The 66,128-nt window shown below is 42.2% G+C and overlaps 3 protein-coding genes across 3 annotated transcripts; 2 read left to right on the plus strand and 1 right to left on the minus strand.

The window, feature by feature from the left end:
- Positions 1-13,020: 13,020 nt before the first annotated feature.
- LOC134504193 (nuclear receptor coactivator 5-like) lies at positions 13,021-32,723 on the minus strand. The gene is made up of 11 exons (XM_063313286.1): positions 32,705-32,723; positions 29,556-29,622; positions 25,084-25,116; positions 24,491-24,571; positions 23,404-23,486; positions 22,765-22,891; positions 19,219-19,418; positions 18,356-18,631; positions 17,142-17,360; positions 15,253-15,390; positions 13,021-13,347 (listed from the first exon to the last, which is right to left on the minus strand). Exons 2-11 carry the CDS (start codon positions 29,612-29,614, stop codon positions 13,289-13,291), a joined length of 1,275 nt encoding a protein of 424 aa, XP_063169356.1. The 5' UTR covers positions 29,615-29,622; positions 32,705-32,723; the 3' UTR covers positions 13,021-13,288.
- A 1,100-nt stretch (positions 32,724-33,823) lies between these two features.
- Positions 33,824-38,377, plus strand: CNEP1R1 (CTD nuclear envelope phosphatase 1 regulatory subunit 1). The gene is made up of 6 exons (XM_063312850.1): positions 33,824-33,974; positions 35,143-35,214; positions 35,793-35,866; positions 36,369-36,478; positions 37,201-37,255; positions 38,039-38,377. The coding sequence occupies exons 1-6, from the start codon at positions 33,950-33,952 to the stop codon at positions 38,078-38,080; spliced, it is 378 nt and encodes a 125-aa protein (XP_063168920.1). The 5' UTR covers positions 33,824-33,949; the 3' UTR covers positions 38,081-38,377.
- A 4,626-nt stretch (positions 38,378-43,003) lies between these two features.
- Positions 43,004-58,115, plus strand: HEATR3 (HEAT repeat containing 3). Its single transcript, XM_063313280.1, has 15 exons — positions 43,004-43,161; positions 45,076-45,248; positions 46,257-46,344; positions 47,439-47,551; positions 48,262-48,371; positions 48,811-48,951; positions 50,161-50,429; positions 50,940-51,030; positions 52,397-52,551; positions 53,702-53,784; positions 54,075-54,211; positions 55,417-55,505; positions 56,301-56,444; positions 56,552-56,728; positions 57,625-58,115. The coding sequence occupies exons 1-15, from the start codon at positions 43,027-43,029 to the stop codon at positions 57,751-57,753; spliced, it is 2,034 nt and encodes a 677-aa protein (XP_063169350.1). The 5' UTR covers positions 43,004-43,026; the 3' UTR covers positions 57,754-58,115.
- Positions 58,116-66,128: the final 8,013 nt, after the last annotated feature.

Raw genomic sequence — 66,128 nt, forward strand, 5'->3', positions numbered from 1 at the left:
AGGCCTGTATAGATGCATCAACCGTGTTCTTAAACTAAAAATAAAGAGTGAAACTTACCTCTTTAATGCGAAGTTGCCCAAATTTGAAACAATTTTTTAAATAAATCGTGATCTCCCAGGGAACCCCTAGTGATCTTTCATGGAACCCAAGGGTTTACACGGAACCCTGGTTGAGAAACCCTGCCATAACACATATCATGGCATACATTGCAGATTGTATCACCAAAAAAAGGAGGGGGGGAAGAGAGGGAAGAAGATGAAAAGCAGTTTTTAACTGCTCACCCCGAAACCTCCCGTTGGCACTGCTGCAAATGATGATGCATTAGGATAGGATGCGGCCTGAAACAAGGAACCACATTCTTTCCCCATGACTAACGTGCAAGTGGTTCATTGCTGAAAAGCAGGGCATTCACTTTGTTTCGGTGGTGGTGGATCTGTTTCATTTCAGCGTCGCACTTAGGAAAAGTAGAGGCTGGAACATCTATAGGCTTTTTATGCCAAAGCAAGGTTTGCTATCATAACTCCATTTTGGTTTCGCAAACAGCTAGTGAAAGGAAGCGAGCAAGTCAACGGCCATTGCAGCCTCTATGAGGAGAGAGATCCAGTCCCTTGACTCAGTAGCCGTTGAATTTGCAGTTCTCATTGGGATAACGCAGCAGCCCGTATTATGAGCTGTTACACAGGATCTGAAGTCACGTTTTGGACTAAGGCATAGTTTTATCTGTTTGGGAAAATAACTGGTATAACCACATTAAACCATGATGGCAAGAGTACATTGCATAACAGTTCACTTGGTTTCAGTATAGGGTGTTATGCAAACCTATTATAATTTCTAAAGCCTGATTAACTCATTGCGATTGTATAGCTTTGCTGCTTAGAGAAAGATGGACATTCCCCCGCAGAGTTTTAATTTCATTATTTTAAGGTTCAGATCTTAGGATGATAATATATTTTGCAGTCGCTGATAGATGTAGATATAGATCAAATCGTGGTTTATTCCATAAACCATAGCTGAGCACAATACACAAATGAAATCAAGCTAACTTAGCCCAGTCAGGTTCTTGGCTGCAATGAGAAATTGAAGAAACTGGATATGCCCGGATTCTCTGCTGGGATTGAGGCTACCGGCTTCTGGTTTTGCTCTGACCTCATATTATTTTGCTCAATAAGCATGCTTCTCTCTCTCTTTTTTAAAACAACAAACAAGGAGGAACAATAACAAAGGATTCAGATGGGTTTCCAAAACATGTGGAGGATGGCAAAGTTATTGGAAAAGCACCCTTCTTTAAAAAAGAAGAATGTGAGTCACAGAAATATATGACGGATTAATACCGCCTTTCTAATTAAATTCCATCACAAATAATATACAGGGTATTTTTATCCCTCTCCTTGTTCTGCTCCTCTTGTCTTTTGATTAACTCTCTTCATGCGCTAGGAATTATGGCATGACCTCTAACTTTGCCAAAGATCTGCTCTCTTTAATATTAACATTGTGACGGCCTCTTTGCTGTTTTCCGAAAGGGTGCTGGGAGGAGAAATCTAATTACTCACAACGTGGGGAAAGATGATTCATTGCGTGCACGTTAGAATGATTGGCATCACATTGTAGCAGCAATCCAGCCACCTTGACAATTGTGTTTCCTTGCAATGGATTACAGCACCCTCCCAACTCCATTACCAACCATTCTCTCGAGCGAATATCTTGTAGAGATCAGACAATCGATCTTCAAGCTCCTGGAGATCCACTGGGAAGACATGTAATGCTCTGGGGATCTCTCATGCAGGAGGTTTCGGTCCACCTAATTTAAACTTACTCAGAAACTATATTTCACCCTGAAGCTGTGACTGAGGAAGGAGGGTTCCCCAGTGGATCTGGGGAGGGGGGATGTGAGGAGGTGGGGCATCACACACCCCCATCCTTTCCTTCTTTTCAGTCCTCCTGGAGGGGCACAACCGAGCAAATATTGTAAATCTCCTCCATGTAATCCCAGCGCTCCTATTAGAAGGGGGAACATTATGCAGTTTGATGTATTGGAGGACATCAAAGGGGCTCCTACAGAAGAACAAGCAGAGGGAAACGCACATGCTCCATTTTTTTTTCCTGGAACATTTGCACATAACAGCATCTCTGCTTAGCCTTCAGTTGCCAGGAAAGCAACATTTTAGTGTCAACGGTGGAAGCGGTTGCAAAAGATGAAGGGATTTTTTTTCTGTATACGCACACATACCTGCCCAGCACTGACCTGTTCTAAACATTTAGCAAAGTGAACCAGGTTCCAGTGTTGTTTTAATATAACCTACCAGTTTTAATGTCATGTAACTCCATTTCAGCCTTCCTCAACCTGATGCCCTTTGTGTGTTAGACTACAATCCCCAGAAGGCTCTGTTGGCTAAGAATTCTAGCCATTGTTCTCCCAACAACCATTTATTCGATCAATGATCAGAACAGTAAAAAGAGTTGGACATATCTGGAAATACCAGATGGAAAAAGAGGTTTATTTTTCCTCCTGAAATGATGAACCATCACATGGAGTAGGCTTAATGTGATGTGTGAAGCCAATGTATGAAATTATATTTCTTCCATGTTAGATCAGCTTTGAAGTTGCCAACAACTCTTTTATGGTGTTTAATTCTAATGGCATGGGTCAATAACATTTCTGAATTGCTTGTGCTTCTTTAGTTCTTTGCTCTCCTAAATCAAGATGGGAAGTGAATGGTTTAAGCACTTTCTTTACAAGAATAACGTGATAATGGATTGGACAAAGATGTATTTCCTTTTCATTTCTAGTAGACTAAAGATTTTATTTTTATTGTAGATAGACTCTAATATATTAGTACTGGATATTGAGGGGACACACCAATCAGGACACTCAACAAGATCAAAATAGCAATACAAAACTCCCAATTCCCTTGTTTTCAGATTATGTTCAGTGCCCTCTAGTGACTAAATAGTATGATGACATTATCCACCTTTACCCAAATTAGTGAGCGTACTCTGGCATGAAGAAATGTTTATTCTTGGTCTTTCCTCCACCCAACATTCATCTTTTAGAAGGAGAAGGCAAAAGGAAGTCACACAATTAAGGGCAATTGCATCCAGATTAGACTTGCAGCTTTCCGTTCTTTCATGCCTGACGCATTTGTCAGTCTTGTCTGAGAAAAAAAATGCAATGTGTCAGATGGTGGGTACTGAGATTATTAAGTCATTTCTCTCCCCCCACCCTCCTATTCTCTACAAGCAAAGATAGACCTCTTACTAGTTGGGTGCATGAAGAAGAGTTCTTTTTCTTTCTTACAGCCTGTGGTTTCCTCTGTCTTGATCTGCTATTTTTCCTTTATGTGATGGCTGTCATTTCTTGCACTACTGGGAATGGAGGGTCACTAACTTCTGGCCATCTGAGCCTGAACACAAACTACACTGGATACACTACTACTAATAGGAGGAAACAAGCACATCAAACAACCCCTCCATCTTCTTGTATCCATCTTCCAGGGGCTCAGTTTTCTGCTGCACCTGCTCCTCTTTCAGATGATTCTATAGGTAGGTAGGGACAGAAAATGTCTTTTTATTGTCACTATTGAACAAAGTCCCTCTGCATCTGGCAGTTCTAAAAGAGAAGGGGTTGGAATGGCCAGAGAGGATACATGGCTGCAGGAGTATCTGCCCAGGGAAGGTAAAAAAAAAAAAAAATCAAGATGGTGACTATAATCCAGATGGAAACCCACCCTTTTTTAACATATGTTGCACACATGAGGCACATAAAAAAAGAGCTGGGGCTCCTTGCACATGCTTGTGGCTGTCATCTTCACTTTTTTGACACCCCTCCAGGAGGCCCCCACCTATCCATTAACCAAAACAGAGAAGACAGGGAACAAAAAGGGACAAAGCACTTCCTGTTCTTTTTCAGATCAACTCCCAACTCAATAGCTGTAGGGAGAAAAGTGAAGAAAAGAGAAAAGAATGTACGAGTCAGAAGTTTATCATTGGTCAGGGGCTAAGATGGCGTCAGTTTAGGGCCAAGTTTGAATGCCCAAAGAAGCATGGCCTCTTGAGCACTTTACCCAGGGAAGGTCAGAGGAATAACAATGCTTAAAATTAAATGATTTTATCTATTGGTTAATTACTTCCAGCAGCTTGGGTGCCTCCTGGCAGCCAGCACACTTGGAGCCCACCTTCCTAGTCAGAAGCAGAATGGAAATGGCCAAGTGCAGGTCAGCTGAGCTCAGCATGAATGTTCTTAAGCAACTCAAGCAAAGCTTCTTTCCAAGGAAGAACAAGAGAAAATGAACAACAACGACAAAAAAGTTTAATGCTCTAAACTCCAATCCCTGCACATTTATTACAAATTCACTGTCATCCCCTTTTGGATATTCAGCTGAGAATTTAAGTGAATACCCTGGGAGGCTTGACAGTAATTCACTATTAGTTAAGCATTATTTGACAGATGTGCAACTCAAAACCATTATTTGTCATAGCTTCTGTCAGGACTCCTCTTTAAAAAGGGGGGGGAAAACCCCAAACAAAACCCACTGTTCCCACACAATTAACTGCATCCAACCCTTGAAAACAGGACCTTTTCTCAGAAATAACCTAAGTTAACAAGTGCATTTTTTTGTTTCATTTTGTTTTATTTCAGAAGTGATCAAAACCACTCTGATCTTGGGGAATCAGGATGGTGGAAGCATTTTTTTTGGTTGTTTCCTCCCAGTTACATTTAAATAAAAAGGAATCCTATTACTCTTTTTTCTTGAAACTCAACGAAGCCATTTAGCACATGACAAAATTACCCCGCTCCCCAGGTTGGGGGAAAGAATGCAATTGTCAGAGTGTTCTCCCAAGCAGTAAAGACTTCCTTAATTTCTAGGTCTTCCTCCTTTGTAGTTTTTCACTTTCTGTGGCTGGATTCACACATTGCAGTAGATCATAAGGCGCTTTGCTTGTTCATGGCTTAGTGGGATTAATTTAATTTATTTTCTATCCCACCTATTTATGCATGAACCATGCTTGGTTAAATAAACTGAAATAGCTGGGTGAGGGGTCACTCACTGCACTCTGCTATAAATGATGGTTTACAGATCATAATTGCTTGATTCATGCAGCATATTAAACTGAAATCAAACAAACTAAATCAAAACATTGTTTGTTATCATGGGTATCCAGGACTCAGGCCTGTTCCATATAATACTATATTTCCCAGGAATTATCCAGAAGCTGTTTCACCAGGCTGCAGCGGTGGGGGAAGCCAAGATCCTTATAACATTAAGAATTGATTCCCAAGTCTTCCTGCCCTCCTTTGCCCATCACAGTATTTTTACTTACTATATGTTGGCTTTGTACATGATAAACCTGGAGGCAGGGAGGTAATGTTTTTATTGGTGAGTAAGTTAGATTAGGATCTTTTCAGTAAAGTGTGGGTTATAAATGCTTTTATAGCATCCTACTTGTAGGGTTGACAAATGGAAATTAGCCCATGCTTTTCATTTTCTTCCTGAATTGCTGTGCATCTGCATAATGTAGCAAATGATTATACTCACAAAATGAGAAGCTGGAAACGGGAAACATGGAAATATCTTTGAATCTGTCCATCCTTGTTAATGCCTTTTTCCAAACAATTGTCCCCAGCATGTATGGACACCGTGTCCATTCATCTTTAGTTCCACAAACACTTCAACCATTCTTTCATGGTGAACACTGAGAGAAGTCAAAGGAACTTAAACAATCCAGAGGAATAATATGAGACACATTAATACTCTTTCTAGCATCATGCACAGCTTTAAGCTATTTTCACCCTGGCTACTATTGTTTTCTATTAACTGTCTGTTTTAAGGATTCTACTCTGGATCTACTGAGGGCCACGGGTCTCCCAATCCTGCCTTAGCAGGTCTGGTGAAATTCTTGAAGCAGAATGAAAAGCAACATTAGATTTCATCTATGCAAGAAACTTAGTGAAAGTAGCCCACCCCCCTCCCAGTTGCTTTTCATGTGGTACAACTGTTGGCATTATACCGAAGGATTTTGTTCATGGTGGTTTGTTTCTGTTTTTGAAAAATGCATTTAATAAACAGGGTTTTTTGTTGTTGTTTTGTTACTTCTATGCACAAACTCAGTGGAACAAGAAAATCAATTAGGCAAAATTAGCTTGTGCAGCTAAGCTATAACCATTTATTGAACAGTTATGCTCAGAGACCCAAGTTCAGGGGATGACCTTAAAATTCCCAGTCCATTTGGCTAGTGCAAAGCAGGATAATGTTAGAGTTTAATATGTTTAATTTCCAGGAGGATTAAAACACCAAGTATTTTCAGATTATTTCCTAGGAGTGTATAATGGCGCTGCATAAATCCAATTCTTAAAGAGGCCGCAACTCATGTTGCCTAGTTAATACAAAATATTGGGCCGCTACATAACAGGGCTATCTTGGTCCGTTAATTTAGCACCAGTGCTTTTAGATTTTGAGGGAGGAAGACAATTATATGCAACTTATGCAGAAGGGTAGGAAAAGGGCTGTTATCTGTTCTTCTAAGCAACTCCTGAAAACTTGACTCCTAGTCCCTGTATGGACATATCCATGGGCATCTGTTACCAACTCCAGTAACAAAAAATAAAAAAAAGATGAAATATGCACCATGTTTTAATAATGCAAAGCTGACCTTTCATACTTACATTCCAGTATCAGACCAGTATGAAAGACACAGAGTTTGTGTTGTGATGCATGTTTTCTCCCTTGCCCAACACTTGTTCTTCATCACACACATGAACTAGTTCCAGAAGGAGAACTGTATTCATTTACCACAGCAAAACCAGCAAAGACTAACCATTTTATTACCACGTAAGCTTTCGGGATCATCATTCCCGTCTCTGCTACTCAGTGGCATAAACTACATGGCAGTAGGAGGTCAGCTTCAGCTTACAGTTCTTACCAACTTCGCAACTTCCTGATCTTCAGCCCCCAGAATTCTCAGCAATGCTGGCTGGGGAAGTCTGAGAGTTGAAGTGCACACCTCTGGAAGTTGCCGAAGTTGGGAAACTGCACTAAAGGAACCTCACTGGTGCTTTCAGAACTTCACCCTGAGCTTGGTAATAGACCGGGGAGGCAAACTTACATTAGGAACTAGCAGTGAAGAGTCAAGGACAAGGATGGATTAGTTGTTTTTAGTGCAGATATAAGGAGGCCTATCAGCTACTGCAGAATCAGGCAGTCCACCTGTCTCTTTATAACTCCAGGACTTAAATCGTGTGTCTCTTTCTCCTGCCTTATGTGGTAATGGATGTCCTGCAACAAAGCTGCTCATTTCTTGGTCTTCAGACATGGAGGGTACCTGCACCATGTTTTGATAATGGTCTTGCTTGACTTCATGTTCAGCCTTGCCAGCTTCATCCTTGTAGGCAACCTCCACTTCAAAGTCATCACCACCATAGTTGAAGAGCTGCAGCTGCAGTCATTGTCGTGCACTTTCTTTTCTTCTCCTGAACTGAGAAGTGATTCAGATGCTGCTGGACCAGAATCAAGTATCATCTCCCTTCACTCACTAAATCTAATTGGGATATAGGACTGGTTAACTAGCCATCTTGGTGTGCTAACCACTTCATCTGTAGCAAATAGTTCCCCCAAACAGTTGCTCCACAAAGTAATGTCTTTGCTTCATCTTTCATACCCTCTGGGAGTCACCACTGACTGCTCATCTCCCTGGGTGGTAGCATTTTCATTTTGCTCGAAGTGCTATTACAAATGGGGAAGGAAGTTACAGTTGGCATGAGTACCAAGCTATCTCTTAGGCTGAAATAAGATCTCGTGCATCTTCTGGATGCCTCAAATTGTCTAAGCAATGGCATCCCCATCAGGCAGATGCTTTGAAGCAGAACAGAAGGTGGTTTGAGTTAGATCTTAGCAGAGAGAGGTTTCCAAGGGCAGCTGAAGAGGGGATCAAGCAAGCTGTAATGAAGGAGTTATTGCTCTAGAGAGAAGCAGCATTGAGGGAAAAGTGATCCCTCCTGAATACAGAAGAAGTTTCAGACAGCTGTGAGTGCTGGAGGGGAGGGCTAATGGAAGTCTTTCCCACTCCTGCCGGGTCATCTTGGCAGAAGATGTCATCCATGGCCAACCTTCTTGGAAGAAAGCTCTTGTTACAACAGCTGCAAAATACCCTCCTGGAAAGGTCACTCTTTTCAAAATTCAGAACTGATATTTCTTTTTCCCCTTTGCTCCCCTTTTTCTTTTATTTTCATATATACAACCAGAGAAGAGCAGACACAGAAAAAGTTTTCTTATTGTTTGAGGGCAGGGGCTGGCTTGCCAATCGGCAACTTAATATACATCAGCAAGTCCCGCTGTGCTGTACAAATAATATACTGTATGTGTAGGTGTTTGTCTCTGAATTTATGACTGTGACCTAGGCCACTGCGTGAGGGCTCCATTATGAAAATCAGCCAGAATTACTGACAATACACAAAACAAAGGTATCTTCAGTGGATAGTGCCATGCCATGGATACCTGATAAGATCTACTCAAGATGGATAGACATTTATTTTTCTTGCAAGGACCCCATTCCTCATTTGTTGGCCATTACGTGGTAGGTGGGTGGAATGAAGGAGAGCAGTAGGGTCAAACCCAATGTGGGTTGGTCCAGAATACTAATTTAACTCTCTGGTAGCCTCTTCTTTTCTCCTTACAGCCTTCTTTTTCTCTCTTTCCGCTGCCCTCCCCCCTCTCTCAAGCAGCAGACAGTGAAGAAGAGACAGCTAGCTCTTACTGGAGGTCTGGACTAGTTTTGTCCTGAAAGCTTTTGAAATTAAGTTGAGGGCTGTATAAAATTGACTCCAGGGTCACATGCAGCCTTAAGGCTGCAAGTTGCCTGTCCCAGCCTAAGGCTATTCATTAACAAACCTAGTGTTCCTGATGCTTCTTCAAAAATCCTGTCTTCCTGAGTGCAAGTAGAGAAGTGTCATTACAGGAAACACAAACATTTAATTCTGATCATTCAGAAACAACTGGAAATGCTGAAGTCTTTCATAATGGAACCTTAATCTGAATTCAGAGCATCACCTACAAGCCTCCATAAGGTCATCCAATGAGTATTGTTTCAACAGGTAGGAACTGCTACCAAAGGGGTTCATATCTCCATAATAAGGGACTTTACTCTATTATCGTTTTCCTGCAGTAGTGATAGGGGAACAACAATAACTTTCCTAAAAGCTGATCTATGAAACATGTTCGTCAATGAACTGCATTATCTAGTAACAGTAAAATCTATTTGGTTCAAAGCAAGTGGAAGTAGTGAGGCTATTATTAGATATTGTCTCAATGGGACCATTGTTGAGATTATGAAAACATACCTTTGGCTATATTTAAGAACCTTATACCTATGGTTTATGAGTCAGAATCCAATGTTTAGGTGGGAGTTTTCCTCAGATCTATCTGGAAATGCCAAGGGTTAATCCTGCATGAAATCAGGATGAGAATCATGTGTTGTTTTATTAAGCTGTAGTTGAGGGTCGAGAAAAGCCAAGTGAGAGAGGGAATGAACAGCCATAGGAATTGGACAACAGACTGAATTCTGTGTAGAGATGGCATTCTAGGATTTGGAGCGGAGTTCCTTCCCCTGTTTCTATCTGATCTTTTCCATATTGGAAATGTTGAAGAGTCAAGACTTTCCATGCACACGGCAGATGGGTTGCCGCCAACTGATAGTGCTTTCAAGCTATCAGAAAAGGTAAGACAGACAACTTTGCACAGAGTTCATGTGTAGGAGGAATAGTTTAAGAAAATAGACATACTTACGTTTGATACTATCCTTGGCTGACTCAGACCAATGGTCCGGATAACCTGGACAAGCTCTGCTCCCAGGATCTGTTAGACGCAGATGCCAAGACAGAAATCTGGGACAAAGCACATGTTCTGGCATTGTGCTAAAGGTCCTCCCCCATCCCCAATGCTTGCTCATTCATAATTTACTTCGGTTTCTCCCATTCCCGCACTGTCATTACAAAAAAAGAATATGAGGGGGAGAGAGAGATAGAAACCTTCTCCACAGGAAGTACCAAAGAACGTTCCTCTTCATACAAAATTCATGTATGGGATTTGTTACCAGAAAATGTGGTGAGGCCTTTTAAAAGGAATTAGAAAAACCCACAGAGATGACAATTGATGGCATTAAGTAATTAAGCTTATATAGAACCTCCAGACTGAGAGAACTGTTATCTTACCAGCTGTTCATAAGCAGCCACTTGGTCCTTGTGGGAAGCGGAGCCTGGACAAACGGGGCTTGGACCAGGAGTGGGAGATCTGTTGATGGTCAAAGAGCGTTCTGGACTTCTTGGTGGGGTCGAAGGTTGAGAAAGGGTTGATCTGCATCATATATATGGGAGGGGAGAGTTTGGTGGGCTGTGTTTTGCTTTTTCTTAAACTGTAGTATCTCTCTGTTAGGGCTTTTACTGCACTGCTTTGTTTTTCCCACCTTGAAATGACAGCAAACTAGGTTTCTGCAGTAATGGACAGTGGAGGATCCAATGGTAGCCAAAAAGATACTTGGCGGGGGTGGGGGGGGGACATACAGCCCCAGGCCACAGGTTGCTTACCCCTCCCTTAGACCAAAGGATAATTTTTAACGTATATTAAATTGCCATGCATCTTAGTGATGCTGGAAGCACCTGTGGTAAGATTGCTGAGCTTTTCTTGTGGGTATTGGGTAGATCCCCAACACCTGCTGGCATTAACTCAGCAGGAAGAAGGGGAGAAGGAACAGAATTTCCATTCCCCCATCCACCCCATTCCTAAATTGTTATTTTAAGTGTCCTGTCCCATTAAAACTGGTCATTGCTTCAAGACTGATCCAGGTCAGCAAAGTCTGGAGCAGTGGCAGATGGTGGCTCCTGCAGATCCCATTTGTTCTAGCCCATTGGATCATCCTCTTATCCCAGTATCAGAAGTTTCCACCACAGCCTGGACGAAACAGGATGGGCACCTCTGTTCCAAGGGCAAATTGTCTTTGCTTTTGGAGGTATGACAAAACCTGGGGCCTTAGTGGCTCCACCTAGGTTGAGCTGTATCTTCAAATCCCAGGAAGAAAACTTTACTTTGGGACCATCAGTTTTTAATTATTTCAGCCCCTGAGGGTCCCCAGAAATGATACCTGGGGCTTTTTTTGCTGGGATTGTGAGTCAAGTGCAAAATACTTTGCATCATTTTGGCACGGGGTGGATTTTCAAAACAGATGGTTTTGCTGCTTCATTGTGGCGTCACACAGCCACCCTTGAGCTGTGGGATATTTACTCTGAAGCAAATGGCCCCTTCCCCATAAAAAAAGGGGGAAAAAAAACAAAAAGCAAAACTTTTGTATAGTATTTCCAGGGTCAAGAAACCTATTCTCCAAGACAAGGGATCCTTTCTTTAATAATATCCTTTCACAAATAGGCAAGGATTCTTATCGTGGCAAGGGTCTGCAGATTAGTGAAGATTCTCAGTTCCATGTATTTTTTTTACTTTTTTTTTTACTTTATCTGTATTAATTTTCTGCTCTTTTGCACCACTTCGAACTAAAAATAAAGCAAAACCATTTAAGATGGCCGCATGCCATAAATAAATAAATAAATAAGGTATATTCTTTGTTGCTTTAAACACAAGCTCACCTATCACTGTACTGTGACTGTCAGCAAAGAAGCATTAGCCTTTTTGTCCACTCTTATTTCTTCGGAAAATTCAAGGAAAAGCAACTTTTTCCAGGTAAGTGATGCCCTCTTCTGGTGAAAAACAAGCTGCCTAGCAAACAGAAATTCAAGAGACTGGGAATTGCCTGCACTGGGGTCAATCTTCAGGCAGTTATTTGTTGCAATTGGCTGAGGAAGGGACAAAAGTGTACTACATATAATGGAGCTTTAAGAATACAGTAAGATGTTCACATTGAGATGGAAGCTTTGTTGAAGGGAATTTCATGAAGTGAGAAAAAAAATGTGATCCTTCTATTGCTGGTGCATTTAATGGTATAACCTACGTCACTCAGAATAGCCAATTTATTTTCAAGGGAGGGGAGTGTTGGACAGTTCCTTATTCTAAAGACTGCTTCCAGGTATTTGCACCAGCAATTGCCCAAGTCTTGTCTTTTGAGCCACTAGCTTTAATGTTATGCAACATGCAGAAAATTCCAGAACAGGTACTGGAATTGTAGCTTGATTTGTGATTCTGCTGTACTTTGGTGCAACTTTTATATCCTCTTTTATGTGACAGTGACAGGTTCTTTTTAATATTTTAATGGCTTCCAGGTTTTGGAATAGACTTACTTTTAAATAGAAGATTATCTCTAGCTTTGGGGCTGCCTTTTGTAGTTTTATGATTACCTCACTTTTTAACACAGGATGCTACTCTGAATACTGGAAAAGCAACCTAGATATATTTCACGGACATGCTTTTATTTAGTATTTTTGTTAAATACCTCATACGAAACAACCAAAATAGTAACTTGGATAACTAAATGGATGCCCCAATCCCTACTAAAAAGATATAGTTGAATTTAAAGCAATTTTGGGAAGTGCATCGCTAAATGTAAACCTGCATAGGAACTGCTCCATCTTTCTGCATCTTATTTAAGCAAGTCACAAAGTGCAAAAATTAGTTTTCGTTGTTCTCCTGTGCAAATCAGAGAGATGATTATTGGAGTATTCAGTTTGGGGGAGTTGTGAAGTATTCAAAAGAAAATAGGCCTGAGAAGCAATTGCCATCAAGGAACAGGGTTGGAACATAGTATTATGCACGTGGCTTGCTTATTTAGTGCTTAATGTGTAATGTTGGCCTTGTATGTATTGTGGTTTATACTTAACTGTGGTTATTCAATATGATTACTCTGCAGTCATGTATTAATTTTTTTTCCATCTGTCATATTACAGATTATAATTCCATGCCTTTGGCTGTCTCTCATCTGGTCCTGGGGCAATGGGTTTATTCAACAAACAGCATTACAACAGAGGGATGGGTTAAATGATAATCGTTACTTAAGTGGAGTGTGAATCACAAAGAACTCAAATGGGAACCTGTGGAAATAAGTCATTTATTTTGGACAATTTTGATCTTAAAACATGTTAATATTGGGAATCTACAATATCCATCCTCTACAAACATCTATGTTGTGTTTAAGTTAAAAAAAATGTTGTTCTCAGGAATGTGTACAACAGAAAATAATAGGCATTTAAAGTTGCCAGGAGTAGTAACATACATTTGCCAAACTCTGCTTATCTTAGAAGAGAACTGCTGCCATCTAGGATGACTATTTATTTTTTTCAGTATTAGTTCAGGCGTCCTTTCAAGTCAGGAACTTCGGTTTAGGAACCCAGTGGTGCTGGGTGGATCTTGACTGAGCAGCTGTGAAAAGAAGAACAGGAAGTGAAGCAAAACCACTACCTCTCATTTTTAACTCACAAGGTCCTCCAAAGAGGAACTGGCTGTCTTTAGGGGATGGTGCTGATAAGTTACATTGAAAGGACCAACACTCATCAAGAGATTTTAAAAAAAAAATACTTATTTCGGCTTACTATGGCAGATCAGAAAATTGCAGCTAGGATAAAACAACTCTTCACTTTCTGCATCCATGCTTTCCCTATAGCCCGTGCATCATTCTTTCCTCTTTGGTGGGGTATGAACTCAGTAGGCTTTCTCCCAGTCTCCTTTCAACTGGGCAAGATGCAAAGATGGGAAGAGAACCAGTTTGGTTTAGGGCAGGGTTTCTCAACCAGGGTTCCGTGGCACCCTCGGGTTCCGCCAGAGGTCACTAGGGGTTCCCTGGGAGACTATGATTTATTTAAAAATTGTTTTCAAATTCAGGCAACGTCACATGGAAGAGGTAAGTTTCATTCTTTATTTTTAGTTTAAGAACACTGTTAGTGCATATATTCAGGCCCACCCATGAAATGACTATAATCATTTTGTAACTTGTGGCCTATATTTGATCCTGAATGTGCAGCAGTTCCCCCAGGGCTGAAAAATATTTCAAGGGTTCCTCCAGGGTCAAAAAGTTGGGAAAGGCTGGTCTAGTGGTTAAGGCACTAGGCTAGAAACCAGGAGACAGTGAGTTCTAGTCCCACCTTAGGCATGAAAGCCGGCTGGGTGACTTTGGGCCAGTCACTCCCTCTCAGCCCAACTCACCTCACAGGGCTCTTGTTGTGGGGAAAATAGGAGGAGGAAGGAATATTAGGTATGTTCCCCACCTTGAGTTATTTATAAAAAATATAAAGGCAGGATAAAAAATCTAAAAAAAAAAGATATCCTTTAACTAGGCTCATATATCAGCTAAGCCACAAGGGGATGTACTGTTTGAATCCAGCCATCAGAGCTACTGCTCAGCATGATGGTGAACAAAGCCATTAAGGCTTATTCAACCAACCATGACTGAGTTTGAGGTGTGAATCCAGCCAGAGAGTCGAAGACAGTCACACCTGGGAAGTCTGCATAAGGAAAGCTTAGAATCAAGATACCTGCTACCACGTTAAACCTGAACAAATTCACTGCTTTTAAACTTTTACCTTTTCAGATATACTGCCAAACTCTTGGTAACACATTTACACAGAGCCCTGACCAACATCCACAATTCTCTCCTGTATTACTTGGTATGAAACAGGAGCTGCTAAAAAACATCTATATATCTGTATCTCTTGGTAGAGATATTGAAAAAACACTCTAGTTTGGCTTGTAACTGAAGTTTCCCTCACTTTGTTGCTACAAAGAAGGGTCTGAAGTTCAGATCCGTGCAGTGACTTGAGAGAATGTTCAGAGATTCAGAAGTCCCTGAAGACTGAATAATGTGAATCAGGCCAGGACCAAAACATCAGAGTAGATACAGCAAACTTTAAATGATGTTTGATAGAGGCTTCACAAAGAAAACAGTGGGGATATCTCCAGAGACATATCACAGAGCAGAGGAGACCAAGACCAATGTTTATTTTGGGGTGGAGAGGGGGAGAAAGGAGGCAAAAACTACCATAAGTTGGACTAAGATGCATTCAAAAACATTTGAAGGATAATGGTTTTGTAAACTATTTTCAGGGGAGGGCATTTATTTTTTTACGCTATGTTACAGCCACTTCAAAGCCAATTGGCATTCAGAAACCTTCCTAGTCGAGTGATGGATATTTAAACCCAGACCCAGTCTGCTGCCCATGTTACTGCACAGCTCCGGACTGACATGAATTGAGGAAACGGCCCTTAACAGAACAAAACCATCTGCCTTCAGACTTAGTTGTGAAGCATCACCCTGATTTGCCCTGGTCTCACCTGGTGTAGGCAGCAGGCCAGGTCTGCCCCCGAGCAACGGCCGCTTTGCAGGCAAATGTGGAGAAGGAGCTAGGTGGATTGGCCTTTTGGCCGTCTTTATAAGAAGGGGTGGAGGCTTGCCCTTGGGGCCAGCCAGCGCTGCAGTAGAGGAAAAACAGAGAGAGGGTTTTATGCATAGGATAGCAAGCAGTATCAGCATACAAGATGCAAAGTTCTATTCAAAAGGCAAGGAAAACAGGCTTTCCAAGCAAAACAGCAGCATCCACCTGTTACAACATATTTCATGAAACCACCAAGCTGCCTTGTTGTTATCTCTGGTAACCTTTAGTGGACTTTTGCTGACCAGGACTGAAGGACGAGGCTTTAGAGATTTGTTTATTGATAAGAGATGGGATATGGGAAGAAGAGGTCATTCGTTGTACTTTGAGAAGGTGGTAAGTTACTAAAATTGTTTATAGTTGTTATTATGAAGGGGGAAATCATTTCTTTATATATTTCTTCATATATTTCTTTTCTTTATATAGTCTTTTTTGTCTTTTTTTTCTGCACTATTTTTTCTTTTTATTCTTTTTTCTGGTTTGTATTCGTTCTCATCTTTTTCATCGTAATATTCAATGAAATTACAATTAAAAATAGAAAGGAACTACCAAGTCACCTTAAAGGGAGAAGGACATCAAAGATGATGCTAGCTTAGCTTCCCTTCTCCGGGATTCTGCCTGCAGTGAGTGAAACCACTGTAATGCAGAACTCACACACTCCTTACAAGCAGCTGCAGTTAGCAGTCTGGCTGAAGCACTGCAGATCAACAGAAGTGGCCAGAGCACATCAGCCCCTTTTAGAGCTGGCTCAGGACTGACCCAAGTAAACAAAGGTGTGTCGTTTGGCCATACAATACACCCACATTAACTTTACGTAATTAAATGCAGTTCTGGTCACTTGAAATCTAAACATCCAAGTTCAAGGTGGAATCTAAAACATGCCCCCCGGACCCGAGTCTTAAGAACACTGTAACTTCATCCACCACAAGGAAGATCTCTATTTCTTAATCTGCCATTTGACGGACTAGGAATACATATACTAGATTAAATTTCAATTGCTTTGTTCTCAACTAATCCATTACTGATATTGATCGAGGATCCTTGTGTTTAGTTGACAAGGAAAGGCAAAGCTGAATGCTGTCAATATACTGGCAACACTGAATCTCTAGAACTGGAAGACCTCTCCTAGCAATTTCATGAATATGTCAAGACAACGTGTGGATAAGTGAAATTCTTAAGGATATTACAGCTATGGTATCAAACAAAACTTCCTATGAACCACCATGAGATCAATACTATTACCTGGAGTAGCCCTGTATGTTGATCGACTGACTAACCCATGCTAGCTAGTGTAAACGCTCCCAATTTAATCTACCCAAGGCTGGAAAAATGCCTATTCTAACATTGACCCTCCATGCTAAGGATTCTGACTCCGCTCATTCAATTGGACTTCCAAACCTTGGCTGGTCTAATCCTCTGAATTTAACAGTATAAATCCTATTTTGAACTTGGAACTTGATCTTGACAGTATTCCTTCTACTCTTTCTCAATATATTTCTGACCTTGGCCTGTTTGACTATACTCTTTTGTTTAGATAGTCTGCAACAGGTTATCCAAACATCTAGACAAGAATAAACTAGAACAGATCAACAAAAGTAAAGAATCTTCCAGCATGAATCTTATCCCAAACATTAAATATTAAATAAGAAACACCAATAGTCACTTTACTTTGCATCTATAACGTATAGATACATGTATGGCTGGTCCAAAGTCTCTTCTTGACTTTTGACTTAACTATTCACATGTGCGTTTTCCCTTGCTTTAATATCAAACGAAATAATATTCACCAACCTGGAGTTGGAAGAAGAGCCCCCAACGGTCTTTCACCCAACAAAGCTGGTTTAGGTGAGGGTACGGCAGTCTGGCCTAATACAGGAGTTCGGCCAGGGGTTGGCAGGAGTGGTGGTGGTTTGCTCAGAGTCTGGGGGAGAGCACTACCACTTGGCCTGACACTTGGATACACAGCTTCTTCACCTACAGCAGCTAAAGCATTCGTTTCTGCAACAAAGCCTGGATAGGAGAACCCACAGTTAGCAAGGAAACAGCATCAATTAGCAAAGCACCTGATGTGCTCCCAGCAAAGAAGGCAGCCTTGCTGCTTATATTAACACCCTCTCTTCCTCTGCCTGTTCATTTGTGCAGGGAAACATTTAGGAAATTTTAAGGATGACATGGGAAAGCCATTTATAGTAGTCATAGAATGGATTTGAAGCAGTTAAGTTGATAGGTTTTTGGTTTTTATAATATAAAACGGGCGGGGGTCTGCTTTTTCGCGAGGGTTAAATTTTCACTTCGTCTGATTATACGTCGTTAACGGGCTTTTGCCATGTGAAATGTGACTGTGATTGGACGACAGCACAGCGAACAAGGGGAGCGGTTACTCTTTTATGATGACGACTGAATGAAAGCAACATTTGGGGCCACAAGTGGGGCTCATCGGTAGGGTGCTTCGTGGTCTCCCAAAGTGGGAAGAGGCTCTCTCCTTCCCAACGGCACTACTGATTGACAATGTTTTTGCCCTTTTATCGTTAAGAGCAATATATCCCATGCAATAAGGACAGGTGGCATTTCTCCCCCTGGCCCTGTGAATAGGGATCGCAGGCTCACTACTTGCATGGAAGAAAGCGATTTGAAAGTGTAAAGAAAGGACAAATAATAAGGAATTTGGGATGAGTTGTGTACATACATCTAGAGCGAAATACAGACAACCCTGTGGATCCATCTGACATCCCCACCCCACTTCCTGGAGGAAGAAGCATTGCCCAGAGATAATGTGTTATGAAGCTGGAAGTGTACGAACAGCCCTTCTTAATGAAGTTGCACTTTAAGAAAGGTTGGCATTCATGCATGAAGTGTGGTTTTTCAGGCCTGGGGGAGGACAGAGCGTCAGCTTTCACACTGGGTATCTCCTGATTTTCACGCCGAATGCACCCAAGAGGCTGCTTTGAGATTGGGGGTGGGCTTTAGAGGATACGTTGAGGAAGAGGTGGGGAAAACAGGAATACCTTCAAGCTTATTTCTCCTGGTCTTCAGGTAGTCACTTATTGAGTTCAATTCTTCCACATACAAATGTTTTCCCTCACTTAATAGAAAGAGGAGGTGTCTAATGCCCAGAGGCACGTGGTAACTCTTATAGAGCTCCCGTTCTAGGTAGTCATCCGCCAGATCAGCTGCTCTGTGGGAAATCGCTGTGCGCTGCTGTTGTTCATGCTCAGCAATAATTTTCTCAAACTCTTTAGCTATCAGAGCCAGGGCATCCTCCATGGGCATATTACGGTGTACTACGGAGAAGAGAGATACCTTGCTTTTTAAAAAGTTACATCCAGTCAAAACCAAACACACATTGCGTCCTTGCACCATTCCGACTGTGAAGGTAAAAGCTAACTTCTGACTCGGTATCGATGTCTCTTAACTTTTAATTGAATGTTATATGTCCGTGATTCAACACAAACGTGTTCGTTTCTATTAAGTGTAACGGGTGTTTCGATGATGTGCTTCGTTGTATGTTAAATTAATTTCATATTGGGAATAGTTTTATAAAACCACATCTGAAGAGAGGAACAGAGTTAAGGAATTACTGAAACTGTCATGTTCTTTTTAAATCCAGGAAAAATACCTACCACGACAGTCTGTTTTAAGGTCTCAGATAAGATAAATTTTGGGTGAAATACATTTTGGTAGGTGTGGGAGTGATGTACAACTATGAATTCTTAATAAATGTAAATATATTTTACCGCTGTTCATTCAGCATATTCAGTCATGTCTTGAAGAGGTTAGTTTTGATGCGTTTTAATATGATGCATGTCGAGGAATGGATCTAGAGAGCATTTTCTGAATGGGGACCAGTTCTTAATGAAGCTAAACTTACTTTTGATAGTCTGATGAAGCATGATTACGGTGCATGAGGAAAGTGCTACATTAGATGGTTCAACAAGAACACAAAATGGGGAACCATCATTTTTAACTTCTTGGAGGGCACGTGTAAGACCTGATTCAGAAGTAAGGTATATCATTTCCACCACAAGGCCATGATCCTGCAACCGATGGCCTATGGCTGTTGAATATTCCCTTGAAGGAAAAAAAAAACAAAGAAGCAGGTTATTTTACATGTAATTCAAAAAATATATATTAGTGCCAGTGTCCTAGTCATGGTCATTTTGTGTGTAGGAAGAAATCCCGAAAATACTCGATGAGATATATTAACAGTGTGCCTTTGGAATTCCGCTGAGCCACCTGAAACAGGGGTCTTGTTTTATGAAATGTAAGTTTAAGCAGTCATAGAACATCCAAGTATATAGAGAAGAACCTCAATGTGAGCCAGACATTTCCCAACTGTAGTGCTTGCAGAAAAGGTAAGGTTAAATTTGTAGCAAAAAAAGGACGGTTGTTGGGTCATACGTTGTCCAATTTTTTACAGTTTTAGGCTTTGACTTCTGCATACAATAATGTTCATCAATCTGGTATCCTCCAGATATGACTCTCAGAGCTGATCACTGGCCATGCTGATTGGGAATTCCGGCGGCTGTGGCTTCAATAGATCTGGAGGAAAGGAGGTCTATATGTCTACATTTACTTATTGTGGGTTAAGGGGTTTTTGGCTGAGCTTTCTTGGTGGGAAACACAGATTTTTCCACAATACCAGATTGACTGGTGAAGCCCTTGTTTTTATAAAGGCCCCACATAAGTCAAGCTCTGTGGAATTCTGGACCGGGGCTACGTGGATTTAAGTCTTGCAAGCACTTTGCAGTAACTGAATTGCATAAAGGTATAGAATATCTTGAGTTGCTTCCATTTCAATGATAATTGCAAGGGAACCTCAGGTGTGTATCCATGAGAAACAGCTTAGTGCTTGTGAATTTGTTTAAGTTACTTAAATGAGATTTTGGCATGTAAAGTGATCTCTAGAAGTACGCATGTGGAAAGTTATTTAATAATGGCAATTAGGACTCTCAAGGAATAGCCAACTACAAGTCTTTCTTTTTTCAGATTTAAAATAGATTTGTTTAAAAGGAAATAGATGTGAAGCAGCAAATATTACACCGCAAAGCAATTTTTAAAAATGAACACCTTATTATGATTTTACGTATGCTTTTCACGTACTGGCATTTTTACAGAATTGCACAATTCAACTGGGCTTCATATTACAGGTCATTCCATGCTATTTCTGGACAGGAACTCGATTTCTGAGGCTTCAATTTTACATTATAGAAAATTATATAGGCACGGATGCCCCAACTTATCTAATTAGATAACATGGAACAGCAGTCAACAACCTCAAGGAATTGGCAATTTTACCATGGTTATCCTACGCTTCATAGCAATTTTGTATGCATGTTTCAGTAGGCCCTTCAGGAATAATAAAGGTGATATTACTGTAATATACAAAACACCCACATGGTGTTCAATGTCTTTTGCCAAACCCAAAGATTTATTCTAAAAATTTATTCTGGAATGTAAGAATATTTTAAAGACTTGCATTAAAATCTCATCTCCCTCTGAAGATATGAACACATGAGACTAATTATTATGGACAAACATTTAGTGGTGGTGGTTATAGAACCAGAAAGAAAGATGGCCAAAGGTTCGGGGCTTTGAAGACTGCATGGAAAAGTCTAGCATGAGATGAACAATCAAGGCCTCCACCTTAACTAGCAGTTTGCTATGACAAGAGTAAACAGATGAAAGGCAGAAATGTATCTGACATTCCCACCTTGACTGGATGGGAAACTGAAAGAGATGATGGAAATATTTTACTGAAAAAAATTAAGGCTCCAAATATCATTTTAGCAATGTGGTATCAAGGGAAAATGCAAACAGATCTATAAACCATGCTTACAACCACGTTAGACCACAATACACTATCCTTGATGAGAATGATCCATCAAAATTACAGTGGTAATTAATTTAGCAAAGACGTACAACAATGATACTTGAATAGAGACGGCAACTGTTTTTGATGTGCTTGAGGTTATGTGGAGGACTGGAAAACAGCTTTCAGAGGGAAGATTTGGGAATGCAAAGTAAGAAGTCCTGATTAACATTTATACTATAAGAATCAGAGGGGAAACGGCAAGGTGAGAAACGCTTAATCAAAGCATGGGAAACTCTCAAAAGTTCCAGGCTAAGCAAAGGGAGAGGCAGCAAGTTTGCCTTAAACTGACAAGTGTTTTTATATTAGAATATCTTCTAGGGAAAAAAAATCCTCAGAGGAGAACCCCATTAAAGACACTAAGCGTTTTTGTGTGAAAATCTGCAAATTATGTTTTTGTTTCAGGAACTGCGTAAGAGAAATAAACATTATTTTAAGCAGCAAGACGAAACGTTCAATACCGAATGCTGAATGTATGACCTGCAGTGAAATTCACGGCATTCAAAGTCGACTGAGGGAAACATGGAAGTGATGACATCTCATTGACAGAAGAATCTCAGAACCCCCAGATTGCTAGTTATTATAAACATCCATAGCCTGAACATCTAGATTATGCTTTCTCAATTGGCTTCATTTAGTGACCGAGCTTAACACAAACTTTCACCTAAAAAAAAGCTTAATACCATTACCCACACTACGTTATGCTGATATTCAAGTTATACTTGAGCAAGGAAGGATAAGGGGCCACATGAAAAACGGTTTTTTAAAACACCAAATGATAATCCATCCATACAGGCATTTAAAATATTTCATAGGCAAAAAGGAGAGATGTATTTTAGTTTACATGGATGTGGACGTGCATGAGAACTGCTCAGCTGAGTGGTAAAATCCAAAGTTACTATGATAAATATTTACTGTGTCCCTTTTAAAGAGATCTCCCTATTAAGTAAAATGTACATATAAGAATCAGTATTAAGCTTATTACAGTAATCCTGCAAGCTACAACTACACTAATTAAGTCATAGTTCTACCATATCCAACAGGAATGAGGCCCAGCTAAAAGGGACAAGGGGAAACCAAAATATCTTACTGCAGATTAGTCCCATTCATGGGAAGCAGGAACCAAAAAGGTATGAAGTATAAAGGGTTAAGGGGGCGGGGAGTGAATTGCTGGTGTTGAGCCCATTTTACTATTTTTATTTTTATTCAACTCTCTAGAGAATTATTCTGGGACAGTTCTAATACCATGAGTCTGTTTATCAGAAAAATGTGGCGGGGGGGGGGCAGGATGCACTCTGTCCTTTTCCTATCATTCTGTACCTTTTCTTCATGCAAATGATGATGCTACATTTAGAGATAAGGTTCTGCTGCTCAGTCATGCAGTACAGACATGTACCATCGTCACTGCTTTCTATCACTTCAGGGGCAAAATAGGAAAATAAGGTCTCTAAAAAGTGAAATTCGCTAAAAGTGAAATTCAACATGAAACTGTTAGTTCAAAGCTCAGTAAGCATCTGCAAGTGCATCTTTAAAAAGAAGACCTACGCTTGATCCTTGCTGATGGAAACGATGACACAGTCGGAAGGTCTGTCTCTGTTATATTCCTTCTCTATCTGCTGGTAAAACTGCAAGTACAACTTATCCCGATGAACATCCTTGGGGTAGCCATCATCTGAAGATATAACCAGATACGTTGAGGAAATGAATGAATGCAGCAATGAAGCAGCAATGAAGCTTAATGCACATGTTCGTTCTTCAGTTAGATATGGTAAATTCAGTATCTGGGAAGGATTCAGGACTGCATTAGGGGTGTCTTGGCTGAACAACTTCAGCAGCAAGTTGTAGTAAAAGCTGGTTCCCACACTGATAAAGACAGTTATGTAAACAGTCAGCTTTAAGCTTCTTTGTTATCAGTGAAAAGACAAACTCACCCTATTGGAAGGCTGTGTATCAGGGATAAATTGGTTCTAAATGGAAAATAGTTCAATTGCTAGAATTCTTGTAGCTCCACCCCTTTCGCTTCAAGAAATCTTACTAAAGAAAACTCTGTGTGATTCTTGTTTGGACATAAATATTTTTGGTATTTCTTCGGCTGCCAAAGAACATGATATGCAAAACTAAAATGAATGGCGTTTGGGGGAACGAGGGGAACCTTGCTGCAGCTTTATTTCAAGTAACTCTTACCTTTCTGGGAATACTGATATCTCTCATAATTATCTTCACTGTCTGTTGATGGACGATACTGCTGCCCAAAGAGTTCTTCAAAGCTTCAAACCAAACACACAAGAACAAATTTATCTCCCACTTAAACAAATACAACCCTCATTCTTCCCATGCAAGTTATGAGCCATTTAGGGAAAATGGGACAAGGGTATGACATAGTGAGTAGTTGACTGTGTTATTACAGAAATTATAATAGTTTGAAATTTTCAGGAAAATGACCTAGACTAAACCTTGAACCCTACCACCTACGCTGAAAGGTGCAAGGGTGTGTGTTTCCAATTGGAAATGTACTAACGTCTAAGGCAGAGTGATACGACATCAAATATTTGACCCTTTTTAACTATAAACGTTATAAACAGAATTACAGATAGTACTCACTTAACAACCACAATTGGGACTGGCAACTCCATCACTAAGTGACACAGTCGTTAAGCAAAACATCATGTGAATGCACTGGACTTACATCACTTCTGCTGCACTCATTAAGCAAATCACCATGGGTCGTTAAGTGAGACATCGTTAAGTGTGATTTTACTGCCATCTTCTCCATTGACTCTGCTTGCCAGAAGCCAGTTGCAAAGCACGCAAATGGCGACCATGTGACTGTGGGACTCTGTGATGATTGTAAATGAGAGGACTGGTTATAAAGTTACTTTTTCAGTGCCTCATAACATAAGTGAGGGCAGTTGTTGTGAAGTCTACCTGTACTGATCCTCTGCCTTCAATGTATGTGCTTTGTTTTGAACTCTGCTCTCTGCAGTTCAAAGCTGTTGCAAACCTATACAAATGTCATAAGAAACCATCTTGTATATTTAACACGGGCACCATATATACAGGACCTCGCTTTCGTTGAAACCCACACAAGTGGGGAAAAACACCTTTTGCTGCACAAGTGATGAGAACTGCCTTTATGCCAAAGAAGGCATGAGACTGCATTGTTTCAGGCATACAGAAGAAATATATCATTTGGTTCCATCCATTATTATCTGTCTTGTGCTGTTACTTCAGGTTATAACTGAAGTATTCAAGGGAAAAAGATCCTTCTCACCTGTTATCATCTTCATAGTCCTTTGAATAACCATCTGGGGGAGAGTAAGAACTCTTCTGAATGGATTTGTAAGGATTTATGCTAGAAGGAGCAAGAAATGCATGTTAAGGATTGCCAAAAGAATTTGAGTGTAATAAGCTTTTAAGCTATATAGTGGCAAGACGACTATGGCAAATTCTTCTCAGGGAATTTGGAATCTGATTTTAGACTTTGCAGAATAAGTTCTGAAACATCTGTTATCAGGCAAGACACTGATGGGAGACATCACAAACAGCTATTTTTGACAATTCAGTGTTAACAAAGATCCCAGCAAAGAAAATTCCTTTTATCCCCATTCCAATTTCAGCAAGTTCCTAGAGAGTTGGGACAACATGAGAGCATCCAATACCACTGCCTGGAAGATCTGTTTGTCATTACAGGCACTGCTAACAGAAGGAATATGACAAATTGGATACCAGGGGACAAGGGCATGGCATGAAATGTTACATATTACAAGGAATATATATCACAGCCTTTGCAAGAAATATCATACAGTTATGGGCAGATCTGGCTTTTAATCAAGAGTAGACAGGAAACCTAACATAATTACTTACTCCAAAAGTCGAGGAATCCATCCTGGTCTCTGCCTGGACCCAAAAAGAAAAGGAAAAAAAGTCAATTAATTTATACTAAAGTTAAAAGCAGTCAGTGTTATTGTTCAAAGTACTGATGTTCTCTGAATGTAGACTGTATCTCAAAAAGTTTTAAGGCAGAATAAACCCAGGCATAGGGAGCATAAGTACTCATGCTGCCACTTGATGGGCCAGCTGCCATTTCTGAGCAGTCTTTGTGAGCAAACCCATGTAGAGCACATTGTAATAATCCAAATGGGAGGTGACCAAGGCATGAGTGACCATGAGCAGGGCCTCCTGATCAAGAAATGGGCACAGTTGGTGCACAAGGTGTAACTGTGCAACGGCCATTCTAGCAATGGCTACCACCCGCTCTTCAAGTGGGAGCCAAGAGTCATGGAAGACCCCCAAGTTGTGCACCAGTTCCATCTGCAGCAGTGCAACCCCATTCAGAGCCAATCATGGAAAATCCCCAAATCGGGAAGCCCTAAAATCTACAGATACTTGGTCTTGCTAGCGTTGAGCCTAAGCTTGTTTCTCCCCATCTAGGCCTCCACAGCCTCAAGACACTGAGAAGGAACTTGATGGTCAGCCAGAGATTGAGATATAAAGCTGAGTATCATCAGCACACTGATACCTGACCCTGTGCCATTGGATGGCCTCACCCAGTGGTTTCATGTAGATGTTAAATAGAAATGGGGAGAGGTTAGAGCCTTGTGGGGCCCCACAAAGCATGGGTTTGGGCCTAGACTTCTTCCCCCCACCAACATTGACTGGAACCAACTCTGAAAGAAGTAGTATCACTGCTAACTGTATGACCCAATCCAAAAAGATTCCCTGAACCATGGCACTGAAAGCTGCTGAGACATCAAGGAGGGCCATGCTGGTCCTGCTAGAGATCTTCCACAAGCACGATAAATACAATCTCAGTACTATACCCAGGTTTGAAACCTGACCAAAAGGGATGCATATATAGTAGATAAAGCTATAGGGGCCTTAAGGAACTTTCCCCAAATTTCCAAGTTTTACAAATTAAATGCTGACCTCTTTAGTAAACTAATCCTTCGACCTATCCTCTTTATAATAAGGTCGCTTATCAATTGAAAAATGAAAATCTTTTAATATATGAAAGTTTAGAAGCCCTTTAAGAAACAAAGGAACTTCAGAAATGGTTTTTGCAATACTGAGTGGGAAAAATACTAAAAATCCTGTTTTTCATGCGTGGGTGAACACAAGACAGAAGAAATAGTACAATTATTTCAAATTCTCTGCTGTCTTCTCTGTCATATTTTAAAATATGGAAGCCGTACAATAGATAGGAAGATTCTGCTCTGCCAAGCTTTCCCTCCTTTCAGATGAGCTAAACACTCCAATTATTCTAAACATTTTGCTTAAGCGGCTGGCTTTGGACCCACCGAGATACAGAGAGAGAAGCCAATCATTAAAACCAAACCGGCTGGCAGATGTACAGCCTGGAAAGATCTGTCAAGGAGCAAAGGCAGCATAAGGACAACAGCTGCCTGGTTTTGCCTCATTGACTGTTAACTATTTCTTAGGCGCAGATCAAACTGAATTCAGTTACACTGATTAACTATGAATGCGAGATGCAGCACATTAAGCCCTTTAGCAAGATCTGAAGTGCATAATGCCTACAAATAGGCAAACATGAAGCCCAAGGAACCGAGAAGGTTGGGCTCACTGTCGCCTGACATTCTGTCATGGCACTAAGTGCAGCAATCGGTTTCAATTCCTTACCCTCAAAAAAATTCATTTCTGTTGTCACTGGTGTGATAGATGTGGTATGTGAACTAAAGACCCTGTAGATCAGGGTTTCTCCACCAGGATTCCGTGGAACCCTCGGGTTCCACCAGAGGTCACTAGGGGTTCCCTGGGAGATCACAATTTATTTAAAAAATTATTTCCAATTTGAGCAACTTCATATTAAAGAAGTTAAGTTTTGTTCTTATTTATTTATTCAACTTAAGCTTAAGAACACTGTTTAGGCATCTATACAGGCCTACCCAGGAAACAAATATAATCATTTTGTAACTGGCCTATCTTTGAGCCTGAATGTGCAGCAGTTCCCCAAGGCCTGAAAAATATTTCAAGGGCTCCTCCAGGGTCAAAAGGTTGAGAAAGGCTGCTGTAGATGAACTAGCAGCACACTCAAGCAACCAGAAGATAAGGTGGGAAGATTCCCATCCATAATGTTTGTTTGTTTGTTTATCAATTATATTTCTCCACCACCCATCTTGTGCAGCAACAACTCTGGTAATAACCAGTTCGGCCAAGGAATATCCCATAAGGACAACCATCACTTGCCAAAGATCAAGGCGAGGCAGTGGTAGACAGCTACCCTTCCAGAAAAAGTATCTTTTTAAGGGACTCTTTATGAAGAACTCTCTTGGTCTACCAAAATACATCTTTGACCTGCCAGTTGCTACCAGCTAGCCATGAAAGTGATGCTTAGCTCCTTAAGATAAGAATGTTGTTCACAGCCCTCAGCAAATCCTATACAGGACTGCAAGTACTTTTCCTCATCACCACAAGTTTGTTCCCTCTGCCTCATACATTTCTTGCTAGGGAAAGAATCTTCTTTTTAAAAGTTTCCTTGCCTTACACCACTTTGATTACAGCACTACAAGAAACAAAACTCTGGGCAAAGTTCCTGTTTAATACCAACAGAGATCGTCACCGCAACTTTTTTTTTTTAAATCGTATGGCATAGCAGTTTGGTGTTCATGCTGCTTTTTCTTGCTGGGAAATCCTTGTGAGGTCCAGCAGCCAGATGTGTAGACTATTTAGCCGTGACAAGTCACGTTGCCCGGGGTGCACAAGGAGACTAGTCTACATTGCACTGAGTTGGGCTGAGAGAGTGTGACTGGCCCAAGGTCATCCAGCCGGCTTTCATGCCTAAGGCAAGACTAGAACTCACAGACACCTGGTTTCTAGCCCAGAACCTTAACCACTAGACCAAACTGGCTCTGTCACCACAACTAAGTAGACTAAGTGGGTTCATATTAAAGCAACGTGAAGGGTTGACTTACACTTTTCATGCAATGCATGAAACTAATCAGTTGTGACTTGTGACTAATCCACATCAAGAAACAAATTCTACTCAGGCCCCCTTACCATGTAGCATCTATTTTTCCATATTACGGTATGAAAATTTCATCATATAGATCAGCGCTTCTCAACCTTGGCAACTTTAAGACGTGTGGACCTCAAGTCCCAGAATCCCCCAACCAGCCATTTCCAGAAAGTTTGGGAAAAAGACCCTTGTCTGAAAACTAAGACAGCTGCTGCCCATCCGTGTAAGCACCAATCTGACTGAATGAGGCAGCCAGGTTAATGGCCTTGGTGGCAATATTGCTTTGAAATGACTTCTCTGCCAAACATTTTGATTGTATTATTTACAGCATTTATCTCTCACCTGTTCTATAGAAGCTCAAGGCGGCTTACAGAGAGTCTCCTCTAATTTTATCTCAAAAATAATTGTTTGACAACTCTTGAATTGAGAGTTACTGGCTTAAAATCACCTAGGGAGTTCCATCACTTCTGCAATGTTTTGCTGCTAAGGGTTGTGTTGTTGGTTATAAACAGGATGAACACCACAATCACACTTGGGTTAACAATTATTTTCTCTCTATAAACGCAAGAGAAAACAAATGGCTAGGCATATACATACTGGCAAACCAGAATTTCTGGATATTCTTGGTATACTGAAAATAGCATTATTCTGGAACACATGTGTGCCTGCTTCACTGTTTTCATACTTCCACAAATGGGAAAGGTACCCCAAGATATACTTGGAAAATACGCAAGTATCTCCATTATTACAGCTGAACTAGAATCCGGATTGAAAAACAGAAATGTAAGCCAAGCATTGGTGCTATAGTAGAAATAGCAGCTTGCTTGGGAACAAGCAGCCCAGAATCATTTGTTGAGATGGGCAGCCATACAAATTGAATAAATAAATAAGCAAGCAAACTAGGATGCTAGGCTTAGATGGAATGCACAATTTCCTTTCTAATGTATTTATTCACATGAATACAAAAACAAACAAGGAACAAATACGCTACCCATCAGCACGCAGATAGGATTAGCTGTGAATTTGGGCATGCCATTAGCAGCAACTATAGCCACTGACCATAACAAAGAAGGAATCCAGGATATAATGCAAATTTTAAATGCTAAATTTCACACAAATTCTTGATAATTTAGTGAGATTATATCTTATATTATTAAATGCAAAGGTCAATGTATTTAGTTCAACAGCATCCAACAAACATACAATATTTTTAAAATGGAAAGATAGTAAAACCTCTGAACTGAATGTAAAAAAAAAGGTATTACAATTCGTTAAAATTTTTCCACTACCAAAATGTGGATCTGAGATTATAACATTTTTAAAAAGACTAAAAGAAAAAGAACATAGATCATTGTATTTTTACCTTTTTTCAGGATCAGGTGTTTGTGCTTGATCTGTGGTTACTTTGACCCATGAGGACATTTTAGTCTCTAAATTTAAAAAAAAAAGTCTTGTTATTAAAAAAAAAAAATCAGTTACAAAGTGTTTCCAGAACAAAATTTACATCTGATAACTTTCACAGTGATAAGCCACTTAATTTGTTTTTCTCCAAATTACTACTGCATTATATAAAAAAAGAAAAAAGTAGATATGTTGAGGGGCCCTTAAAAATGTTGCTTTGCTTCACGAAATTAACATGTTCCTTGGCTAATATACTTAAATACTTTCCCATAATTGCCCTTACGTTGTTATGGTAGAATGCCAAAATAGCAACAGTGTACGGGGTTAAATTGACTTGTCCACAATTAACATTTTTTACAAGAAAAAGTTTCCCACAGGAGAGATAAGAAATATGGTGCCTTCCAGTTACTTTACTTTACCATTCCTACATTTCTTTGTCTGGGCCATAAAGTCTAAAACATCTGGGGGAGATCGGGTAGAATTCTTCATTCCTGTTCTGCCATTTTTTTGTTTTTGTATCAGGTTATTAATTTTTGAGGACATAATTACAAGGCTGATGTCATAGGCTAATATTTTTTTGCATTTCCGCATGGTGTATCACTAGCTTGATTTATTTGGAAAGGTTGTTTGCTCTGCTTAGAAACCATCACATGATCTCCTTTATGCTAGATATTCTTGGGGCTACAGTAGACCCCAAAATAGGGGAATGTGCAGTTTCTTCCATCTCAGTGATTATAGAGCTCAGATAAAGAATGACACCCTACAGTTTCCATCACAAGAGAAACATCACAAACTCATTCTGTTTCTCTGGAGAATTCTTCCTCACCAATATATGTAATTATAGACTACACGTTCAACACCATTATACATACTAGTGGAAAAATACAACGAAATACAAATAAAGATGTTCCTGGTGAGAACATTTTGGAGGTTTTGCAAAACCAGATGATGAGGGCACAGGCACATAATACAATCCCATCAAATATATCAATAAAGGCAGACTAGAATGAAAATGGGGGTGGGGAATCACTGATCCTCAAGCTGAGTCTCTACCAGTTTATACTTTTCCATGGAGCAAGTGAGAACCTCCAGACATGCAGATTATATCTTACTAGGAACAGGATACAGCTACTCTAGATCTCTCTTACAATTTTCTTGGAAAGAAGAGCTAGCCAATGATTGTAAATTCCTTATCTCTGGGGATGAAAAAAATATCCAAAGCTTCTATCTTATGCAAGATACACAGATCCCTTGGCTGTAGGTAACAAGAGAACTCAAGAATGCAGAGTTACAGTTGTTTCACTTGGTGACAAAGTCAATCAAAGGCCAATCTAACGCATTGCCCTAACCCTAGCCCTAACCCAGCTAAACTCAGTCCATTTAGTAGAAACAATAGCAATTTCTAGGCTCTGTTCACACAACAGTTACCTATGTTTAACTTAAGTCATGGCTTACTGAATTATTTCAGTTTTCTATGTTCAGAGAACACATGGTACCATGTAAGCATAGGCTAAGCTTACACAAGAGACCAAGCTAAAACATGGGTGGGTAGTTTGTGGTTCAATGGGTGTGCAGACTCAGCTCTTCTGCCCCAGACGGTGGCTGAAACCTGTGGGGAGTCAACTTTCATTTAAGGGTTGTTTTGAGGACAAGGTAGGGACTGGGGGTGGGGGATGAGGTAACAAAACCTCCTATGCCGTCTTGAGCAACTTTGGAAGGAAAGGTGGGAGAGACATTGGATAATGATGATAACAATAATAAACACAGCATGTGCTCCTGCTGCATCACCTATAGATTGCATGCACCGGCACCCCTTCACTCTGTCCATGTTTACAGAAATAAAGCAGTAACTCTGTCGTTTACTTCTGTCTATTGGCAGGCTACCAGTTGGAATACATTAAAATCACTTCGATCAATCTACCATGCATATATGTGATGTCCACTTACTGATGCAGAGTAAATAAATAAAAATAAGTAAACATATACAAAGACAACTTAAGTAAACACATTCAAGGATACATTAAGGAAATACATACAAAGGTAAATTAAGGCAATAAACGCAGGGAAAAATTAAGCAAATACATAGAAAGATAAATTAAGTAAACACATACAAAGATAAATTAAGGAAAGAAATACAAGGAAAAATTAAGCAAATACAAGGAAAAATTAAGGAAAGAAATGCAAGGAAAAAATAAGCAAATAAATACAAAGGTAAATTAAGCAAATAAATGCAAAGATAAATTAAGCAATAATATGCAAGGAAAAATTAAGCAAAACACATAAAAAGATAAATTAAGTAAACACATAGGATAAATTAAGCAAATAAATACAAGGGAAAATTAAGCAAATAAATGCAAAGGTAACTGAAGTAAACAAATACAAAGTTATAGCGTGCTTGGTGCTGTGAGCTTGGTTGTTTTCTTGCAGACGTTTCATGACCCAACTAGGTACCATCATCAGTGCAAGGGTGTGGGGTTTTGCTCCCTGTTTAGAAGCAGTAGCTTGCCCTGCCAGTGTTGGTGGGGGTGTGGCTTTCTCCTTGGTAATTCCTTGATTAGGGTGTTGTTTTCTGCTTGATTGTTTGTCTGATGTTAATCCCTGCTTATCTGGGTGTTGGCTGCTGGAGGGGATGTGTCCTGGTCTTTTTGTTTCCTTCTTAGATTTTTTATTGCCTCTTTTGAATAGCGTATACATGTGGTTCATCTCTAATAATGAAACGCCTGCAAGCCAACAACCAGGCTCAGAGAGCACCAAGGACTCCACAGTTCAACCCTGAGCTACAGAGATTTTCTTCTATAAATACAAAGTTAAATCTGTACGATTTATACTTGTCCGTCTATATCTGAAAGACTAAAGTTCGAGATCTTCCTCAAGGAATCTAAAAAGAAAAAAGGCCCGTCTGCAGTCGTCTTTTTGCATTTACATGCAGCCCTTACACCCCCATATACATATATATACATATATACATATATATATATATATACACACACACACTCATACATACATACACATAAATATATACATATATACGGAGAGGCCTCCTTCCTTCTCTCCATCCGCAGCCGGCTCCCGCCAACCGCCCACCCACACACGGCCCCTGCTCACACTCACCTACACGGGCGCGCCTGTGCAGATCCCCGTCTCGCCCCAGCCGCCCCTTCCCCAACCGCTCACCCGCTCAGGGCCCCGCGGCGCCCCCTTCGCCCCGAGCGGCCGGTCCCTGCTCGCCTCCCGGAGCGGCTGCAACCCGGAGGAGGGGGCGGGCGGAGGGCGGAGCATGGCGCCGGCACGGCGGTAACAGGAGCCGCTCCCGCCCATCCCGGCTCCTCCTCTTCCGGGAGTGGCGGAGTCCCGCCCCCAGCGCCCCCAGCGCCCCCAGCGGCCTGGAGGAGCCTAGCCGTGTTGCCGCGGTTTCCAGGACAACGGCGGCGCCGGGGCCTGGGAGGCGCCTGAGGTGGTGGGCTTCGCCGGGCAGGGGAGGCCGCGCTGGACCGCTGAAACGCGGGGAGGAGGGAGGGGGAATCGCGGTCTCGGGGCATCCAGGGAGGTGGCTTGTCTAACCCTGGTTTGGTCAATGATACGCTGCGCCCGAATCAGGGAAACTAAAAGGAAATTGATCGGTTGGCGGCCCAGCAGGTTGGGCGAAAGCGGGCCAGGGGCAAAACTGAACAAGCCGAGGATTAATTTGCTACTTGAGATCTGAACATTGCCGCCGAGTCGACCCGCCTCTAGACTCGAAGGAAAGGAGGGATACCTGTCGCCTTTCCGAAAGGGTTGGACTCCATTTCCCAGCAGGCTTAGCCAGCGGGCGGCGATGAGAATGCCGGGAGTTGAAGTCCACCCGTCTTAAAGTTTGAAAAACAGTACTTTAAAGGTTTAAGTACTCTAGAAGGCTTTGGGGATATACGGTCGTCCTTCCTTCACCTGGATAATTTAATAAATCCACGACCACCCAACTTCCGCACAGCAGGAAGAGCAAAACTGCACAGCTTCCCGGACGAAGAAGCTTTTTAAACCTCTCCAAAACTCCCTAAAAACTTGGAGTAGTACAGCCAATGCCGGGGTTTAAAAAAAAAAAAGTGCAAGCCACGCGTGCGCATTCCTCTCTGCCCGTCCCTCCAGCCGCCTCCAGCTTCTTGCCCACAAGGGGGTGGACCCAATGACGACGAGGCTTGTTGGGCGACGGGCGGGGCTTGGGGAAATCTGCTCAATGGGAAGCGTCGGTGATGCCGGGGCGGTGAAGGAAGTACGAGAGCTTACGTCGCGGGATGGAGCGTCGGAGGCGGGAAGCTCCCGGCTTTGCGAGGCAGTGGGCGGTGCGGCTCGGAGCGGTCTCGTTTCCCTCCGTCCGACGCGATGAATTCGCTGGAACAGGCGGAAGGTAAGGCGCGGCAGGATGGATCCCAGCATCGTCGCTTCGCTCCAGGGCTAGTCTATCGCGTTATCCCGCGCCCCGCCTCCCCAAGGCTCCCCAGCCTTCCCCAACCTGGCGCCCCCGGATCTGCTGGATTATCGTTCCCTAATTCACTGTCTATATGGGTTCTGTGTTGGCCGCAATTCATCAGATCTAGTTCTTCCCACCGACTCGCCCGGTGAGTTTCTGAGCCTGCAGGGAGGAAGGAGAGGCGAATGGCAAACATTTGGACCTTTGATTGGAGCTCCTTTGGATTCCTCTTAAAAGGTCCAGGATTCCTAGGGGTAATCAATCAAGAGTAATTCTGATTCTCACGTAGGAGAGAGCGGGGTTGGCGGCCGTGGGTGGATTCTTGGGGAGTTGGTGGGTCGTGCTGCTGTTAATCTTTTGGACAAGGGTCAGGAAACGTTTCCGCTGCTTCCCTGGGCAGGAGTTGTCCGTTGTGCCAATGAAGAGGAACATTTTGGAGGTTCTGCAAAATCAGACAAGATCAGGCGCATAATGCAATACCATCCAATACAGGCAGTCCTCATAGAGCTACTGCCTCGTTTAGCGACCGCTCGCAGTGATGATGGGGCTGAAAAGCTAACTCTGCAAGCAATCCTCACTTTGAGGACCTTTGGAGGTCTGTAAAGCAAAGGAAAGCTGAAGTCTGGTCAGGAGCACAGTCACAGCTTCGCTCAATGAACAAGCGGGATGGGATTGTATTATCCGCCTGCGCCCTCATCCAATTTTGCTAAACCTCCAAAATGTTCATCTTTATTGGTACAACAGACAAAAGACAGACTAGAATGAAAAAAAACTGCAGGGACTTGAACAGGCAGGGCCAGGAGCCGTCACTGAGTCGAAGGCACACACACAAAAAAAGAAAAAAATGGGGGGGGGGAAATCATTGATCCTTCAGTCAAGTCTCTACCAGTTCATACTTTTCCATGGAGCAAGTGCGAACCTCCAGACGGGCAAACTGTCTCTTCCTGGGAACAAGGCACGACTGCTCGGTCTGTTGTCTTGTCTGTTCAGTACTCAGTCCTGTCCTGTGCGGCCGCTGTGCCGTAAAGGGTCTGTGGTTTCAAGGTGGTAAATCTAAATTCCAAAACAGACCTTGGCTAATCCGGTTATTCTCTCTCACTGTTAGATCTCAAGGCTTTTGAAAGAAGGCTTACTGAATACATAGCTTGTTTACAACCGGCTACTGGACGCTGGAGAAGTAAGTTACAGGCCTGTCTCCTGGTTAAATGCTTGATTGAATTGTTCCTGTCTGTGTGTTCAAGAAATACATTTTGAAAAGTTATGTGCTGGGCATCTTCTGCATTACTCACTACGGTGTATGGCCATGCTTGCAGTTTACAGTAAAGATGATTTTTTTTTCTGATAAAAAAAGCCTCAAGCTCACGTAGGCCTTCTCTTCTCCTTGGATGCCTGAGAAGGGGACTTCGGTAGCCTTTCCTTCCACTTTTTGTTAATCACATGTTTGTTTTTTCTGAAGTGGAAACCCAGGCCTGCACCAACTATAGATGATTGAAGCAAGCTAGTTTCCCTACCCGTGATTTGAATTTGATTGGTTTTAAAACTGCTAGTCAGTAAAGTGCAATAAAAGTTTAAACCATAGCAAATGTGAGTGAAATGAGAAAATGTAAACTGAACCTGGAAGTATGTTTCCGAAGTTCTCATCCTGAGTGTGCAGGAGGAAGAGCAGAGAGTATGTGGGTTTAGGGTTGTTACTGTTTGTTCCCAACGTATGGCGTGTAAAATTATATCACTTTTGTCATTTCAATTTCCCTCCAGTAATTCTTATAGTGGTATCGGTCTGTACAGCCACTGGTGCTTGGAACTGGCTAATAGATCCTGAAACACAGAAGGTCAGTTAAATCCTAGCATTTTAATTTGCAATATAGATTCGTGGAAATATTCAGGATATTTTAGCAACTGTTGTAGGGTTCTGGAAAACTTACGTTTCTCCTTTAGCAGTATCTGAGTGGTGTCATTACTGTCCATGTAGCACTTCATTTCTCAGAGTAGAGCCTCAATACATTCTAGAAGCAGGTCTGAGTCATCATGGGGGAATTGTCCACTTGTGATTGCATCATAATTTGGGGTCTTTTAGATTAGATTTCAGAATCTAGTAACTAGAATCTCTTTAAGATTAGGCCTGTGTGCCTTTTAAAAAAATCTGATCACTAGTCCCCATCGTAGCATTTAAAAGTTAGAAATTTGGTTTATTACTTTTTGCTAAGAATTTAGAAGGAAATCAAAAGTAGGAATTTTCAGTTCCTTAGTTTCTTGTGTTCTATTAATTCAGTTTTGTGCTTACCCATCCAATGTAAGAGTGCTTTTTTTTTAAGTTGTTTGATTCTCTCCTAGGTATCTTTTTTCACATCTCTATGGAATCATCCGTTCTTCACCATTAGCTGTATTACGTTGATTGGTTTATTTTTTGCTGGAATACATAAAAGAGTAGTGGCACCCTCAATGTATCCTTCTCCAATGGTTTTATGCAAATGCCAAATCAGCATATGCATTACACAGCTTCTGCTATTTAGCCATATTTACAAGACAGTAATTGAAGTGTAAGAAACTTTTAACTCCAGCACAGGTTTTGCTCCAGACTAAAATCCTTCTTCCTTCTGAAAACTAACCCACAATTCCTGTACTTTATACACGCAAGGAAATATAGCTCTGTGCCTCTTTCTGGGTTTAGAAAGGCAGTTGAATCCCATTTGATTTTTTTAATCAATTTTTACCTTGCTTTTCTTATAGTGATAACAGCAGTGCAACTTGAAATAGTTATCAGAAAAGTTTTCTATGGTTCCTCAGTGTGCCAACTTTTAGGAAAGAAGTTATCTGCGTTGTTGCACTCCAGACTTTCCCAGTGGCTGTATTTGCACAGCACACTGAACACAAAGGCAGTTTTTGGCCTAACGTGTTGTACAAGTCCAGCCTGTATCATCACTTACTGGTTCAGAAAAATGAGTGAGTTCAGCTAGCGATGCCATGTATGTGCCATGCAAACGTAGCCAGGAGTCTGGCTTTTAAAATAGGTTCTTTATGAGCCATTTTTAATTTTTTGAGCAGCTGGAAGGAAAATTAAATATTTGGTGAGACATTCAGAAATGTTTGTATCAGTTTGCTAGACGAATATGAAAGCAGGCCCACTTACTATGCAGGATGCGTGTTTCTTTGACATTCTGTTCAGCATAGCTGCTCGGTGTCGAACTGTCTTGGCAGAATACAATATGTCGTGTGATGATGTAAGTAACTCTGGTTTCCCTGGATAACCATGTTGAGTTCTGGCACTGGAAACAGAATCACTGGTGGGAGAGGGCTGTTGGCTTATCTTACAATTTAAAGCTGGGGTCCCAACATTTCAGATGGGCCTACTGGCCCAAACAACTGGGGACTTCTCTCTGCTTGGATCTGTTTTTTCTTTAATTTGTCTCTTGACATAGCTTCCATGGGTTCTCAGTCTGGTATTCAGCTATAATGGCCCCGTGAGCAAGGTGGTAAGATTTGCGGTCAAATACATCTGGAGGGCAGCAGATTGGAGAAGTCGTGGTCTTTGGCTTCTTTTCTTTGCTGTTTTTTTTTAAAATAATAACTTCATTAAATTTTAAAAGAAAAAAATCTAACAAGAACTAATAGTCAAGAAAGAATAGAAAAGAAATTGTGATATATGGATTTGATGATTAGTAATATGAGTTGGCAATAGAAACAATAGATGTAATGTTGTAACCTTGTAATGTGTTTCTCTGGCTGGGGGAATTGGGGCTAGGGAATTCTGGGAATTGAAGTCCACGCATCTTAAAGCTGCCAAGGTTGAGAAACACTGCTCTAAGCTAAATCTGAACTCCTGGGCACATACTTTGGCAAAACCCTCATCTGGGGGGGGGGGGGGGGCAGGAAATTAGAATTAGTTTTCATGTATCAGAGAGAGGGACAGAGAAGGATAGAATCCCACCCTGCCAGGCTCCTCCTCATCAAAATGCCATCACAGGATCTGTTGTGAAATGACAGCAATTTCTTTTTTCCCACAGACTGGAAAATTAATATTGAAACCTCGGCTGCACGTCCAATAACCCACTGCTTTTGTACATTATCATGGAAATACACATACAATTTTTTTTCTCTTCAGTACAGCAAGGCCAAATAGCACTGCGAAACAGGTTTGTCTTTAATGGTTGATGGAAGACGGGTGAAACGTCTGGTGTCTCCCAATCTTTTGTGCCTGTGCTGTGTGTTTCCGGTTTCTTCTGTGACAGTATTACAGTTTCATCATCTCTAATGGCATCATCTCAGTCGATGCAGCCCACAAGACTCATCTGCTTTTATAATGCGCAAACCATTGTAAATAGAAAATGGTCACAGTATTTGTACTTCGATTTGCCATAGCGTTTTTTATCAGTGTGTGTATTTGTTAATCGTGACTGTTTGCCCTCTTCCACGTCTGCAATCCTGATCTGTTGACATGTCACATCCAGAGGTCATACTTGCTCCAAATGAGAAATCAGTGAAAGAATCCTGGCTTATTCATGAATGAGCAGGTTGACGTGTTGCATAATGGTTGCAATTTAGTTCTTCCTTCTGGTGAACTTCAATCGCCTGGAACTTACCAGCAGGAGGACGTTTAGCATAGCATCCCAGTCATGATTCTGGGTTAGCTTCTTCCTACAAGTCTGAAGGTGTAGTGTAACTTTGGCTTCAGTCCTGGCTCCTGTTTGGAGCCAGAACATGGGAGTGAGGCTTGAGTGTCACAACTTGCTTTTTCTTGCTAATAGAATATAAATTATTGGCCTCCGCAAGTTGAAGGAACCAGAGGAAAATGATTGAGCAACACACACAGGAACATTTGGTCCGGATCAATAAGCTAATTTTGTTAGTCCTGGTTTTTCGCTTTGTGCAACCTTTGGTCAGCTGCATTATCCATAGCTTGCTGTTTTTAGCTCTTCCTCCTGTGAGTTTTGCTTTTGCTCTGCCTAAGAACAACGTATTGAATCTGAAATTTGCACTGTGATAGTTTTGCCATGAAATTAGTATTGCTTAACTTCATATTACTTGATGAAAGGAAGAAGTGCCAGAAATGCAACAAAACCATCTTGCTCCTCTTTGGGTTTCACTTTAGCCCAGTGCAAGCAGGAGGCCATTAACTGATCTAACACAATTGAAGAATTGGGAGTATGCTTGTAGCCTTGTACTGTACACCCACAACATCCAAACTGAGTATGGGGGCAGCTGGGTTTTTCTGTATTTGCAGTAGCAGTTTGCAGAACCTTTTCTACCAATGACTGCAAATGTGACTCGACACTAGAGATGGTAGGCCAAAACACCAGCATCATGGAAACCATGCAAGGTGCTCTGAAACCATACTGCCAGTTGTAGATCATGGTTTAAGACTAAACGGAAGCACTGGGAGCATGAAGCTTTTCCTCTGGTGTTAGAAGTGGGCCCTTTGGCTCTATTTTTCACAGACCAAAATTACCTGCTTTGGGAATAGGTCTTACAGCCATGAGGTCAAATTCTAGATTGTTCGGTGACCCTGGTGTTCTCCATATGGGGAACATCTGAAAGAAATACCTTTTGTCGAAGCAAAACGCCTCCCAGCTATTTTAATCTAACCTTGTTACACAGAAGTGTTAAAAACAAAAACCATGGCTGTTACCCACAGTGTGACTTTTGAAATATTGACCCAGCAATTTAATTTTAAACCCTTGTGCCTTTTTTAAAAAAGATGTTCAAGCTATTTTAATAAGAGTATAACACTTGAAGATGCAACTGAGACTGAAGGGAGCATCAGCCTGCAAGAATTTATAGGAAGCACATCCCTTGGATTTAGTAAATAGCAAAAACATGTACATCAAAGTTTGATCTTTCTTCTGTATTTCTTACGTCACCTTGGTTTTTAAGCAGCTGTACATTTTTGTAGGAAATGCATATTAAATAAATATTTTGTTTGATCTTTAAAAAAAATGCAAGAGTGTATTTGTTGGAGGTAAAACTGATGAAATCACTAGCTTCAGAAAGTTCCATTGGGGGAAAAATGGCAATATACAGGACTAGTTGGTTTCTGCAACACAGAAATGCATGAAACCAACCAATGCTTGTGTCTGCATAATAGCTCTACAAATAGTCATATGAATTTATGGCAAAAAAATCTAACAGTAGAACATAATGATTTATGCATTTTCCTATTTGTTGTAAAATGACTCTCTTATGATCAGGAGGAACGTGATAGCACCTTTTCCAACCAACAAATTTTATAAAAAGTGGTATCAGACTCCTGATTTTTGCCACCATAGATTAATACAGATCTCTTCCCACAATAACAGCCTTAAGACTAATTACAGATTTGATTATCTGGTAGGGCCCCATTCCACCCTTTCTTAAAAATTTATTCTCTTGGCTGATAAGAGTTCTGTAGAAGTTGAAAGCCTGCCCATAATTTGCCCAAATACAGCTATTATCTTACTATGACTTTGGAAATAACCTAAATAGGTAATTCTTGTACATTTTAATAATGAACAGTTTTTAAAATCAAATTTGCAAAGTACGAGAGAACAGAGCTGGGATTTGAATGCACCCTACTGAGTGCTCATCCATAATTTCCCCAAATTATGATATGCCCCATCTTTTTAATTGGAATGATAAATTCCAGCATTATTACATTTTGCCACAGACCCAGTTCTGAACATCTCTGCAACTGGGCTTTTCCAACTGATCAGAGCATGCTGGCTGTGGAATTCTGGGAGTTGAAGTCCACCTATCTTAAAGTTGCCAAGGTTGAAAAACCCTGAATTAGAGCTTTTGAAATTAGAAAAAGCTGTTACAACAGCTCTTCCAAATTCTCGGATTTTTCTTTTTCACTTGGAGTTGCCTCTTAAAAATCTAAGGAATCGTTATGGCTTATCTACTAAGGCAAAGTTTGTTGGGGGAAGAATGCAAATTAGCGACCTAGTACTAAAATAATACGTATATCCGGCTATTTAACTTCCAATAATCGTCAACAGCGGAAGTGGTCCCCCTCCTCCCCAAAGGTCTCATGGACTAGTCTGGGCCTGTCTGAACCTATTTAGCTTATAAGAAAAGGCATCCTTTCCATTAAACCGACTACATTAGCCCTCAGTGCAGTTCTGCATTCTGAATTAACATATTGACTAGGAGGATTTTAATAGTAACTACATGGATTATCTGGGAGACTAAACTCGATCAAGAAAAGATACTGGACAGCCTGGAAGATAATTTGGGGGGACCAATCTACATAATGGAGAAACATCCTTGCTATTTCATCATCCTCAGAGATGGACTACTCACAACAATCAGGTATAAAAAACATTGTTTTATCGTTTTATGCAAAAAATAACTTGTATTTATTATCCAAGCGTTAAATGTAACAATAGAAATGTATGCTGGGATCCTGGGCACGTTCTCCTTATACTGTACTTTAAGAAATGGTTAAATAGGTGGATCTTTAACCTTTCATAATTTAAAAAGTAATTGAAATGTGGAGATTTTGAAATAATACTTAGGCTAAAAATAAGGCCTTCCTATTAGGCAGAATAATTTGGGAGGATTTCTAGAAAGAAAACCATGAGAAATGTAGAATGATTATAAAAAAACGTTCATAGCTAACTTCATGGTTTCAGGAAAGCTGCTCTCTGGCCCTTGACTTAAAATTAAGGCAAAAACTGCATTTAAAACATGGCTCAAAGATTTTGCAACTACCTTAGTTATCAAAACTTAGCTTAATTAGCTTTGGTTTACAGCTAATCTGTGAGTAGAAAAAACCCAAGCAGGATTTATAACTCATGTTATAAATCGCCAACAACTGGAGCGTGACTTTATTCTTTTCAATATACCACTGATATTGAAGTCAAGCGACTGACTTGAGCACTTGAGGCAAATCTTCCTGTCCTCAGTATACATTTCTGAAATAGTTTGAAAGTTGGAGCAGACAAAATCTCCTTTATAAAAACTAAGAAATCTAGGCCAGCTGCTTCTCCCAGCCCTGTGCTGAAATCTTTCCTGGGAAAGGGGGGGAAAAAAGAGTTAATTTTGCTTCCAAGAACTGAGCCTTATTCATGGACTGTTGTCTTGCCAACAGCACACCCGCAGAGGGCTATTCTGCCAGGCCACCCGTTAGGCTTGGATCGTCGATTCCCCCGTTTTGGAGGGCCCTTTTCCCCAAGCTCTGGGCAGGCAGGACAGCAAAGCAAAGGCGGAAGGAAGGCAGAGCGAATCAAGGTTTCTGGGACTGCATCATCGCAGCCCCTGGTTCACCACCTTCCAAAGCCCTTAATTACTGCAATGTTATTGGATTAATATCCCGCCTTTTGTACAGGACCTCAAGGCTCTCCCCCGTTGGTCCCCGCACCGCTCATCCTGCGAGGGAGCTGCGCTAACCGCGCGCGCGCCCGGCCCGCTCGCCTCGGGACCGGGAAGCGGCGCCTCCCCGCTCCTCCCCAGCCCCTTCCCGGCTGCCGTGGGGAGGTTCCCGCAGCCCGCCCCGAAGCGAGGCTTTCTTTCGCCCTGGACCCCGGAGGGCAGCGGCCGATCCTTGGCTGGAGTCGCCCCGCCCGCCCTAACCGTGGATCGCCACCCCGGGGCTGAGTTTTACGCCCGGCTTCTTTCAACTCCCGCCGCCGCCCGTCTCCAAGGCAGGGCTCCGGGCGACTGGCCCCGCGAAGAAGCGGACAAAAATCGGAATGCAGTACAAAAACAGTTAAACACCGATAAAACCACCCAAGCCAACAAGGACGCGCCGGAGGGCGACTGGAGCGCGCCGCGGAGACCCGCGACGGCATCTCTGCGCCTTGGGGGAACCCAGGGGCGCTCCAGCCGCCGGCGCTGCGGGGCCGGAGGAGCGCCGGGGAGACCCGCTGGGACCACGCCCCACCGGCCCCGGCGGCGGCCCGGCCCCAACTTCGCCCGCATCCGGGGCGGCGAACGGCGCCTGCGCCCCAGCCACACACGTGGGGAAGGCCGGCCCGGCCCGGGTCTCTTCCGTGCGAGCGGCGGCGGCGGCGGCGGCATGGGCAAGACCAAGACCAAGGCCTGGCGGGTTCGCCCGCCGCCCTTTGCTCCAGCGGGGAGCCTGAGCGAGCAAGCTGGGGAGGCCGACGCGGGGGAAGACGAAGCCTCTCCGGCCGCCGAGCTGCTGGAGAAAGTAAGGGAGAGGAACTCGCCTCCCTCTCCGGGGAGCCGGGGGTGCTAAGAGGGTGGCCAACTTACTGGCGAGCAGAGGGGAGCTGGGCTGCTCCCGTACAGGCTGTACTGGAATGCGCGTAGGGGCGCCAGGAACCCGGGAGGGAAAACAGGGTGATCGACGTGTTCCCCTGGCTTGCTGGAAATTGCAAGTAGGGTTGCCAGCTAATCAGGAAAATAGGTTCTGATGTGCTTCTGTGCATCCTCTAATGAGATTGCACCAATGAGTAGCAGCTCCAGAATTTGAGGTGGGCACCGAAGGGCAAAGTGCATTTGTTGGATGGGCAAGGTGTTGCCCTGCAAGTTAAGAGTTTTAAAACAAGTATTTTAAGGGTGTCCCAAATGGGACTGTAAACATTCAGGGCAGCAGTGATGGGTGGAAATTGCACCTACCTTTCTGAAAGATTTACTTGAGTGTGTTCAGATCTGAGTGGAGAAAATGCACTCTGCACCTTCCCAGGAGTGTGCATAGATCTAAATCCTGTGGGAGGGCCTTCCAGGAATCTTCAGAATGGATTTGGTAATCCTATTTAAATGCTTCAGCAAACAACCTAAGTAAAGAGCAGAGGTAGCAGCTGTTATAACTCTTTACTGTTAAAGATCTTGGAGAACCAGAGGAGTTTCATCAGGCTCATAAGTACACCCAGGGTTTGTTACAAAGGGTCTTCACTCATGGCTGTTCTAATTTCCCGTGATCCAAGGTTGAAGGCCAGAGGTTAAAAATTGATACAAGGATTGGTTTCAGACATTGTGCAAAGCGACGGTTTGCTTTAAAAAGCCAAAGAGTGGCTCCTGACGTTGTGCTAAGCTATGAATGGTTAGTTTATTTTTGGCTTTGCATGCCATGCAAGTCAAACCAGTCAACTGTAGTTAAGCAAACTATGGCTTCTTCATCCCATAAATGGAATGAATAATACCTCACAAGTCTGGTATGAAAGAGCTAAGTTTTATCATTGGAAGGCCAATTTTATTTTTTAAAAAGTAAGCCATGGCAAAACATTATTGCAAACTGAGCAATAATGTAAACTATAGTCTATAAAGCAAACCAATTATAAGCTGCCTTGAGTTCTCCTTCTGAACAGAAAGGTGGTGTAGAAATCTCACAGATTAAATAATGGGCTTCATAGGTAAAGGTAAAGGTTTCCCTTGACGTAAAGTCCAGTCGTGTCCGACTCTAGGGGGCGGTGCTCATCTCCGTTTCAAAGCCTTAGAGCCGGCGTTGTCATAGACACTTCCGGGTCATGTGGCCAGCATGACTCACGGAACGCCGTTACCTTCCCGCCAAAGCGGTACCTATTGATCTACTCACATTTGCATGTTTTCGAACTGCTAGGTGAGCAGGAGCTGGGACGAGCAACGGGAGCTCACCCCGCCGCGCGGTTTCGAACCGCCGACCTTCCGATCGGCAGCTCAGCGGTTTAACCCGCAGCGCCACCGCGTCCCTAGAATGGGCTTCATACAATGTGCAAAAACCTAAGTGAGGTGCTTTCCTTCATGCAGTGTTAATGCATAAACCTTCATGCAGTGTTTTCCAGCCTGGGCAACCTGCAGAAGTACAGATCATCTTGCAGAGTTCCCTAGTGGTCATGGCCATCATTGAGAAGTCTGTGAGTTAAAAATCCACACATTTGGAAGTCGCTGAGGTGGGAAAGTCTGGCGTGGCGTGACGGCTGGGCCAAGCCGATGTTTTCATGACTTGCATTATGCCAGAACCCTGTTCAAGCATTCAAAGGAAACTTTTGTGCTGGTAAAGCAGTTGACTAGACTTAGACCCAGCAAAGAGTAATGAGAAAAGGGATCCGTGAGATTCCTTTGCAGCATACCGATGTAAGTGTCATCTCTCTGTGCCCCCCTTCTTCCTTCTTTGCCTTTCTAGCTGCAGCACCCCAATGCCGACGTGCGTGAATTTGCTTGCGCCAACATTTCCAAGATGTTGCAACCGCAACAAACAATTCCAGCTTTTGTGCAAAGAGATGTGGTTCGGCGACTCGGTCCACTGATGCTTGATCCGAGTCAAGTGGTTCGGGAGACGGCTGCGGGAGCTCTTCGGTGAGCAGTGGATGATGGAGAGGAGGCCAGGGAAAAGCAAGGTTCAGGCTGGAATGTGGGTGGGCTATCTGGGGTGCTTAGTGCATTGTGCAAATGAAATAGGGGAGTAAATTCAGTAAGCTTGAGGTTACTGTTCTGTCAAAAGACCTAGTCGTGGTTAGATTCAGTTCGGCTTTGCTACACCTTTCAGAAATTTATCTGTAGAAGGTTGTCGTTCTGTTCCTGGAAGCCACAGAGCAATGCTTCTGAACCTTGGCAACTTTAAGATGTGTGGACCTCAACTCCCAGAATTCAGCACCGCACGGCTGGCTGGGGAATTCTGGGAGTTGAAGTCCACACATCTTGGAGTTGCCAAGGTTCAGAAACACTGCCTTAGAGTCTGCTCAGATGGGTTTTTGGTGAACAAGCCTTATGCTTGCAATTTCTACTCAATTTCTGTAAGCCTTGTGAGGTAGTCCAGACAAGAAGCACACCCAGAAGTAATGGCTCTACTTTATTTTAAGGTTACGTTAACAGTATCTTGCAAATCTGAAAGAACATCTCTCCCCCTTCACCTTTACAGCCCAAGAAACTAAGGAGGGTCCCTTCTGAGACATTTGCCATGCCCCCATTCCTTCTGCAGACTCAGGTTTCATTTATCAGACTGTTGTCTTGTCTGCGGCTCTTCCACCTGTCTCCCAAGGTCATTCCCATGTACCATTACAATTTCTGCCCCTTCTCTTTGTGTGTTTCTCTTGATTCAAAATTTTTTGACTTACACAAGTTAGCAAGATCACATCCATGTTTTTCATCCTGGTTTCTAAGGAGTTCTCAATAAGATTTTCTTCCCACCCAGAGGCAAAAAGTTTCTCAAAACTTTTCAAACATTTTTTTTGTTCATTTTAGTTTATAAATCTTCCTCACTGCTGTGTTGTTACTGATCCTTATCTTGAAAAACTGTTATAAATTGCTGATTAAAAAACAAGCAAACTGGCAAACTAATATGGACTAAACCTGGCTTTGTTACAGAAACCTCAGTGCCTGTGGAGGATTTGAAATTTGCAATGATATGGTCACTAAAGACATCATGACTCCCCTTGTAGCTTTATTGAAGGAGGTATGTAACAAGATTGTGCTTTCAAAATAATTCTGCAGAGGTGTTTTGGAATGTGCAGGACCATGAGCACAGCATCTTTTTGTGTCACTTTGAGTCTCTCTGAATCATAGTAACCATGGTTGCCTTAAAGAACCAGCTCATTAAAGCAGCTGCATCTTTTCCAGGCTTGCACTGAAAAAAGAGATGACTGCTTTAAAGAAATGCTGTGCTCGTGCACCCATACATTTTAGAACCTTTTTCAAAGCATGCACAGATCTGTAATATGGTAAATATGGCCATTCTAATCTTAATTTTGCTCTGAACTTGCTGATCAGCTTTAGGGAAGCATTGCATTGATTATACTCAGATGCTGTGCTAGGTTGTTCAGTAATTTGTTTGGCCTTGACTTAACTCAGGCTGTAAACCACAGATAATTTATTCAATAAATTATGATTAGACAAACCATGGGTCAATATGATTTGCAAACCAGAGCATTCTCAGGCTTGGTCTTTCCCTAAATAGTCTGACCCAAATCATGATGGGTTCACACAGTACAAGGCAAATGTAAACTCTTGTTCAAGTTAAGGTTGACTCTTGATGACCTCATGGATGTATCTGTATTTTTATTGTCAATGATACGGAAATGATTTGTCAATGCCTTCTTTGGGAATGTTTTTTCTACTTTCTACTCCAGCCTAACTTACTGTATAGGCTTTCCTTGTAGCCTACCATCCAGTAACTAGGTTTGTCCATGCTTTGCTTTTCAAGATCATCTAACATTGATTAGGTTATGTGACCTGACTATTAGGCTACAGTAAACCATAGCCACAGTTGGCTGGGTTCACCAGTTATACTGAACCGTCAACCACAGCTGACAAGCCAGAATAGTTAGGTTCATTCAGCAGACTGGGCCAGAATGAAACAACTCCCATTTGGTTTAAAGTGATGGGTGAACCAGCCTACAGAAACTGGTATCCAAAAAGTCCTTTGAAGAATGAATGAGCCTGGAAGAAATCCATGGAGGCAAGGATATCTTGCACTCTTCCCATCAGGACCATGTCAGCATGCACTTATTCTAATTTTTGTTCTTTTTTGACCTACTTTGATCAAAACAGTGCCAGGCAGGACTTATTGAAAACAATGGTTCCCTGAAGGAAGACAAGCAGGCAGAGAAGAACCATACTGAGGACATTGCTAATGAAGCAGTGAACCTGCTGTGGAATGTCTGGTGAGTTCAGTTGTGAAATTCTTGGTTTCAGGGCCAGCTGAGGATATTTGATGAAGACGGAATCAACTGAGTGTCCTTCTCTCCAGGCTTTTGTGGAATTGGGCATGATGTGTGTGCTCAGCCCTTTCTGAGAAAGTTGAAATACGGTACAAATAAAATGATTTAATTAACATTGCATGTGTCTGTGTATGTTTGTGTGGGGGAAGGATGGGAGTAAAAGCAAGTTGATCCCAGTTAGTAGAAGGTAACATCTTTGTGTTCTGTTGTTATTGTGTAAATCATTTAGGTTTTAATTGGAAGCCAGTCAGTGCTAGGGACTGTGGATGCTTCAAACCTTGTTTGGAAGAAGAGTGTCAGAAGTGTGAGCACAGAAGCTCTCTGTTATTCATTAAAGCAAGTGTGGCTTTCCCCCCCTTCTTCAGGCTTCTGCCGAAGGCTGAAAAGTGATGTGGTTGCATTAAGAGGCATTACCTCATTAAAGCAGCTGCATCTTCTTTCAGGCTTGCATAGATGCCTGGGAAAAAAACCCACCCTGTCTGCCTTAATGCATAGCAAAGAGTCCTATGCTCATGTGAGTTCCAAAACACTTCTTTCAAATCATTTTTTTACCATGTGCAGTTGTTATAAGTTCACAATCTTTGCTTATAAATCAGTAGACCCTTAGGGCATTATCGGACAACTGGCTAAACCTTCTTTAATGTCTCTACCAGTGAATGCAACAGTACGGCAGTATCAATATTCAACAAAGAAGGATGCCTAGATGTTGTTCTACAATATCTGAAGAGATTTCATACAAATGTAGACCTGGCTATCGCTGTGGGTAAGAGAGGGAGATATCTTCCTTTTTATTGGATATGCTTGCTTTGGCTCTTCTTGCTGGTATGAAGCTGTCTATGTCATTTATCAAGTGAAAGGGCTGTTCGTAGTAGGAGTGGGTGAAATGTGTTGTCTTCTAATTTTTATTTGTTTTTGTTTTTCATTAACTTGTATCCTGCTTTTAATTGTTTTTCTAGGAAAAAAATTACATAGCAGATGGCAAAATGATACTAATAATTTTAGAGAAATGTTTCATGATTAATTTAGCGTCAGATAACAATGAAAGTGAGCATTCGTAGGAGTAAACTAAAAACAGTATCAAGTAGTTAAACATATTTTTCTGAAACAAAAAGAAGAATAAGGTTAGGAAGGTTGACTTAAGAGTTCCTGACTTGGATTTGTGGCCTAGATTTAAATACCGACGCCCTTCTCTGCCTTTACAGCATCCTGTTTACAGACGGTGACAGAAGATAATTTGGATCTGCTTTCATCTTTTGATGCATCTGCACATCAGGTGCTGGAAATGATCATGTTATCGTCGGACAAAGACTTGGAGCACATCCTTTTACGGACATTGGTGGCAGGTACGTTTTGACTGGGTACTTACTTTGGCAATGGTGTGCCAGAGTGTAGGGGGAAGAGTCACAGCTCCATGGTTTGCATGTGGGAGTTCCCTGCATCAATCTCTGGCATCTTCAGGTAGCTTTGGGGAAAGATCCTGTCTGAAACTGCCAGTCAAAGGCTGGGTGCAGGTATCTCAGGAAGCCATGATGTGATGTCTTCATTTCTGGCTTAGTGAGATATTGGAACCCACCTATAGTAGCTAAATACTAGGTGTGAACCAAACCATTACAGCTTAATCAACAAACTCTTACTGAGAAAATGATTACTTTGTGTGATGTCTGAGTGCATCTAAAAGTAGAGAATGGCCTGTTTAGAACACGTTTTGTTTATTTTTGACTTTGTCTCATTTGTGGCCATTATGGCTTGTTTAGCAAGCCATTGTTAAACAATCCTGGCTTGGTGCAACTTGTGAACCTAGTCAGTGTTGAGCTAGTAGGGCGCTGCCTGGAAATTGTGGAAATTACTCTAGGAGATCTGAAAGACTCCAGGTTGGGGAAGACTTTGCTAGAGGATGCCTAATGAGTCTGACTTGGAGTAAAAGAACTGCCAATTACTTATTTCAGGTCTTGTAAGTTGGCTAGTAGACATCGTGTAGCTAGAAAATTGAAGGCCCTGTTCCTGAATCTAAAGGTAGCATCCTTGCATTAAACAGCCAGTTGTGTTACAGGTAGTCCTCAACTTGCAACCATTGGTTTAGTGACCGTTTGAAGTTACGACAGCGCTGGGAAAAAGTGACTTTTGACCTCTCCTTGCACTTATGACTGTTGCAGCATCCCCGCAGTCACGTGATCAAAATTCGGGAGCTTGGGTACCAGAATGTATTTATGTATTTATGGCGGTTGCAGTGTCTTGGGGTCCCGTGATCACCATTTGCGACCTTCCCACCTGGCTTCTGACAAGCAAAATCAATGGGGGGAGCCAGATTCACTTAATGACCGTGGTAAAAAGGTTGTAAAATCAGGCACGGTCACGTGATGCTTCACTTAACGGCTACATCGCTTAGTGACCAAAGTTCCAGTTCTGATTGTGGTCATAAGTCGAGGACTACCTGACAGTAAAGGACTCTCTTGTGGTTGCAGTTTGGGGTTGTCCCTTTCTCTTGTGCAAGAGATGCACCAGTGACCCCATTTGGCTGGCTGATATCTACCTTAACCCTTTCCCTGCCTCAGGGGTAACATGGAATGTAAAGAGCACCATGCCTTCTGGTAGCCAGGCAGGAACCATCAATGCCATCCTGAAGATCTTCTCAGACTGTTTAGCGGTGGATGCTGGTGAGGTGGTCGTTCAGATGAAGGAAGCCGAAACAGCAAGGTTGAAAACTTCCACTGAAGGAAATGGGGTTGACGAAGGTAACTCGGTACAGATAGAAGATGATGGTGTGGAAGAAGAAAGTGGAGGAATCCCCCAAGGGGAAAAGGACATGTTGGATCTACTCCCAGTAAGTGGCTGATCCGGTCTCTAGAGGTGGTGAACCAGGGACTCACTTATCAGGCTAAGACAAGCAAAACATTCCCATCCAAAGACTGTGATTATCAGCTTGAAATGGCTGCAGGGACAGTTCATTCTTTCAGGAATTTCTTTCTTATTTGCTGGCTAAAAAAGGCCTGCTCATGCACAGCATACCGAAATGAAATTCTTGCCCTGCTCTCCAACTTCTCCTGAACTGTTCTTGGCCTACTCCCAGTTTTTTCACCCTTTTTCTCCACCCTAGCATTTTTTCTTCATTACTTCTCTCTCGTTCTCTATCAACATTAGCCCCATCATCTATCACCATCATCATCGAGGAAGGGGCAACCCTAACATTGATTAAGAGGGGGAAGATACAGCATTTATTCTATTGGAATTTGATAAACAGAGTTTAAATAAGCCAGGATTTAGCTCAATGTGAGGGCCAGCCCACCTGTCTGACCTTGTATGGAGACAACGCCCCGTGTTCTTTGCTTCACAGCGCAGCCAGCAGGAGCTGAAGCAAGTGAGCGCATTACTTCTTGCCCAGCAAACTGCCCTGGAAATCATTGTCAATATGTGCTGCAATGAAGGTATGTCTGTGGCTCTCCTCTTGTATGTAGTTTTCCCCAACTTGGTGGCTGTCTTAATACGTGATGCTTAACGAGGTTATTTGCATCACAGTTTTTGTCCCCCACCCTAATCCACAGACTGAGCAGTGTATAACAGAGTTACAATACAGAGTAAGGCGTACAGTGCATAGAAATGACACAGGTGGCCCTCAGAAACTTTTGGTCTTGGTTAAAGATGCTTGAAGAGCAGGTGGCAACCGTGGCCAGGAGGGTCTTTGCGCAACTCCGGGTTGTGCGCCAGTTAGGCCCATTCCTGGATCAAGAAGCCCTCTGAACAGTCACTCACGCCCTGGTTATCTCCCATATAGACTACTGCAACGCGCTCTACTTGGGGCTACCCTTGAAGAGTATCCAGAAGCTTCAGCTGGTCCAGAATGCAGCTGCGCGGGCTATTTTTGGTGCCCCTAGGTGGGCACATATAACACTGTCGCTGCGCGAGCTGCACTGGGTGCCAGTTTGCTTCCAGGTCCAATTCAAGGTGTTGGTTATCACCTTTAAAGCCCTACATGGCATGGGACCGGGCTACCTGAGGGACAGTCTCATCCCCATAACATCGCCCCGTCCCACCTGATCGTGCAGAGCGGGCATGCTGCGGACCCCGTCCATAAGAGAATTTCATCTGGCGGGGTCCAGGAAGTGGGCCTTCTCTGTGGTGGCTCCCGCTCTCTGGAATATCTTGCCCCTGGCGGTGAGGCAGGCCCCCTCACCCCTGACCTTCCGGAAGGCCCTGAAGACCTGGTTCTGCCATCTCGCCTGGGGCGGGAAAGCGAATAACCATTCTTGGGGGTGGCTTGTACCCTAGAGTCCCTCCCACCAGCCTGGATTTTATACCTTCCTTGGATTTTATTTATTTACTATATTTTATTATAACTGTTTTATGTGATTTTAATGTTTATATTTTGCGCTGGATTTTACTGTAAACCGCCCAGAGTCCCTCTTTTGGGGGAGATGGGCGGTGGCTAAATTTGAGCAATAAATAAAGGCACTGTGGAATAGTTGAAGACCTACTAAGTGTATTCACACAACAGGTACAGCTCAGTCAGTTTCAGCTGTGAAGCTCTTGTGAACCCAGTCTGTTCAGTAGCTTAAGGTACATTGTGGGAATGCTGCCCAAGGTGTTCCAGCTTGCACTTTCACACTTAGCACAAGCAATCCATCGAAAAGAATGTTGTGTGATAATAGTTGAATCTAGAACCTCTGAAGCACAGAGACAGAAAAATTGGCATTTGGTGGAGAAGTTGGCACCTGGGAAATTCAAGATGGCAGCATACAAATAAAGCTGTGGCGGTTCCTCTGGGGTGTTGATGCGCGTGGCTTGTGTTTCCAGATACTTCTGATGAAGAGTGGGAAGAGCTATCAAGTAGTGATGAAAGCGATGCCTTTCTAGATAACGGTTATGAGGAAGATGGGAAGCTGCTTTCTCCGCTGTGCCTTTCAGCTGAAATTCACACCGCCCTGGTCAACCACTTGATCCCAAAGAAGGTCACTGCCTCTTCTTTGACTTCAGGCTACAACTTCTGCGTTTCCAAATGCGGCTTCTGTTTCCAGAACCTGTGACTGGGTTTACTTCATTATGCTTCACTGAATAATGCGCAGTTGGCTGAGTTCACGCAACATGCTCGGCCTTAAACTGTGGATTACAGGCATATGATGTTCACGCTGTGCAGTAGCCTTCCTTCTCTTCTCCAGCTGGTGCCCTCCAAATGCGTTGGGGCAGGTGGTCATGTACTAAGCCAGAATCAGACCAGCCATACTAAGGCCCAGGATGATGGGTGAATCAGATGATAGTCTCCCAGTGCCTCACAAAAAAGTACTTTTGTATTTTGGGTGGGAGGTGGGAAAGGTATCATTCGAAAAGGTTTCTCTGCCAGATCGTGCATAAAGCATTGGATTTTTCCAAAGGGGCTTTCTTGATCCTGCACCTAAGAAAGCCATTTGGCTTTTTTGGCCGTAAGAAACATTACATACAGTACATCAGAAATCTAGTGGTTGGAAGGAAAATAAGAACAAGAGTGGTACTGAGGCTATAATGGAGTATCCTAGAAGGGGTCATGAAGAAGAACCTAGCCAAAACCTTGCATTTGAGAATGCAAGAAATCAAAAAATGCTGCAGTTTTTGATTGGCTTGTTTTCTGACGGATACCTCTTACAAACCAAAGTGGCTGAGTCTGATGTAGTTCCCTTGTTCACAGAATGCCTGCATTAGTGTAGCTCTGTTAAGAGCATATGGAAAGAATATATGTTAATACCATTGCTTGGAGAACTGTCAGAACAGGAATTTGTGTTCTGCAGCTTGACTGTAGCAGTTGCATGCATGCCTGCATAATGCTGCATATTTGGCCTCCTGCCTTTTTGACTGCATAACTTGTTGAAGTTCTGTTCGCCATGGCATGAAGGAATGGGTCAATCTGGGAGCATCTGAAAAAGAGTGGGCAAAGAATTCTGAACATACCTTTGCAGTTTAACAAGAAAGGATCATACTCTTCAAAACAAATAAAGGAAATGTGATGGTCTTAGGAGCTTGTGGCCACTTCCGTATTCTGTGTGGATATTGTGCTCTCCTAAGAATTGGGGCCTGTAGTCCTTTTCAGAATACTGACGACGAACCATAACTGTTCTTCCCTTTGTGCAGATACTGGAGAAAACTGCTTTCCCAAGTAGTGTTACTGTTGATGTCTGTATGCAGCATCCATCTTGGAAGCCTCTGATTAAAAAGTAGGTGGCTTGTTTTCATTCATTTCCTTGTCACCTTCTTAGGAGAACACTGTCTCCGCTGGTCCATCCAGTCTTAACATTGGACTAGAACAAGGATGCATAGCTTGCAAGTGGCACATGATCCCCAGCTGAAAGATCCAGCTGATGGATTTGGGTGGCTCAGTTTTCTTGGGGGCTTTGTTAGCAAATAAGCAAAATAAGGGTGTTAACTTCAGGCTACATGCAGATGGCTGGCCCCTAGCATTAGAAGGCCTCAACATCGGCCTTAACTCCATTCTGTTTTCTTTCAGGTTGAATATGATCCAGTACAGAGCACTAACCTGTCTTCACAGCATCTTGCTGGTGTCGGATGTGGATAGCCTCGGGGGACTTTCGGTGCTTCAATCGCTGTCACAGCACTTGTCTCAATTAATTTTTTCTCAACCAGGTTTGCTTGAGGCTTTGATTTTAGGCTCTTTCTAGCTTGGTAGGACTCTAGTTCTTCCCTGCTGCCATTGTTGCTCATCCTTCCCAGTCCCTCTGCTAATTACACTGGCAACCTACATCTCTATTTAATGACGGTGCTTCCTGCTGTTTTGTCTTTGTATGCACTGTGAGAGTAGGCTTATTTATTTAAGACAGGCGTGAGCCAACGTGTGCTGCGGTTGGCAGCAGGGCATGGAAAAGCATTGCCAGGGGCCTTTGAATCAGTGCTGACTCCTGGTGACTGCTGGGACAAGTCTGGGCAGTTTTTTTGGCAGCGTTTTCAGAAGTAGTTAGTCCTTGCCACCTTCTTAGGGCTGAGAGGAGGGACTGGCCCAAAGTCACCCATCTGGTATACGTGCCTAAGGGAGGACTAGAATTCGTCGTCCCCCAGTTTCTAGCCTGGTGCCTTAAACCAGTGCTTTTCAACCTAGGAAACTTTAAGAGATGTGGACTTCAACTCCCAGAATTCCCTAGCCAGCATGAGGCTGGGGAATTCTGGGAGTTGAGGTCTACACCTCTTAAAGTTGCCAAGGTTGAGAAACACTGCCTTAAACCACTACATCAAACTGGTGCGTGCGCTCTCTCTCTCGCATGCGCGCACACGTTTCAGCCTTTTTAGAATGGCTTTGTCTGGTCTGATGCGCCCCCAGACCTAAAACAAAACCCGTTTTGAGATTGAATGCTAAGCTTATTCTGAACTTGAAGTATTTCCTAGTATTTACATGCTCCTAATATTAAGTCATCTGTTTTGGGATTTTTTTTTTTTTTGAAGCTGTAAATAAATAGCAAAAAAACCCACCTGCGTTGCCGAAGAATGGTGATCTGTAGCCAAGTTTCAGAGGCACAGATTTGTGAGACTTTGATAGCTGCCTGCAGGTTGCTAAATGCTGATTTTACAAATATTATTCCACTTTTGACATAAAAATAATTCAGGGTGACTGGCAAGAGAATAAGAACCTCCTTGAAAAAGGATACCGGTTCCATTTAATCTTAGAGAATTTGGAACCTTGCCTAAAACAGCTCCAAAAAAATATGAGAGCCACAAAGTCAGCTTGGAGCATATTTTCCAGGCCATATGCAAATATTAACAGAAGATATTTACCCCCAAAAAATGTATGTAACTTGTGTTTTGAGCACAAACAAAATGTGCTTTATACTTTTGGACAGAATTTTCAAAAGAAATGGAGTTTCTGGAAGCTGTCACCAGTGCGTTGCGAGCTCTTCTGCAAATGTTGGCATCAAATAATATACCTCAAGTGAGTTTTTGGGACACGTTGGCATCTGACATTACAGTTTCCACAATCCGGTTATAAAGCATCCACATCATATGAAGCGGTTGAGTTATGCATGCTTGTAGTTCTTGGAGATCTTTTGAATTCAACAGGAATGGGGTCAACTCATCTTAAGGAATTCAGGAAATCAGTATGACTTTGTCATGCTGAGACAGGATCTGTTTGCGAGTAACAATAAACCATAATGAGGTCTGACTTCAAACTTAGGTTCCCTAAGTATGGTTTCTTGAATAAGTCATAGCTCATAAAGCCATAATCTAAACCAAAGTGGCTGGGCTCATGTTTCAGACTAAAGCAGAATTTTTAAGCCATGGTTTGTTGCACAAACCATGGTGTCCTGATTTGACCATAGACTTAAACCCTGAGAGCTAGTTTCACACATTACACTTAGACTGTTTACCCCAGACATAGTGCTGAAACTGAAGTAGGGCTGGGAAATAGTGCCTCTGAACATATGCAGAGTACTTTTTCCCTCTCTATTCCTGCCCGTGTTGATGGAATGGCCTCTTGAGGCACCTGGGATAGTTTGTCCACAAGCCTATGCCGCTGCCCTTTTCTTTGGCACTTGAAAGAAAAATGTTCCTAAAAAACACCTTTCCAGGTATTTTGGGGTTGTAGTTCCCAGAATTCTCAGCCCACGTGGCTGTCAGGAATTGCAATCCCAGCACATCTGGAGGGCTCCAGGTTGGAGTGGGACACTAAGGATGTTTGATTCAAAGGCTGAGAGGAGGCTTTTTTTCTTCCTCTTCTTTTAAACAGTGCATGACTCCGGAGCAGCTGATAATTCTGTGTGACGCCGGTATTCAGAGCAAAAACATCAGTGTCCGAGTCAATGTTGTTAGCATTTTAGGAATTGCTGGGAGCGTGCTTGCGAAAGTGGAAAACACTGCTGAAACACTAAAGGTAAAGTCAGTTGCCATCTTCCTTTTAATGGGGATGTTAACTGCTTGGAAGATGGTTAGTTCTCTTTTTTTTCCCCCTTTCAGTTTTGTGCTTCTGTGTTGTTGCAGGACATTGGGAAGTTCCTCCTCAATGTTGCGATGAAAGATCCTTCCCTTGTGGTGGTCGGGGAAGCACTGGACGCCCTCTTCGACGTTTTTGCCGATGGCAAAGAAGCAGAAAGTGCAGCGGAGGAAATAAAATTGCTTTATGCACTTAAGGAATTCCAGCCAGTTTTCAAGTCACGGGTAAGCAGGCTGTTTCCTAGTAAGACGTAGAGGATGAGGCACTAATGTGGTTTAGGAACGCATTTGGGTTGCAGATCTAACCAGTTAACTTTCTTGCATTCATTCATTGATTTCCTGAAAATCCCAACATCCGGTTTATTTTAAAATCCCCAAGTTACAAGTCCTCGTGGCTTCAGCAATGCATTTTGAAATGGGATGGGTAGCATCTTTGTAATTGGTGAATCTGCTTAATATTTTTTTTTAATAGAAAGGAGGAGGCTACAATGAGGTGGAAGCAGGCAGGTCTATGGGTTTTGTTCCTGTTTCATTGTATTTCCCGGGATGGGGGAGTTTGGATTGTCTGTCTGTCTATCGCTGATTAACTAGAGTTAAGCTCATTTTAGAGCTTCTGCGAAGGTTTCTGTATGTTTACACTGGTGAGAAGAGTTTATATCAGCTGTTAAATGAATCCCACTTGTCTTTCAGTAGTAGCAGTTCTCACATTTGGTTGCATCTGCTTCTGGTTTAGGGCCCTCCTCCAATTGCCTGCCCTATTTCTGCTTTTCAGTGGATTTTACTAAATGGCTTAGATGCTGACTCTGGATGGATAATGTGAAACAGAGTATAGAGAGTAAGGAAGATGACCTGGACAGAGATAGGCCAGGCCCTTTACCAAAGTGACAAGGGGAAAAACATAACTTGAATCCAAAACAGCCAGAAAGTAGGCAACAGTGGTTCAGATAGACACCTTTCTAATTCACATGAGTATAAGTGGGGGAGCAGAGGTGGTTAAAGCATAGACTTGGAAGATTCTATTTCTGTAGCCAATATTAAAATAAGCCGTTTTGTAGAGTTGATTTCTTAGTTCGGTCCACATAGTTGGACTGACACAGGCTATGTTTTTTTTTTAACTGCAGATGCGAAAGGAGGGCAGAGGACAGTACAACACAGAGCAGCTATGTGTTCTAGACAACGTGAAGCTGAATTTAAGAAGATTCATTGCCTATCAAGAGATGTTGGACAGACAGAAAAAAGTTTTGGAATAGAAAAAAAGATGGAAAGCTCTATTTTTAGTTTGGTTTATTAAATATTTTAACGATTACTTCTATAGGACCTTGCAGTAATAGATAGCAGGAGAGAAGGGTGGTGGTCTGCTTTTCATATTATATATATTTTTTATATTGAGGAGAAAAAAGGAGGGGCAGAGAAAAGTGCTGAAATGGATTCAGCAGCACAAAGTGTCAAAATGAGTCCTTAATGTGGAGGAATATTTTAATTTCCTGGATGGCATAGGTCGGAGTGGTTTTTGTTTAGAAAAAGAATGAGAAAAAAATCCAAAATAAAACATTGGTCCCCCTGACGGCAGCCCCCATTTTCTTAATGTGGATAAGTAGTATGATCTCCTAGATGACATACCTCAGGGTTTTCTCTTTTTTTTAGAATAAGAACTAGGTAAAAAATGGGATAAAAAAGGGAAGGTTCCTGGATGGTTACAGGTTTCTCAGTGCCCAAATGAGTAGACTTTTTCTACTTCGGCTTTTTAAAAACCGTATTATAGATAGCAGCTATAGTTCACACGTTGGATTAAGCCTTAATATGGCACATCTGATTATGGAGAGATTTTCTGAAATCCCAGCCATTGGGTTTACAGCTTTGTGTGCTGTTTGAATGTAACCCATGATGGCTTATTAACCAAGTAATGGTTTAGTGTGATATTCATAACATCTAACCGTGATGAGATGATTCAGAAGATCGCAGACTCTTCTCTATGTTCCATATTTGCATTATTAAAGTAAGAAATTGTCGGCTGAGTTTAAGCCAAGAATTGATCAACTTGGGTTTGTGGACTAAGCTGCAATTGGCTGCATACTGCCATAAATTGTGGTTTATCGACCACAGCTAGGCTGGGTTCACAAGAGCATCAAAACCAGACAAATTCCATTTTGTCCTTTGATGAGTTATTTACTGTGGATTAGCCCCAAGATGTGTTTGGGGTTGACTTTATGCCAACTGTATTGGCTAACCACACTGCACTGATTTAGCAATTTTGAAGTACATGTTAAACTGCAAGCAAGGAGAAGCCAGGGGGCAGGGGGCAGTTCTTCAGTGCCAATATTGATATTTCAGATGCAACCTTACATAAAATTGCAAAAATATTTTCAGGTTTCACCATGCCTGATAATTCCTTTTCCAGGCAGTGTCTTGGCCTCACTTGTTCTAGCCTCCATTATATAAATTTTACCTTTCTGCGGATTCTGTTAAGCAATAGCAGCAGGTATAGACATCTCTGCTTTGCCAAGTTGCCTACACCTGTCACCTTGAAATGTGTTTGTTCAACAGCTGGAAAAATCTAGACAATACTAAAGCTTTTCACCTTCAGTCAACACGCAGAAGCCAAAAGGGTACCCATAACAAAATCCCATGGTACCTTTTTAGATTTGATAAACACTTGCTGGAAATAATGTTACGATTTTTGTAAGCAAGGAATCACTTCTTGCCGTCTTGACCGCAGAGGTTCATGCTCTTAATGGTTCGGTTCAACTTTCTCTAATCTGACTCCCACCCGATGAGTTAGAACAGCCCTTTCCAGAATTCCTAGCAAGGAGGAGAAGACTGGGAATTGTGATTCCATGTGGATGGAAGGAACTGGTTTGGGAAGGCTGGATGAAGCCTGTCCCTGATGCATGACTTTTCTCAGGCTGAGGGCTGCATTTGGTTTTGAGAGGCATGGCCAAAGGTACCCAAGATGGGGCCCAGGCAAAATAAATAGTAATTTAATTTCATTGTTAAAGAGGATCTAATATTGAGCATATACACTCCCCCTTTTTATTTCATTAAAAATTGCCATTCAGGCATTGATGCTGCTCTGGAGTATCAGATTCTGTGCCCTTGATTTATAAAGTAACACAAGACTTTTGTGGCTTTTGTTCCAGTAGAATCAAGACACTTGGCCCTGTTAGAAGTTGATGCATTTTTAGAAGACACGTGGAAGATTTGGAATAGTGTCTACTATGTTTTGATCCTGGGATTGTTCTACTGATCCCCCCTCCCCAGCCCCAATTTATCTGGATAGCCTTGATAGTCCTTTTGAGCAAATTGTTTTGTAAATATTTTAGTAACTGGCTTTCCTCTAGGGTGCTGGGAATATGCTGGATCAGCCTTCTTTCTGCCCCATGTAGCTCATTGGGTGCCAGCTTCACAGCAGCTGCTTTTGTTACGGTGCTAGGCCACACCAGTTGGTCTGGTTTTACCCATAATGCGGTTTCTCAGGGTTTGGCTTAGAGTGATGGGTAGAGCCAGGTATTATGGTTTGCAAATGGTGGCTTATGGCTTTACATGATACTTGAGTGGTATGGCGTGCTCATCAAACCCTCAGCTATGGTTTGCTACATCCACTGGCTGTTCTTTGGGTGGCTGCGTCTGTATACATTGTGGGGCAGAAAACACAACTGGAGTGCTAAAGATGGCCCTTTTGATCTGCAATCTCACATATTTGCGGTTTTGCACATCTGCAGTTGGAAAATACAGCATGGACCTCTTTTATCAGTGGGAGAAAGTTCCGTATGTCTGCAGTTCATGTACACACTTAATATGACGGATGGGTTTTGGTGCATGTGTAAAGTATACTTTTTCTGGGCCTTATTTGCAGTTATTTGGCTGGAACAGAATCCTGCAAATAACAAGGGGCATCCGTAGCTTTGCTCTTTAAGGGGTCAATGCCGAGATGTTTGCCTATGCAAAAAGGCAGAATAATTCTTGGTATAAGTTGTGTTCGCTGTATCACCTGGATACTTCTGTATTGCTTGGAGGCTAATATACTAGTTTAATATCCCAAAGCACCTTTTTTTTTAACCTTTGTTTTTTTTTTCCCAAATGAGGTAAATGAAGAATTGCCGTCTCATTTTCTTAAAATAAGTGCTATGCAAGTCAGCTACGTCATATGCTCTTTTTGCACTATAATTCTTAGAAAAAAGAATGGAAATCCGTTTCTAACTTCTAACTAGAAGCAGCAAAATTAAGATTTGGGAAAGTGGTGTGTAAAATGAACAGAAGTGATGTGCAATAGGTAATACACGGAAGTATATATATTCATCTTGTATCTGCAATCCTTTCGCCGAAAGCTGTTAAAATGCAGAATAACTACATTTTCTACCAAAAGGAGTCTGTGTGTTGTGTTTGGATTCGATGTGCTGCCGGGCTTCATCCAATAGGCAGGAACGAAGCAAGGCAAGCTAATAAAAACGTGTCTGATAAGGAAGCCTCAATGAACGAATTCCAGCAACTGATGAAGTTCAGGATTAAGTGGTCTCTGTACAATCAATCTTGGTGCCTCTACCCCTTGTTTGCTGTCCAAGGTGGGCCGCCCCACCCCATTTGGTAGCGTTTCTGTCTCTCTCGTTTCTGCAAGTCAGATCCACTATCATATTGCTTTCACTGACTGTGAGGAGTCTCACATGAGCCATAACCCAGGGGTGCAGGTAGTCCTCGACTTAACGACCATTCTAGATTCATTTAGCAACCATTTGAAGTTACGACGGCCCTGAAAAAATTACTTGTGGCTGGTCCTTGCACTTACAACCATCGCAGCATCCCCGCAATCACACGATCAAAATTTGGGCACTTGGCAACCAGCATGTATTTACAATGGTTGCAGCATCCCAGGTCACATGGTCGCTATTTGCGACCTTCCCAGCTGGCTTCCAACAAGCAAAATCAATGGGGGACTCTGTGATTCAGTTAATGACTGCATGGTTTGTTTAACGACCATGTGATTCACTTAATGGCTGCAGTGATTTGCTTAACAGCCACCACAAAAAATGATGTAAAATTGGGTGCGATCACATGATGCCTCATTTAACAACTGCACCACTTAATGACACATTTTCCAGTCCCTGTTGTGGTTGTAAATCAAGGATTACCTGTACAATCCATATTTGGCAGCCAGGTGGTGACTGTCTAATCCTAGTATTTCCAAATGGGTTGAATAACTCCTCCCTTAAAACCTGGGGAGTTGTTGCCAGCCAGATGGCCTGATTCTAGTGTAACAAAGCTGCTCAGGTGACCATTATGGTGGCTACCAGGAAGGGTTATAACAGGTATGGGGTGGTACTAGAGTAAGCCAATATCAGAACTGGGTTACGAAACCGCTGCAACCAGTGTGGCTCACATTGTAGGTTATAGCCTGAGATAAGAGTTGCAGTAATTTTTACCTAATCTAGAAAATTTGGTGAATTGAACAGATCATAAAAAACTAAATATTATCACCTTGTTCGGGGAAAGGATGATATGGCACAAGCCAGTTTGGTCTGTTGGCTAAGCTGCTGGGCTAGGAATGGAGAAATCTGAGTCCTGCTCCTTCCTGCAGCATGAAGGCCAGCTGGGTGCCCCTGTGCCAGCCCTTCTCTCTCAGCCCTAGGAAGAAGGCAAGGGCCAGCCACTGATAAAAATGCTGCCTAGAGAACTGTATGGATATTTCCATGTAGTCCTCAGTTGTCATCTGACTCAAAGGCATCCTCTGACTTTTTCAAACACAGTCCTCTCTTAATGGCTGTTTAACAGAGTTTGAAGATACAGTGGGGCTAAAAAGCGTTACGGCCTGTCCTCGAAGTTAAAACCCTTGTACCATCTGCAGTCACATGATTGCGATTTGGGCACTTGGCAACCATGTCACATTTATGACCCATGGTCACGTGATTGCAATTTGCGACCTTCCCAGCTGAGTTCCGACCTGAAAAATCAATTGGAAACAATTTGCTTTATGTCTGTTGCAATTTGCTTTACAACCATGTGACTCACTTTATGAACTCTGCAAAAATGGTAATCGGGTCCAGTCACATGGTGACTTGCTTAATGACCGCATCGCTTGGCGACTGAAACCCTGGTCCCTATTGTAGTTGTTAAGTGAGGACTACCTTTAACACTAAACATTTGATCACATCCATGCTGTAGAATACAAATATGGAATAAATGGCTGCTTTGGAATAATCTGGGAAGTGGATGGAGCTTCACTGTTGATTTGCTTTGCCAACATTTGCTTTCCAGCTGTTCAAAGCAATTTTAATTATACCTTAGGAAAAGGATTTGAGGGGGGGGGGGGTTAAAATCAGGATTGGAACAAAGGGGCTAAGAAAAACCACATAATTCCCCCCTCCAATTAATTTGAATTTGGATTGATTCAGACATGCATTACATCTCTAAACTTAGGAATCTGGAATTTATTGCTAAAATTTTATTGCTTTCTCTAATGGACACTGTATCGAGAACTGCCATCTGTAATGTATTACATATAATAAAGACGCTGAAATACATTGGTGACTGCAAAATTCCTTTCTCACACATGAAAACTGGCGTGTATATACATATGCACATGACTCTACACACACATACATTTGACCTTTTAATTGAAGAAAAGTTGGAAAAGCCTAAATGTGTACTTAGTTGTTCCTGCAGACTTTTTTGATCTTGGAGGACTCTCTGTACCTTTTGAGATACTGTCCAAGAAATGATTTGTAAATGGAGATCTTCCCTCACAGTGATTAACCACAAATGCACTATAAAATGGAAAGAAAAAGCTACATTGAATGTAGCTGACCTCAGGCTTTGATACTCTGGATTAGGAGACATTCTTAACATGATTTTTGAATATAGGGGTGGCTTTGTGGTGTCTTTGATCATCCCTGGAATTTTGGCAGTGGTCTAAAGCAATTATTGGCTTAGATTTGTTGAGATTCTCAGAATGTTTTCATATTTTTTATTTAGTATGCATGCATGCACGTGCAAGAAAAAGAAGGCAGGGGACGACAGAGAAAAAAGATCTTTAATTATCTAAACTTTCAGCCTAACTTGGACCAAGAAGATACTTCTTGCTGAGTGAATAGTTTGAGCTATTGCATTCAATTTGGATAAGCCACAGTTGTGGGATCCTATTGGGATCCACCAAAATGCCTTGAGGGTATCTCCTTTAATGCTTACAAGGGCCCTCTGTTGCACTTTTCTTTTTTTCGCCCCTAAAGATTAAACAAATTGAAACTTGCAGGCTGCAAAGCTAAGCATCAACTTCCAGTCGTGCTGATTTCTAAGGATGGCCTTGAATTGTAGATGGCCTCCTGAAGCATTTGAGAATTTAAACAGGATGAATGGCTGGAGCCCTGGGCTTTTTTTTTTTTTTTGCAGATATGCTTATGTCCTCAGAAGAAATGGGGAAAAATTACCTGCATAGCATCAAGCATCCCAAGAGGCTAGAAAAGATGGCAGAGAGCATTCTCAACATGCTGGTTTTTGATAAACACAGGTAGTCCTCATTTAGCAACCACAAGTGGGACTGGCAACTTGGTCATTAAGCAAAGCAGTCACTAAGTGAAACCATGAGTGTTTATGATCTTCCTTCAGCTTTACAGACCTGCAAAGATTGTAAATCCAAAGTAACTTTGTGACTGGTAGCAAAGTTACTTGTTCATCACTTAACTGTGAATGGTTGCAAAGCAAGGTGGTCGCTAAACAAGGACTATCTGTAGGTGTTCTATAACTGGCCACTCGGTAACAGCCATTTTGAGAACAGGCTTTTCTGCCCTTCCCCTGCCTCGCCATTTTGAGCATCCTCTCAAGAGGTCAGATATATCCACTAGCCCAAAGTAGACTTGAATAAATGTTGCCTTTTACCTATTTGTTTGCTTTCTGCTGTTGTGACCATGCTAGTATTCCTCCTCCTGGCCAACTCCAACACTTGGCAATAGCATCTCCTTCTCCTACTTAAAAAAAGAATTTGTGTCTTTTTCCCACTATTGTTTTGATACCATTTTGCCTCTCTTTGCAAATGCTGTATTAGAATATCACCATGCTTTCACTGGAGATGGCCTGGCTTGGGTAGATAGACAAATGATTTTCAGTGCTTTTCACCTACAGCTTCTACAATCCGTTGCTACTCATACTTTCTGGAACCTTGGGGAGATACCCCAAAGAGGGAGCATCTCTGGGTTGCTTATCCCTGGGGCAAATTCTGGCTAAGCTGGTTCAGAGCAGATCTCCGGTTATGTTAGAGAACTCCCAAGGCTAGCCTGCTTTGAATGTAAGACCTCAAGTTCCTGTTATTGGATCCTGTTCCAAGAATTTAGCAAGAATGCCCTCACTTGAAGAATTGTGGCCCTTGGAGAAGCGTAGCTAAGCTTGTGACCCTCCTGATAAGAAAGCAAGAGCTGTAGGGTTACCCATCCATCAGAGCTTGCGTTGCCGCACCACCCTAGCCTGAAATGCAGGTGGGTAGCTTGTGGCTCAGAGTGCGTGGTGTGACCCCCGAACTAGGTGGTTCTGTATTAGTTCAGCCAACCCTTCCCAATTACATTTACATATATATTCAGTCAAAGCTCATTATTTGCAGATTCTGTGTTTGCAAATTCACCTACTCGCTAAAATTTGTAACCCCCGAACCAAAACTTGTGGCTCTTTTGCAGACATGCACAGAGCAATGAAAAACTGGAGTCACTCGATGTGCACATTCCCTGCTGAGGTTTAGCATTCGCTAACTCAGTGCTTGTGGAGACTTTACAGAACACAATTACTGCAAATGAGAATGTAAGTGTATGTGCATGTGCGTGTGTGTATCTCCATATAGTATATAATTGTAATTGGGGAGGATTGGATGAATTGGCTTGGGTGTTACGCTAGCCCTGCAAACTAGGGTGTTTCTTGTTCAGTCACAACCGCCCCCCCCATGCCAAGGAAACCCAGTACGGCATTAATTCACCAGAGTAATCAAAGCCCCCTTTTCATGATCTGGGTTTGTTATCTCTGCCATCTTCTTTGTGTGTGTTGTGTTTTCATGTTTTTCTAACAATTTGTAAAACTGCCCAGAGTTGCCAGGAGTCGGGTGGCATATAAATTCAACCAACCAACCCACCTCCTTTCTATGAAGGTTCAGTTATCTCAGCTATCTTTGTTCATTTTTGTCGTGTTTTCATTTTTTTTTTTTAACAATTTGAAAAGCGCCCAGAGTCGTCGGGGGAGGCATAATAAAGGCAGGATAAAAATTAAATAACAAACTAACAAACATTTAATAATGAAATAAACCATATTTCTCTGAAGATTCGGTATCTCTGCCATCTTGGTTCGTTTTGAGGTGGTGGTTTCTTGTTTTTCTAACCATTTGTAAAACGGCATCACCAGGAGTCGGGCAGCACATAAATTAAACAAATATGTAAATAAACCAAGGAACCCCCTTTCTCTGAAAGTGGGATCTCTCTGCCAGCTTTGCTCTTTTGGGGGTGGCGTTTTCTTGTTTTTCCAACCATTTCCAGAACGGCCCAGAGGGGCCAGGAGGCCTATACATGTAACAAATCAAACCCCTCAGTTTCAAGCCACGACCTGAGCCCGGCACAGAGGGCCGAGGGGTCCTCACACCCAAACCCCTTCTGACCACGTCTCCCTG

The sequence above is a fragment of the Candoia aspera genome, chromosome 11 (assembly GCF_035149785.1).
Source record: "Candoia aspera isolate rCanAsp1 chromosome 11, rCanAsp1.hap2, whole genome shotgun sequence".
Classification (NCBI taxonomy): domain Eukaryota; kingdom Metazoa; phylum Chordata; class Lepidosauria; order Squamata; family Boidae; genus Candoia; species Candoia aspera.

Excerpts from the sequence above, each read along its gene's own strand:
- LOC134504193 (XM_063313286.1), bottom strand. The coding sequence starts at position 29,614 with ATGTCCTCATGGGTCAAAGTAACCACAGATCAAGCACAAACACCTGAT. Across the intron at positions 24,572-25,083 it reads TGGATTCCTCGACTTTTGGA|CATAAATCCTTACAAATCCA; the intron begins GTAAGTAATTAT and ends TGCTCCTTCTAG. Across the intron at positions 19,419-22,764 it reads TCCATCAGCAAGGATCAAGC|GGAATATTCAACAGCCATAG; the intron begins GTAGGTCTTCTT and ends TTTTCCTTCAAG.
- CNEP1R1 (XM_063312850.1), top strand. The coding sequence starts at position 33,950 with ATGAATTCGCTGGAACAGGCGGAAG. Across the intron at positions 36,479-37,200 it reads AGAGTAGTGGCACCCTCAAT|CATAGCTGCTCGGTGTCGAA; the intron begins GTATCCTTCTCC and ends CATTCTGTTCAG. Across the intron at positions 37,256-38,038 it reads ACAATATGTCGTGTGATGAT|ACTGGAAAATTAATATTGAA; the intron begins GTAAGTAACTCT and ends TTTTTCCCACAG.
- HEATR3 (XM_063313280.1), top strand. The coding sequence starts at position 43,027 with ATGGGCAAGACCAAGACCAAGGCCTGGCGGGTTCGCCCGCCGCCCTTT. Across the intron at positions 43,162-45,075 it reads CCGCCGAGCTGCTGGAGAAA|CTGCAGCACCCCAATGCCGA; the intron begins GTAAGGGAGAGG and ends TTGCCTTTCTAG. Across the intron at positions 56,729-57,624 it reads AGCCAGTTTTCAAGTCACGG|ATGCGAAAGGAGGGCAGAGG; the intron begins GTAAGCAGGCTG and ends TTTTAACTGCAG.